The 72,089-nt window shown below is 26.9% G+C and overlaps 3 protein-coding genes across 4 annotated transcripts in view; 2 read left to right on the top strand and 1 right to left on the bottom strand.

The window, feature by feature from the left end:
• Positions 1-26,478: 26,478 nt before the first annotated feature.
• On the bottom strand, positions 26,479-30,510 carry LOC145832755 (prolyl 4-hydroxylase subunit alpha-1-like). The gene is made up of 2 exons (XM_082940093.1): positions 29,193-30,510; positions 26,479-27,699 (listed from the first exon to the last, which is right to left on the bottom strand). Exons 1-2 carry the CDS (start codon positions 30,478-30,480, stop codon positions 27,422-27,424), a joined length of 1,566 nt encoding a protein of 521 aa, XP_082796219.1. The 5' UTR covers positions 30,481-30,510; the 3' UTR covers positions 26,479-27,421.
• A 6,973-nt stretch (positions 30,511-37,483) lies between these two features.
• On the top strand, positions 37,484-40,246 carry LOC145832276 (glycoprotein 3-alpha-L-fucosyltransferase A-like). The gene is made up of 5 exons (XM_082939594.1): positions 37,484-37,512; positions 38,530-38,616; positions 39,045-39,243; positions 39,588-39,704; positions 39,917-40,246. The coding sequence occupies exons 1-5, from the start codon at positions 37,484-37,486 to the stop codon at positions 40,244-40,246; spliced, it is 762 nt and encodes a 253-aa protein (XP_082795720.1).
• Positions 40,247-64,632: 24,386 nt separating this feature from the next.
• LOC145832011 (cytoskeleton-associated protein 5-like) overlaps positions 64,633-72,089 on the top strand; it is a 22,313-nt gene continuing 14,856 nt past the window's right edge. For both annotated transcript variants that reach the window (XM_082939378.1, XM_082939377.1), the window contains exons 1-15: positions 64,633-64,700; positions 64,870-65,060; positions 65,715-65,918; positions 66,049-66,226; positions 66,608-66,749; positions 66,885-66,976; positions 67,594-67,704; positions 67,860-68,054; positions 68,441-68,605; positions 69,011-69,139; positions 69,307-69,417; positions 69,621-69,712; positions 70,121-70,262; positions 70,899-71,053; positions 71,893-72,019. In XM_082939378.1, coding sequence (XP_082795504.1) covers positions 64,644-64,700; positions 64,870-65,060; positions 65,715-65,918; positions 66,049-66,226; positions 66,608-66,749; positions 66,885-66,976; positions 67,594-67,704; positions 67,860-68,054; positions 68,441-68,605; positions 69,011-69,139; positions 69,307-69,417; positions 69,621-69,712; positions 70,121-70,262; positions 70,899-71,053; positions 71,893-72,019 — 2,091 coding nt within the window. In that variant the 5' untranslated portion in view covers positions 64,633-64,643. The remainder of the gene's footprint in view (positions 64,701-64,869; positions 65,061-65,714; positions 65,919-66,048; positions 66,227-66,607; positions 66,750-66,884; positions 66,977-67,593; positions 67,705-67,859; positions 68,055-68,440; positions 68,606-69,010; positions 69,140-69,306; positions 69,418-69,620; positions 69,713-70,120; positions 70,263-70,898; positions 71,054-71,892; positions 72,020-72,089) is intronic.

The raw sequence follows: 72,089 nt of genomic DNA, 5'->3' as shown, positions 1-72,089 counted from the left end.
AAAGTATAAAGCTTCAGTATTAGAAATTGAAAGTATTAATAGCAATTTTAATAAGAGGAAACCGACTTATTTAAACTTTCTTAAAATAAAATTAAACAACAAAAACAAAACTTAGTAGCGAATTTACAATAATTTAAACAAATTAGAGTTATAAACAAATTTTTGTTTGCATAAACTTGGCTTATTAGTTTTAATAAATATAGACTCTAAAACACTTAAATGATACATGTTACGTCCTTTACAAATAATTGAAAACATATTATCGTTATAGTTTTTTGCGCATTCTAAATTATTTAGCAGATGTTCACCTATTGCCGATTGACTTTTTATTGGCTTATTAGTCCCATAGATCATCCAGTTTCGCAATGCGTTGGTCACGTGTTGGTCCCTTCTTATGTGAAATCGTTGCGAAGTTCTCCCAATATACTCACTATCACAGTGGCATTTGTATTTATAGATTATATTGCATTTTTCTTGATCAGGAGTGAGATCTTTAACGATTCCGTTAAGTGGTTTTCTAGTGGAATGGGTAATTCTTAATTTAACTGCCCCAAAAGTGTTATCTACGGTTTCTAAAACTTGGTTTTCAAAAAGCTTAGCTTCCTTTCCTAAATATGGAAGTCTTAAGTATACTACACATTTATTTGGGCCGTGTTTTGTAGGGCTGACAAGCTTCGCGGTAGTCCTATTGATAGTTTTTTCAATAACTTCCAAAGGGTAACCTAAGGAGCCAAAAATACTTTTAATATTACTGATTTCGTCACTTAGTTTAACCTCAGAACAAATTTTATGTGCTCGAAAAACTAAGCACGATATCAAGTTGGTTTTTTGTGAGGTGGGACAAAAAGACTGCCAAGGAATATATTGGCCTACGAAAGTTGGTTTTCTATAAATGGATGTGTTTAAAGAGGTTGGTGTTCTTTGAACTAAGACATCAAGGAAAGGTAAAGAGCCATCAGCTTCATGCTCACGAGTGAACTTAAGTGAAGGATGTAAGTTGGAGATTTGGTCAAATAAATCATCAACATTGTAGTCTGTCTTGTAAGAAATAAAAATATCGTCAACATATCTAAAGTAATTAAGAGGTTTTTCTATATTCGTAAATAAAATGGACTCAAAATAGCCAACAAATATATTTGCTAACACAGGACCCAGGGGGCTGCCCATCGCGACACCGTCGACTTGTCTATAGATGTAATTGTTGAACCTAAATTCTACGTTCTTAGCTGCCATGTAAAGCAAACTCTGGCATATCTCTTTTGGAAACATTGGTGGATTTAGATTTGAATTATAAAGCTCGTTTACACATATGTTTATGGTTTCATCTAAAGGTACATTTGTAAAAAGACTTTTTATATCGAAAGAACACATTTGGTCGGATAAACAGGGGTTATTACGTAGATTGTCAACAAAATTAAAGGAATCTTTTACGCAAAATTTGGAAAATTTGTTAGAAACTTGACTTAAGATAGGAATTAAAAATTTTGCTATTTTATATTGGGAAGAATTTATCATATCTAAGATGGGTCTGCATGGAAGGCCTTTTTTATGCGTCTTCGGAAGTCCATAAAGTTTAGGGCATTGGGATCCAGTTGGTCTAATAGACTCATAAACATCTTGGGAAATAAAACCTTTAACATACCAGCTTCTGAGTTTCTTTTGAAAAGCTTTCTCAATTTTAACAGTTGAGTCAGCTTTTTCAACCGGGCCTAGCTTAATAAATTTAGATTTGTCATCTAAAATAGCATTCATTTTGTTTATATAATCCTCCTTATTTAAAATAACAAAAGAAGTACCTTTATCTGCTTTTAAAATTACAATTTGATTATTTGATTTCAACGATTTGTAGGCTAAATTGCAACTTTTAAACATTTTAAAATCTGCATTGTTTATTCTACTATTTTGTAAGGAATGAGATAAATCATATAACTTAGCATAACATCTATCTAATTTATTCTGCGAAAAAGGTTTGTGGTGTTTTAACTGTCCAGTAAGAATTTCAAATTCTGAGAAAATACATTCTCGTTGTTGTTGAAAAGGTACGGAAAAACGTAGACCATTTTCTAAAACAAACTTTTCATTTTCATTTGGGACGTAGTCAGAAAAATTTAATACTTTAGTTTTACTTGTTGCAAATTTACCAAATCTTTTAACTTTTAAATGAGACAGACTTTTATCATCTTTAATAATATTGTTTTTATTTGTTTTAGTGTTAAGAGCACTCAAGTATTTTAAAAACCTTAGTTTATCGAGAGTTGTAAACCAATTTTCAGTTTCTTCCAAATCTACATAATAATTTGCTTTTATATATTTATTTAAACTTTTAAGTCTATTTATTTCATCTTGCATAAACAACTTTTCTACAGACGGACTACATTTCAGTTTAGATTTTCGTACTTTGTGCTCAATAAAACTTGGAACGACTCGATTACTAATACATAAATTAAAAAAACGTACCTTTAAAACCTACATAATAATTTGAACACCAACCTCTTTAAACACATCCATTTATAGAAAACCAACTTTCGTAGGCCAATATATTCCTTGGCAGTCTTTTTGTCCCACCTCACAAAAAACCAACTTGATATCGTGCTTAGTTTTTCGAGCACATAAAATTTGTTCTGAGGTTAAACTAAGTGAAGAAATCAGTAATATTAAAAGTATTTTTGGCTCCTTAGGTTACCCTTTGGAAGTTATTGAAAAAACTATCAATAGGACTACCGCGAAGCTTGTCAGCCCTACAAAACACGGCCCAAATAAATGTGTAGTATACTTAAGACTTCCATATTTAGAAAAGGAAGCTAAGCTTTTTGAAAACCAAGTTTTAGAAACCGTAGATAACACTTTTGGGGCAGTTAAATTAAGAATTACCCATTCCACTAGAAAACCACTTAACGGAATCGTTAAAGATCTCACTCCTGATCAAGAAAAATGCAATATAATCTATAAATACAAATGCCACTGTGATAGTGAGTATATTGGGAGAACTTCGCAACGATTTCACATAAGAAGGGACCAACACGTGACCAACGCATTGCGAAACTGGATGATCTATGGGACTAATAAGCCAATAAAAAGTCAATCGGCAATAGGTGAACATCTGCTAAATAATTTAGAATGCGCAAAAAACTATAACGATAATATGTTTTCAATTATTTGTAAAGGACGTAACATGTATCATTTAAGTGTTTTAGAGTCTATATTTATTAAAACTAATAAGCCAAGTTTATGCAAACAAAAATTTGTTTATAACTCTAATTTGTTTAAATTATTGTAAATTCGCTACTAAGTTTTGTTTTTGTTGTTTAATTTTATTTTAAGAAAGTTTAAATAAGTCGGTTTCCTCTTATTAAAATTGCTATTAATACTTTCAATTTCTAATACTGAAGCTTTATACTTTAAATTTTGTTAAACAACTTTATATTAGCATCGCCTAGTACATGTAATTTTATTTACCTATTATGACGCATAATCTTACAATTTTATTAATTTTACTATTTTAGAAAAATCTATTTAGTTATCTACAAAAACTATTGAAAAGGGTAGATTGAAAAATTTTTAGTTAACAAAAATAAAATATACTGCAAAATGAATTGTTGTCTCAAATTTTTATATACAGTCATATTTCTTTTAGAATTTTAACTTAATCTCTTATTATTAACAGAATTGCAGATACATTAACAACTAAATGTTTTTCAATTACTTAAGGAACATAAGTTTACAAAGTCTAAACATATAGAGAGGTGAGCTAGCATTTAAAAACATACTTTTAATTAAAAATATACAATAAACCTAATTAGTGCAATATTAAAATTTTTTAATTTAAGTTTGAAGAATTCTAAAATGCGTAACTAAACGAGAGTGCGTAACGTCACGAGTGCGTAAAGATATGAGAGGTTACTGTATATGTCTTTGTAGAGCAAAAAAAAATTGTTCAACTGTTTTATAGATTTGTAAACAATTCAGTTTTAATCAATAAAATCTAGCGCTAATATTTGATTGAATTTGTTTAAACTACTAAAAATAAAATAACTCCTAACACTAAACAGCTAAACTTAGAAAATAAAATAATAAAACTTAACAAATATTCTGAAAAAAAAGTAATAATAAAAGGTTTTTATTTTCAGTTTAATAAACTGTTTGTAAACATAAAACTAAGTTTTAACAAATAAAATTAAATAAACAGAATATCTAAAAAATATCAAGTTTATACACCTAACATTAGAATCTCTATCTTCTGAAACAGAAAACACTTAATATATAATAAACAATAAATACAAAATAGAATTAAAAAAGAAAAATTAATACATTTACTTGTTTAATCACACTGTCAATGAGGACGAAACAACATTATTAAATTTTTTATACAAGAAAAAAATTTAAGAATATATATAATAAACAAAATAATAAAAGTAATAAAACCTATCTATACCTATCCAGCTCTACTTACACTAAGTTTATGAGACCAACAGCAATCAGCCCAAAAAAATAGAAAAGATATAAGTTTAACTAATGATATGTAACGCCCTTTGTAGCCAAAGTTTTCCTAAATAATTGTCCGGATTGTCAAATGGAGCTTAACCCTAGTTTATTTTTGCATTTTTTCCAAAATCAAAAAGTTGAACAAAACTTTTACTGAAAAGCTTTTTTTTTTCAAGATCTCTGAAACCTAGATTTTTCCATCAAAAATGTGAAACAAACCCATTTTCGACCTCTACGAACTACTCAAAAATGGCCTTTTTCGACTTTAAACTTTTACTTTATTAGAAAAATACTAATGATAAATAAAGGTACTTGAGCGGTTTTCAATTTAACCTTCACCTTTATCGATTTTGGTCTTTTTTCGGGCCCAAAATCGACCTGAAAAGTCGATTGTTAAAAAAGTAGAAGTTGAATTTCGGCTGTTTCCGTCGTTGATTGTCTCCGGCTAAAAGTAAAAGTTTATTTGAAATAAAATAGTTTATCCTTTCTTCGACGTATGCATTTTCGATGGAAAAAGTAAAAGTTAAAACCGTTACGTGGGAAAAAATTTGTTTGCTTTGGCGGGAAACGACGAGACCAGCCGCGAGGTGTTCAACCTTTGGTCCAATTTATAACTAAATTTTCTAAATGTAGCTTTTATGCTTTATACTCATCAAATTGTGTTGATAACTCACGTAAATACATTTAGTTATAAAGTATTATTTAAGTTCGCTGTTATTGATAATTAGTTTATATTGATAAATTTTATTATTACTAACATTAGAGCAGAGCAATTTTAAATGTTTGTAATGATACCGTGTTTCATAACAAAATATTCAGTTATGAAACATATTATTATAATATAAACAAAAATTAAGTATATCCTATCTGAAAAAATAAGTTTTTTAGGCTTTAGAAATATTGTGGATATATCTTAACGTATTGCTAAAGCTTTGGTTTTTATAAATTATCATTTTAAAAAAGCTTTTACGATTTTTTTGTAAAGTAAATAGTGTTAATAACATGTTGGCAAGCTTTTTTGGGACAGCCAATTTTCTGGCTACAATAGATTTTCAAGGCAGTTATTTCAAATTATTGTAGTAATCACAATAAAATTAATAATTTGAACCAAAGTTATGATAAACAAGCAACAGTGGAGAACTACTAATGAGTATTTGTTAATTTGATTGTCAAATTTTAAGCTTTTACCACAAAAATTATTTTTACTGTCTTTGAAAAGGTATTTTTTGAGTAGTGATGTTCCGGACCCGCAATTTCGGGTCCGCATTTTTTCTGTGGACACAATGTGCGTAAATAAGCGAGATGTTACAGTAAATGCATTTTGACCAAAAAAATAGTTTCACTTATGTGAGTATACCTCAAAATAAAACTTTAAGTTGTTTTATTCTTTAAAATAAAAATAGTTGATACTTTTACATAATAGCCAATTTTATTTTTTATTTAAAATTTTTTCAACTCATTTTAACCATAACACTTATCATGGAAAATTATTCAATGTCCTGATTTACAAAACAATATGTATCCTAATCAATTGGAACAGATTAAAATTTTGTTTTGAGTATTTGTTATTCTAATGTGTGTATGAGTGAATGATTATCAACTTAAGTTTGAAAATTTTGTTGTATTATCTTAAAATGTTATTAAATTTTATTTATAGAGTTTACATAAATAAATTATTCGCTAAATCTAGGAGCCAAAAAAATCTTATTTGTTTAGTAAAGTGGAATATATATCTGGCATTGTTGTTCACTAAAAGCTAATGTTTTGCAACCCATATATTCTTAAGAGACTTTATTTCAGGCAACTGTAATTGAGAGAAATAATATCCCATTTAACTCCACACCAAGATAAGTCTATGCTAAATAAACATTATTTTTATTTTTTCGAGCTTTTTAATTAAATTCTACTTCTTATATATTTTTCATTTTTAGCAACATCAATTTTACTAAATATAAAAGCAAAAATGATTTATTGCTCAGGGTGACCACTTTTTTTTGAGAAGTTTTGTCCAGGTTTTTTGTAAACACAAGTTTTTTTGCCTCTAATTAGTAGTTAACCTTTTTTAAAGTTAAAAAGTGTATCTGATAGTATAAAACTAACGAAAAATACTGTAATACTACTGTAAATGTGTTTTATAATATAAAAAGATTCTGAAAAATTTATTGTAGATATCTTACCAAAAAGTATTTATCACATTACTTGCCACCAAATTGAAATATTTTAATTTGTCTACTTTCAATAAATTAATAAGAAGAATTGTAAAAAAAAGTGTATAAAGAAGTACACATACCGTAATTATTTTAACCTTAATTATTCATTTAAAAATCCAATGTTATTTTTATAAAAACATTTTCGTGTTAATACTTAGTTATGCCCAGTTATAAACACTTTATATATGAAATTTATAAGTAGATGAAATATTAAAATTTTGTCGTAAAAATCTATACGAAGACAATAATGGCTAAAAAAAGAGATTTTACTTAAAACTAAAAACTGTTTTAGTGACAAACCTTTTACGTATACTGCATACACAAATAATAGAAAAACTACTTAGTCTATTGTTCTTTTAAAAGATTTTTTTTTTCTAAACAAGATCACTGAAGACATTCCTCGTCTTCTTCATTGTAAAACCATTCATCCAGCGACTTGACAATTTTACTCGTCGGCAATTCCCTTTTTCCGTTTGCAAATTTGTACCCCTTTTTACTCGACGACTTGCTCAACTTCAAGCAAAGTTCGCAGTCCCCCGTTGCCATATTGTACCCGTAAAATTTCTCCGGATCGTCCAGTCTCCACGTCAAGTATTCCATGTAGGCGGTGTCGTTTTTGTCCAGGTACTTGATGTAGTCGATCAATTGTCCCAGGTCGGCGTAATCGTCGACAAAAATGGCGCTTTTCTTTGGAATCACCGCTTCGTAGTCTTGCTGATTTTTTTAATTATTTTAGGACTTGGCGAAACTTCAGGATAAGCTTAGTTAAAAATTTTCATTAATACTTCAAATTTTTTATGATAAGATACTATGTATTATATACGTATTTTGAGTTGTAATGTATTCCTTTAGAATATATGAAAAAATTAGTATTATTGTACCTAAATAAAGTTTTATTGGTAAAAAGTTCATAAAACAAAAATACCTTACTCGCACCATAAATAATTGGTACAGTTCCTGGCAAGAAGGAGTTTATGTATAACTTTTCAGTGATGTAATCCTTGCACTGGTGAGCATTCTCAAATGCAAGGTAGAATTTGTGCTTTGATATGAAATCTAGCATTGTTTTTCCCTTGAACTGTAGACGATTGCTCACAACAGGTGCCTCAGGAAAACAGTTTCCCCTTAAAATTTTCAATTTTTAAGCGACTACTTCTAAATATTGTCAAAAAAATTACAAATGAGACTTTTTTTGTATCTTTTTGTAAAACTTATTAGTAACAGTTTTATTTTCATTTTACTTCACTTTGCATCAAGCCGTAACTACTAAATAGTCTACTACAAGTTTGATAGTTTATGCTAGTTGTTTTAACAAATTTAATTTGTCAACTCAACTATAAAAACAAACTAATTTTCTGAAACAAACCTACGGTCCACATCCAGTCCCATATCAACCAACTCTTGCACAAGATTAAATCTCTTCTTAGCGCCTACAGTGTATCCACAGTTAGTTGCGAACCAAGTGACTAAGTGTTTCTTATTTTTCATCAATTTTTCCAGACTTGTGCTTTTCTCCCTTACTTCCGTGGCGATTTCGTACATACTGCTGTACGGATAAAATATATCTCCGTCCCTCCTATGAAAACAAGTACGAGGGTTCTGATTAGTTTGAGTAGTTTTTTTCTTATAGTAGTCAGGGGTCGGCAGTTTTTTATAAGTCGCTGGCTAATTTTCATTGAAAAACTATCTCGGGCCAAAAGTGTCTTCTGCGGGCCGCAGTTTTTTCAAACTGTTTGTAGTAATCGAGATTAAAATAGTATTTTGAAGCAAACAAATGTGTTAAAATAATCAATAGTGGAGCACTAATGATCAGTAATTCTTAAATTAAGAGCTTAAATGTAAACTCTAACCATGAAACGTTTTTATTACTGCTTTTAAAAAGTCATGTTTTAAGCTGAAAAATATCTTGCGTGCCACGGGGTTTTGCTTTGACGGCCGCAGTTTGTCGACCCCGGGTGTATTGAGTAAAACGTTTATGATCTGCTAGTTGGTAAAAGAAAATCACAAACCTTACTGAAATGGTCAAATTGAAATATTCGTCATAACCCTTCAAACTTCCTTTTCTTGATTTCACAAAAGCTGGGCTCTCTTTCGAATAAAAGGCGTAATACTGGTTCGTAAACCTGTTTTATTTAAATTAAAAAATGTGGATAGATATCGGGTAGCATTTTTCCCTCTGCCACTTAAATAAAACGACTATTAAACCCTTTTATGCGTTTTTGTAGTTTTGTCAAAATTTTTGTTAATGTTATCACTATTAATATATAACTGATACATATCAAGCATATATGTTTGTTTCATTATAGTAGCAAAACTTTGATCCACTTTATAACATATGAATACTTATCACTAAGAGTATATCATAACTAATTTTGCGAAGTTTTTAGCTTAATATGCACCTAAAAACAATTAACATTTCAAACATGTTTTGTAGTAAATGGGCTTCATATAGTTAAATAAACAAATAATGAGCAAAACGATTTTCATGAAACGTCAAATAAAAATATTCTTTTCTAAATTCTAAAGTAATTTTTTAATATTTCTAATTATAGTTTCAAATAGTTTAAGCTTAGTTTACCTTTTTGTTTTGGGTAAATTATTTTTGTTTAGTTCTTGGTAATGAAATATTACAGCTTTAGTGCCTTTTTCTTCAATCTAAAAACATTTAAACCATTTTTGTTACTCTTTTCGGCTATGTAGACATTATTTATGAAACTATTTCATGAAAAGCTTAAATTATATAATTTTAGAAATACAAATTAATTTTGTTCTATAACAGCTTTTAACTTTTTAAATTAAGAACAAATAATCATACAAAATAAAATAACAAACCCTTCTTCTCTCGTCTGTTACCATGCAACCACCGCATTCTGACCCAAATTTCTTTTGAACAGGTTTCCCCCAAGGTCGATACCAGTAAAGTATTATCTGTAATTTTTTTTTTTGAAGTTTTTTATGGTTTATTATCAGTTTACTGCCACTAAAAATTATAATTTATTTTTCTAAAATGCTAAATACTTAAAACATATATAAATTATCAAATCAAAACCATTTTTGTTTTAAGTTTTTATTAACAAAGTACTGACAAAGATAGTTTTTACTTGTTTATACTTGTTGTTTTTACTATTTAAGTTTAAGGTTAACTTAGTTTTTTTTTTGGTTTTAAATTTTTCCTAAAGTGGAAAATCTTATAGAACTTTTAGGCATTAAATATAAAATCAACTAACAGTCTCATCTCCTTCCATAGTAAAGCCATCCTGTAAAAAGTGTTAAGTTTTACAAGTACAAAAAAGAACTAGCTTGCAATATACTATCCAACTATTAAATAGCGTTTCTCTACGTGTTGTGTACAACACCAACCGCCCGTTCAACGGAATTGTGAAAGATGTCACACCTAACCATGATTTAAGTAATGCAGTATACATATTTAAATGTCATTGCGGGAATGACTACGTAAGTCGTACATCTCAATGTTTCCACGTCTGGCAAGAGCAGCATGTCACGAAAAAGCTAAAACGGTTTATTTTTAATGACGACGTTAAGCCGAAAGTTGAACAGTCTTCTATCCATGAGCACCTCCTCAACAACCCTGTTTGTGCTGAGAACTACCTGGATAGTAGGTTCAAAATTCTATCTATAGCGAGAAACTTTTATCATCTCTCAGTTCTTGAATCTTTGTTTATTAGAACTCGTGAGCCGAAAATTTGCATACAAAAAGATTTTTACAATTTAAAACTTTATATATAGCGTGTTTTTAGTATTATTGTTGTCGTTTATTGTCGTATTTTTGTAATGTACTTTTTATTTAATTTTATTTCAGATAAAATTTCTACTATATTAAATGTTTTTGTTTTAAAAGTTTTGTTTTACAAACAACTTCAAGTAAGCTAAGTATAATTCAACTCTATTTAAAACATACTTTTATGCTTTATGACGTAACAATTTTTAGCTAGGTGTTTTAAATTTACTGTTTATAACTAAATTTACACTATATTAGTATTAGTTTTTAGCAAGTTTATTCTGATGAAGAGCTTAACGAAATTAATTAATAAACCTTTTTTTAAATCAGTGACCTATGTTTAAATTTTTTAGTTAAAACCAGTATCAAAACCAAACTATTCAACAACTATTAAAATATGCATTTTAAAGTTTCTTACAAAAATTATTTGTTGATAAACGTGAAGTTTTTCTTATATTTAGGCGTTGTTTGAATGGCAATAGTTTTTAGTTAGTAGTTGTCAAACAATTACTAGTTAAATATTGGCTTCAATTTACATCAAAGTAGAGATTATTAGTAAAATAAAAAGTTTAACTTGAATGGATTTTGTACAATAAACACAATCCAAAAGCTGCTATAATTGAAATTAACAAAAATAATCTATTTTTATAAATTCTTTTAATGGTTTTTAGGTTTGATTTCTAGTTTATTTAGTATAATTATACTAAAAGAAAGAAAACCTTAAAAAATCACACAATGGAATTAAAATTTTATAAGATTTTCAATAAACTATTTATAGTAGTACTGCTACGATAATTAGACTGAACAATATTTTTATTTACTCATAATTTAAGTTTTAAAATCTTATTTTGTTTAAAACTATTATCAACAACAATTCAATCTGTATTTTTTGTAATAAAGCTATAACTACTAATTAATCAAAATAAAAGTATTTTAAAACTAATGATAATAACTATAATCAGTTTAAACAATAAAAAAGATATTTTAAGCGTTTAGTCCAATAAAATATATATATATATTTCTTTTGTTATATAAATGATTGTAAAGAGAGGCTCTCTACATATATATGTATATATATATATATATATACTTGTTTTTTTAAGTCTGTTGATGGTGAGAGAGGCTCTCCAATTTTCGTAGGTGCCAATTATAGAACTAAAATACACAAAATAAACTTTTGCTTGGGACAGCTGTTTCTGCGTTTAAACTTGGCTGAAGACGCGTATTAAACGCAGAAACAGCTGTCCCAAGCAAAAGTTTATTTTGTGTATTTTAGTTCTATATATATATATGTATATATATATATATATATATATAAAGGTTTATTTAAAGATGCAAAACTCAAAGGACTCGAGTTTTGTGACTATTCACTCATCAGCTTCAAAACAAGTTTAAAATATTGCACAAAACAAAATCACTAATGAAAGTTAAAAGTTTTTTGCATAAATAGATTATGACGTAATTTTGAAACTATCAAAAATCATGCAAAACGGCTTGTGCAAAAATTAATATACCAATCGACAATAAACTAGCAAAAATTCATATAACTTCAGTGAGTAACTTTATATTAGGACAGATAATTGAAAGAGATAAAGATAAAATTAAGATGCAAATTGAAATTTAGGTTATTTTAAGATGAAATTAAAACTTTTTAAACTTTAAAAGCGACTTTTTTATATGTCTACAAGACGATACAAACTCGCTTCTTTTGTTTAGGTATCTCTTGTCTTTCAGTGCATATACAACGGCTGATGCTTCTTTGAGACACAGCCTACATATTGGGCTATTGCTGTCGGCTATAGGCTGTGCTCTTTTTATAACTTCCCAGGATATTTCAATGCCGCTGCGCTTTAAGCCACAAACATACTTCGAAAGTTCAGTGTCATTTTCATATATGCCGCCTTTAAAAGATTTTTTATGATTGGCATACCTGAATCTAAACTGAGTAGAGTACAAGCCGACATAGAACCTCGTCTCAACACCAGAGTTAACTGGGCCTTGTAGACGATGTTATCTGAACGGCAATTACCCCCTTTCAAATTATATTTACAGCTACCAGCGCAGCCACATTGACTTTGAATTCCTGAGTTTTGACCTAAAATTTTTTGGTTGTGTGCCTTAATGATATTCTCTAAATTTGCCGTACACGAATAATTTATTCGCATATTATGTTTGTTGAAAATTTTTTTTGTAAGCGGATTTTGTTTATTGAAGTGTTTTTTGACTAGATTTATAAATTTTCTTCCAATATTAGTTTTTACAGAATTGCTAAAAGGAGGGTTGTACCAGATTACATTTCGTTTTCTTTTGTGTTTTTGATTATTAGGTTGTTGCTCAGGTTTTTCAAATTTAAGTTTGTTGTCGTATCCGCATTTTTTCATTATTTTTTCATATTCATCTTTAGTCTTTAGAAAATTTTCTTCTTTGTTTGATCGTTTATTTAGGCGTTGATTTATTATGTTAGGAATTTGTTTTATTATGTTTATAGGGTGGCTTGATTGTTTGTTGACATACATAATTTTAGCGTTTTGTTTCCTGTAAGGCATAAAAGAGATATCATTCAAGTTGAGCTTCACATCTAGGAAGTCAGTTATCACTAGTGGAGATTCCACAGTGACTCTCAACCCCATAGATTTGAAGAGGGCATGAGTTTGTTTTTTTAGCTTCTCAACTTTAAAGCCAGAAGAGTTGGGCAATACAGCTAGACCATCGTCTCTGTATAACCCAACTCTATTTAAACCAAAGATATCTTTTAACCCGTCTAACAAGAAAAGTCCAACATGTTCGCATAGTTCTGCGCCCATGTAAGATCCCTGTGCTACGTCAAAAAGTGAGTTGGTGGTATTTACTCCCTTTTTACGCCACAGAGCTCCTTGTTCGCAGAGTACCAATTTGCAGGCATTTCTTATCAGACTTAAGTCCTCAGCAGGTACGCTAATGTAATTATTAGCAAAGTTCAGTGATTTAATCACCAACTCTTCACTAATAGAAGGATAATAATCGACCACATTGAACTTGAAAAAACTGTACTTCTGTTCCTCCAATCCAATAAACCAACTTAAGACTTGGTCTGTGTTGGTCCACTGCATAAGTTTGGATTTCAGACGCACAGCTTTGTTGATGCGGTCGATTTTGACCTTACATATACATCCTACATCAGACTTAGTGGGGTCAATCAATCTACATTTAGGGTGTGTTAAAAATTTCTCTTTGTGGTCTTTAACCGTTATATATGCACTTTTTAATGGTAGTTTTTTTATTCTGTCGTGTATTTTAAGTGTTTTTGTTAAATTTTTAGCTTCTAAGTTTATTTTATTAAAAGTTGTTATATTACATTTTACATAGTCTTTAGTAATGTTATTAATTAATAATTTTCTATATTCACTCACTGAAATTTCATAAAAGTTTGCAGTTTTGTCTGAAGGTACAATCAAATTTTTGCACTTACCTATATCCCGCACAATTTTTAATAGTTCCGTCTGGAATTGGCTTCTTGTTTTTCTAAATTCCTTGTTTTGCACCATTCTGATTAGATCTTCTTCAAAAGCCTGCAGATGTTCTATCGGCTTTGGTGTACGTGTGGTTTTGAAGCCGTAGTTGTCATGATCTTCTGTTGACACATCTTCAGAATAGGAACAGTTTTAAAGGCGGCATATATGAAAATGACACTGAACTTTCGAAGTATGTTTGTGGCTTAAAGCGCAGCGGCATTGAAATATCCTGGGAAGTTATAAAAAGAGCACAGCCTATAGCCGACGGCAATAGCCCCATATGTAGGCTGTGTCTCAAAGAAGCATCAGCCGTTGTATATGCACTGAAAGACAAGAGATGCCTAAACAAAAGAAGCGAGTTTGTATCGTCTTGTAGACATATAAAAAAGTCGCTTTTAAAGTTTAACAAGTTTTAATTTCATCTTAAAATAACCTAAATTTCAATTTGCATCTTAATTTTATCTTTATCTCTTTCAATTATCTGTCCTAATATAAAGTTACTCACTGAAGTTATATGAATTTTTGCTAGTTTATTGTCGATTGGTATATTAATTTTTGCACAAGCCGTTTTGCATGATTTTTGATAGTTTCAAAATTACGTCATAATCTATTTATGCAAAAAAATTTTAACTTTCATTAGTGATTTTGTTTTGTGCAATATTTTAAACTTGTTTTGAAGCTGATGAGTGAATAGTCACGAAACTCGAGTCCTTTGAGTTTTGCATCTTTAAATAAACCTTTGTAATAATAAAGCCCTCAAGGTGGGTTCAGTGTGAAAAATTTAGTTTATTAAGTTAAACAACTTAATTCTATATATATATATACATATATATATATTAAAAAGGTTTATTTAAAGATGCAAAACTCAAAGGACTCGAGTTTCGTGACTATCCACTCATCAGCTTTAAAACAAGTTTAAAATAAAGCACAAAACAAAATCACCAATGAAAGTTAAAAAAATTTTTGCATAAATAGATTATGACGTAATTTTGAAACTATCAAAAATCATGCAAAACGGCTTGTGCAAAAATTAATCTACCAATCGACAATAAACTAGCAAAAATTCATATAACTTCAGTGAGTAGCTATATATTATATATAGCTATATATATATTGTATATAAATATATATGTTTGTTTTTTGAAGTCCGTTGATGGTGAGAGATCTTTAGAGATGGTAACTTTTGCACATACCGTGACGATGGTTTAGCAGTGGTGGACATTCTACCGGGACCAGATATGGAGAGAAAAGTCAAACATCTAAGAAAAGTCTTTAAAAACATTGGTTTCGATGTCACCATCGAAGCCAATCTCTTTGTAACAGACTTCTTAGATGTATCTTTAGATCTTCAAAATGTAAACTATAAGCCGTATAGAAAACCAAATGCGCATACGGTTTATGTGAATAGCAAGTCAAACTATCCAGAGCATGTGTTAAAACATATACCGGTCGCAGTGAATAACCGCCTCCAAAAGACTTCTAGCAGTCAAAGCATATTAAAGGAAACAACCCAACAATACCAAGAAGCTATAGAAGAAAGTGGGTACGATCACGAGTTAGCCTATAGCCACAAAAACGAGAAGGGTAAGAACAAGAAAAGAAGGAGAAGAAATATTTTATATTTCAATGCTCCATTTTGCAAAAGTGTGGCAACGCGGGTTGGGAATTGCTTCCTAGAGATTGTTGACAAAAACTTTACTGAAGACCATTCATATTGTAAAATTTTTAACAGGAAGACATTAAAAGTGTCCGATTACCGCATGCCAAACATGAAACAACTTATAATGGCACACAATCTAAAGATGTTAGACACGCAGGACAAAGAGAGGCAAATGTGTGACTGCAAAAAACAAGAATTCCCGGTAAATGCAAGTTTCCTAATGGAAAACATTATATATAAAGCGACAGTCATAACTGAAAACCAGACCAAGTCTTATGTTGGCTCTTCTGGACTATCGTTCAAGAATCGCTAGTATGAATTCCTGCTCCAACTGATGAGAGTTTATATACGGCTGTAATATGGGAATGCAAACTTGCATCAGTAAATTTGTGATTGCTCTTTATTTTCTCCTCATCTATATTTCATCGGTGAAGTACGTCACTTTGCGAGCTTTCTTTTATGTGATTAACAACAACATTAACTAAAAACTTTCCATTAAATTTATACAACTGTCAAATACAGATTGATATCCTGTTACACTAAAATAACATTTTAATCAAAACTTAGATTCAGTTTACTATCATAATGAAAATTAAAAAGACTTGACAACCATAAATCATGTCTTTTTTAGTTGTTTTTTCATGTTCTATGTCAACTGCCATTCAAAAATTTGTTTATTTAACGTTTAGTTTATCACTTTAAAGTTTGTATTTTTAATCATATCGACTGCTTTAAAAATCCTGTAAGTTTTTCTGAACAGGAAAGTATTGAGCTACCAGCTAGCATTGTTGCTGGTGTAGTAAACTGGTTTAAAATAAAACAAAAACACTTTAGACTTTACCAAAGTTATGAACGTCATATTTTCTTAATTTTCTATTGACAACTAATCGTCTTAATTTAAACTAAAGAAAATAAAAGCAATCAGTAAAAACTTTATAAAGAGCAGTTGCTACTCGTTCTTTGTAAAACAAAAAATATTCAATAGTGTAAATTAATTATAAATACAATTATACTTATACAAACGTTAATTATTAAACGCTTGCTTACAAATGACAAAAAGTCTTTACATAAAAAAATACTAAATCTATCAAAAAAAAATATATATTAATAATAATTTTCTTAAACTGAAAACGGTTTTATTCAGCTAACACCAATTATAATCCACAATAAACTTTATGCTGAAGCTAAACTGTATTGAGCATTCTTTTCTAAACACTGTTCAGTCATGAAATAAAAAACTTTATTATGCTGCATTACGTGACTGATGAGAGATTTATCAGAATGAATATGCAATAACAGAGTTTGTTTACTAAGTACATTTAAGTTAGCTTAAATTTGCAACGCTGATTAAGTTAAAAAACAAGTTTTAAAACGGTTGTCCATTAAAACACCTATAGAAACACATAAAGCGTTATATACAAACGTTAAAATGTTTAAATAATCCTTTTAAATGATGTTTGCTTATGAAATAACAAAAAAACTGTTAAAAAAAAGGTGTGATAAAAATTTTACTTTTTTTTTTGTTAGTTTCTCAAAGTGTAAAATAGCTACTTGGTTACTTCAACAAAGTATTTTGTTTAATACAAACCAAGTAGTTATGTTAATCAAACAGAATAATTCATCATAGTAAAAGTCAGGGCTACGAGAATGTCAGATGTAAAATGTTATGAACATTGAAGTTTGTTAGTTTAAGTTCGAAAAATAACGCTCTATAGATTTAATACGAAACGACCATTATCACAGTGACAACTATTGTGAAAAGTATATGTTTTTAATTTAATTACAAAATAAAGTTTTGAAATAACCGGTTTAGGTGCTGAAATATTTTTAGTTTTATTTTCAGGCAGCTTGTTTTGCGACATTTTTGTTGTTGTTGTTTTTGTTGCTGGTGTTGGTGTTGTTGTTGGTGTTCTTGTTGTTGTTCTTGTCATTGTTGTTGTTGTTAATGTTGTCAATATTACAGCTTTGAATGAAGTTGAAGAATCATTCTGTGTAACATCAAAATAATATCTAACATTTATTCTGTGCACAACAAGCAACAAAGAACTTGCTGTCAGTAAAAAAACTTCAACAACAAATTATTTACTCTACAGTCTCTTTAAAATGATGTGAACTAACTCACGTTAAAGTAGCGTATTTTAAGTATATTAAAAGGCATTGAGTGGTCTAGCTCTGTTTGCAACAGTAATACTACAAAAGTTGCAACTATTCCATAAACCAAGAAAAGTTTGAACTTTCGTTTTATTTTCATTAGGAACTTTTAACTCTAGAAACAAAGAAGAAATTAAACATTTACAAGATAAAACAAATTTTACAGCTGTTAATTAGAAACTTTAAATAAAAATCACTCATTTTGAAAGTTTGGACTTATAATTTATTTTCGTTTATAACATCGTCAGAATAAAGCTTCTAAAATCTGATAAAAGGATAGTATAAGTTTTAGTTTAGTATAAGGATATTTTAAACTATGTAGCTAAAAATAGTTCATCATAAAAAGTCAAATGTAAAAGTCTGTGTAACAGTTTGAAATAAGATTAAGAAATACTTTACGGATATAAAGCTGTTTTTAAAATAGAGTTAATAGAATGAAAACATTTAAGACTATTTGATATTATGAAATTGTAGAATTTTATGATTAATCAACAAAGTATATCCTAACAAATTGATAAACAAAAAATAATTTAAAATTTCACTGATTTGTCTAGCTTTTGCTAACAATACTGTATTAAAAGCGTTACAATTGATTACATTCTAAAGTAATAAACGTTTTAAGCTAGTAATAACGGAAATGGTTTTGAATTAGCGTAGGTGTCATCGACTCTATTTAATGACAAAAGTATATTGATTAAGTTAAAGTCTAAAAGTGATAAAACTTGTCGAAACACTTGGTTGTCATTTAGTTATTGTATAGATTCAAGTAAGCAATGTGCTTAAACTTTGTATTGCAGAAAGTGCATTATAAATATTCTTCCGTGTTTACAAAAAAAAATTAATAATAATTTGGTACTTAAATAAATTTTGCTTTACAGTGTTATAAACTTTATGGAATATTAAACGAATTCCTTCATAGAAAAAAATAAAGAAAATAATTTATCATTTTAAGTTAATTTTATACTAAACCAAATAAAAACCTCTAAATAATAAGTAGAACAAATACGTTTTAAGTACTTTAGCTAGGACCAGTGTCTAACAATTCAAGTAGGATACAAAAAAAAATTAAGACTTTGTTTAATAATTTTAGATTCAGTTTAAAAAAAACGTAATAAAATGACAATAAACAAAAAAAAACATTAGACCAAGGTTTCCGAAACAGGGGTGCGAGGCAGCATTCCAGGAGGTGCGAGATTGCTTTTTAATTCTGTTTGATAAATAAGGATATTTTTCTTTAGTTTTGGCGACTGTAAGGCGAAAGTTCATTTACTAAACAAAACATAACTATCGATTTTTAAAGCTAACAAGCAATTCAAATCGTATAAAAAAGTTTAAAATTTGATAATTACTTAATTAATTAATTGTATGATTTTAACTAAGCTTAATTTTTTTAAATTAAAGTCTTTTTAACAAGTTTTAGACTAATGTGAGTATATCTTTTTTTAACTAAAATACTACTTTAGCTAAGCTAACACAACTGATGTTTTTAGTACCTAATTTATATCAAAATGTATAAAAAGTTTTTGTTTCAAGAAGAAACCTAAAATTGATTTACTATTTTTTACACAATAGTTATTTAAAAAATTTAAATTGTATTTAAGTTTAAAGTTTTTATCTAATACCCTACATTTTATTGATAAAAAATGAATGTTTAACTTTTTGATTAAAAAATATACAAAAGTATTATTATCAAGCAAAGTAGTTGTAGTTTACGAACTTTTAAAATTTTATTTTTTGGTACTTTTTCATCTAACTATGGTTAAAAGTTGTTATAAAAGTTTTATCAGTATACAAAAAACAAATGTATCGATTTTACAATTAAATTAGCAACTAAGTACAACATATTAAATGGTTATTAAATTATTGCGAATGTACAAAAACTTTAAAAAAGCTAGAAATTATAAGATAATAACTTATTTATATTACTATTTGTGGTATAAAATATAAATTTAACGTGATTTTTCATAAGTTTTACAAACTATAATTTTTAACTTTTGCTTCTACATAATAGATACGTTTAGTTTATATGATTAACGGCCTAAAGTTGTAAATTAATAAAAAAATCAAATTGAACTAATGATAAAAATAAATATTTTTTGACAAGGTATATTATAAAGTGTAAAATTTCACTGATTTGTCTAGATTAAGCAAACACTACTGTATTAAAAGCGTTATAATTCATTACATTTAGAAGTGATAACGTTTTAAGCTAGTAGTAACGGAAGTTTAAACAAAGCAACTAATAGCCTGTAGTGATGACAAATTCAAAAGCTTTACTCTATACTAGTGTTACTTGTTGACAACCAACACTTTTTGTAAAAAGTAAAATAGACTATTTATTTTTAAATTAAGGTAAGTTTTAATTGAGAGAAAATTAGAACTTACTTGTACTTTTCCTTTAGCAAAATATTCTCATATATTTTTTTATTTATGTGTAAATACTTTATTTGATTACTTATAAAGATTTTAAAAAAGTTTTATAAGTTTATAAACATTCAATCTTACTACTGTTAGAAAAATATATATTAAAACATTTTTTAGTAAGTAAGTCATAAAGTTTTTCGAGTCTGAATTACCAGACATAGAAGTTCGCGGGCAGCCGTGTTTTTGTTCATCTACACTAAGAACGAACAGTTGCTTGTGAACCACCTATTTTTAACGGGTTGGCCACGAAATAAGGATAACAGCTTTATTGTTTTTATTTTATACTTGTATTTTGATCCAAAAAATTTTAAAGCTTAGGTTTAAATAACTGCTCTTTAGTAGAATAATTATAACGAAACAAGGTATACAATTTTTTAAACTTTGCATAATTTCCTTTAAATTTTAAATAGTTTAAGAAAATATTGTGGTTTAAAAACTTTAGTAAGTCTTATATATGTTTGGCTTTTAGATTGTTAACAAAAAACGATAATGATAAGACAAATAAAGCAAAACAAACTGAATTTTAATTAAATTAGATACTTTATAAGCCGTATCTAGACAAGACGTTTAATAGTATTCAAGTGTTGTACGACTGGATAACCGAAGACTTTTTCAACACTATGTCCGGGGATCAATTGTTTTAAGTGTTTTTATGTCGTTCAAAAAATATTAATAACATATGGGCTTAGTAAACACCCAAAACGAACTCTTAGAAATTTAAAGATAAATAAGCTAATCAAAAAAAAATTAACATTTTTTATTTTATTTTTGTTTATACTTTTTATAATATTTTTTCTTATGACTTTTTTCTCACATGTCAGTTAAAATAACCAATAAACATTTTCTTTCATTAAACTTTAATTGGTTCTCTTAAAAACAACCGTAGTTTCTGTTTTGATATTTTTGGCTTTCATATTTAAAGGAGTTTAATTTTGTTCACATATTTTTTTATGAATCGCTTTCAGCTTTTTATTAACTGCTGAAAAACTTAATTTGAAATAGTGAGTTTGTTGAAATGCGAGATACTTTTAAATACTCTTGGTACAATATAAAAGTGAGTTTACTTATTTTCAACATTGTAGTACACACTTGATGTTATACTTGTTTTGTTGTTATATTTTAAAATTGTATATATTGTTCTATAGTTTTAGGCAGACCATTTTACAATTGCTTCGGACTTTATGCTTTTTGCACGAAGCTTTATTTTACTTTGAGGAAGACTTTGTTAACAAAGCATCAAGTCGAAATACATGTAAAGTAGTGTTTTTTTTTATAATTATGTATACACTTATGATTGTAAATAGCTAATTTTAAAAAAGGTTTTTGAATAAGAAAACTTGAGTTTAAGCACTGACAAGCTCTTTAGGCAAAACTAACTTTGCCAAATGAGCTTTTGATAAAATAGAAAACTTATAGCTTGTTTGTAGTAATTTAGAATGTAAAAGAAAGTTTTAACATGCGTTATTTATAACAAACTTTATAAACTTTTTTCATAAGATTCAAGTGCTAATGTTTGTTATTGCAAGCTACAGCTGTTTCAAAAGAAAATAGTTGTCAACCTCTTCAGGTCTTAACAAAAAATAACAAGTTTTTTTTTTTTAACGAATTTTAATCAGTGTGATACAATTGTAACTAAATAAAGAAAATTTTAAACCTATAAAGCCTTATAGTTGCATCAGAAATTAGTTAATCAAGCAAATAACAAAACAAAAAGGTTACTGAAGTTTTAAATAAACTTAAACTTCTTAAAATATGTATGCCAAAAATATAAAAACATAAACTACGGTTGTTTTTTGAAGAACAAAGTTGAATTTTATTAAAAAACTAGTTAATTTCTGAAAACAAAAATTAACTAAAATTCTAAATAAACATAAGATAAGAGCACTAATTAACTAAATAAGGATAATGAATAATAAAAATTATTTGTTCTAACACCTTTGTTTAATTAAATGAATGTGTATGGCTTCAATTTTGACCAGGTCAAAAATATTGTTACAATTCTAGATAGTTTAAATTACGAGCTTTAACTTATCTCGATTAGCATTTTTTGCAATTTTTAAAAAACGGTGAGCTTTAGATCCAACTACTTTTGTTATCTTTAAAGCTTACTAATTTTTATTTTTATTTTTAGAGAACGCTCCTTTGCTTTTAGTTAGAAAAAATAATCCATTGGATTAGGGTTTGAATTTTTGAGTGGGGCGCTTTAGAATAAAAAAAAAATTTTTGGATTTTTTTTTCTAATGGATGTTTTAGCCAAAATATATGTATATTTTTATAACATCTTAGTATACTGTGTATTCAAGGGTTGTTGATTTTTTTATCCAAATTTCTAATATTTCAATAATATATACAAACATTCCTGATTGTATATTTTAAAAACCTTCAATTTTCTAACGGTCACTGTAGCAAAAAAAATGTTTATTTATTGAAATACACTTAATTATGACTATTTTAAAGGGTTAACGCATTTTTTTATCTAAACTGTTTTTATGTAAGACATGACCCGTGTACGTTTTACTAAAATTATCATTATTTGAACGTGAAATCTCTCATATATCTTTTATTTGTTTGACCTTAATTGTTTATAAAGCTTTTGACAATACCCTGTCAACAGTGAATTTCAAATTACATTTTATGATTTACTCATCAAAAAGTCTTACATACTTAATAATAGTTAGAATGGCATCAACAATAGTTCTACTGTATTAAACAAAATAAAATAGCACTAAACAATGCTTCAAAATTAGTGGTGTGTAGCTCCACACAATCTAATTTACCATAAATGTATAGGTTTACTTTTATTTTTATAAGAAACAATGTCCACAGAAGAATTGAACTGTATTCACTTTTAAGACACTAACCAAATTGTTCCGTTATTAGTACTACTATAGCCTTTATTTAAGTTATTACATTGTTAATATACTAAAATATTAGATCATATTCAATCTTTGAAGTCTAATTTAATTTTACTCTGGTAAATAATTTATTGATAGTATAATAAAAAAAAAGTTCATTTTTGTTAGTGGTACCACGATGATGATGATTGTTCAATATAAATGTACATGTTTACTTTAAATACTGCTGATAACTACAAAACTAAGAAAATTTTAAGTATAAGCAAAATATTTGGTTTTTAACATATTAATAGTCGTGTGTCTAGTGTATTTATTATAAATTCGTTTTTAAAAATAAAATTTACATTGGGCTAAAAATAGAAACGGTTTGTCATTATTTGTTGATTAAGACATTATAACCTTATGCTTTTAATAAGTAATTTTTTTTATTGAATATTTTTATAACATATATTTATTACACACTTTGTACCATAATACAAAAAAATGAGTATCTTATAAACAGTTTCTATAAACTTTGAGTGTATAAGGATTGTTATTCTATAAAATAACATACTTTAAATAGCACACTCTTTCTTGCAATTAATATTTTTGTAAAACACGATTTATTTAACTCAGGAGCATGGAATGTACATGCAATTTTGTTGCGAGGACCTGGAAAGTTTTAGCTGAGTTGTCCACCGATGGTGTTCAGCTTCTTGGCCATTATTTCGAAGCTGACGAAATTCACTGCTGCATAGCAAAAGTACGCAATGACGTCAGCGTTACGGACGCGAGCTACAAGCAAAATATTCGATGAAAAGCAAGTATTAGATGGCGGCCGTGAACTCGATTGAAATGAGGTAACTTGGTGTTTTTGAGTTTTGCTTGTTTTCTTTTATTTTTATGTTTGATTTCAATACATGTTTTATAACCACAATGATATATAAAAACATGTGCATTTCTTTTAGGATAACTTAACTCCTTTTATTTTTGATATAGATATTAAGGTGATTATTTAAACTAATCACTTTCTACAGAACCCACTTGAAGGTTTTTTAAATAATTTATTAGAAAAATGCAATTTAAAAAATTTTAGAACATGTGTTTCAAAAAGCGAAAAAAAAAAGGTCTTTAATCTTTAGGAGGTAAAATAAAAAGCACTTCGGTAAACAGAGATGCAAAAGTTGTACAAAAAAACAAAATGACATAAGAATTGAATATTGTATAGTACAAATATTCGGTGCAAAAATTGATCTTCCGCCTAACTAAACAAACAACTAAAGTTCACAAAAACTACAATTAATTGACTATAACTGCATAATTATACTTTATGTAAAAATCTTTTAAATAGCATAGTTGTATGTCAAGTTTATTTATTAAGTTTGTTAATTTTTACATGCCAAAGAACTTCAAAACAATTTAAATTAAAACCTGTTTAACAAACAATAAAATATTGAAGCATTTTTTTTATAAACATTAACTATGTGTTGACATATTATTTATTTTTAAATACTTGTTATACTTTTAGATAACAGTTACTAACCTGCATTACATTGTTTTATTAAATATGAATTGGTCTCAATAATTTTATTTTCCAATTATCAAATTACTAAGATGTGGGTATACCCTTCAATATCTACTTTTAGTTTTTTTTTTATGTTCAAGTGAACAAGAATATTAATAACGGTAGTATTTACTCTTATCGACTCAAGAGAAAGACTTAGAAATGTTTAGTTTTGCTTTTTAAATTAGTACTTGATTTATAACATATAAAGTTAAGTTTATTTAGACTTTTTTAAATCAACCTTTGACAGATTTAAACTTGTTTAAATAAGTGCTATTTTAACAGTTTCGTATGACAAATAAGACACTTTCATCTCTAGTTAACTTAGGTATTTTTTATCTTATTCGTATATTACTTAGCTAAAAAGAATTTTTAAATTTATGATACTTCTCTAGAAATAAAGACCTGGGCTTAGTATTTGATATAAGTTTTGTTTTTGTGATTATCAAAAAACAATTTTACGTAATTTAAGAAGTAACTTTGAATTTGCTTTGTATACACACCGTAATACCAACAACTAAATGTCTTTTGACATAGTTGTGTAAAAATAACGTACCTCTAATATGATTTTTTTTATCTATAACCGTTACAAATCTAACGTTATACCTGTACGTACATCCCATAATAGAAGGTACAATTAAAATGCCTCAGTTTAATGTTTTTTTATAAATTTGAGTTTTTTAAAAGTTTAAACCTCTTTCAGTCCTTCACAAAACAGCTTGAGATAAAACAAAGAAAACATGTTTTGATCACATTTCAAAACCAAGATTGAAATTATTATTTTTTAAAGCGGTCTCGTTTCAAAACCAAATATTCATGTAAGGCAAAACTGTTTTTTAAGACAAAGATACGATTTTCCAACAAAATATTTTTCATATTTGCACCTTTTGTAACATACAAAAATAAGTCAGTTTATTATTTTTGGAGAAATTTGATAAGCATCTAAAATTGTTTATTAAAACAGTTCGTTTTTGTGAAAAGGTGTCCTTATGATTTTTTGTCTTGAAGCTTGTGGTCTGATGATCGAACTAGTATGTTCAACTCTTTTCTTAAACTTGACCTTGTCTCTCGGCATACGAAAGTCCAGGCTTCTGCTCTGCAGACTTTCGCCGACGTTTTTGTTGATTCTAATGAATTTTTATTTTATAATATGTCTAAAAAATCTTCTAGTTTAGCATATCTGAATACAGTCTTGTCAGATTCTGTATAAAAATAAGCTGAAAAATAACTTAAGGCTCGAGGAACGCTATAAAGTTCTCGAAGGCTTTTAAAGGTCCACGTAAATACTTTAAAAAACTTTTAAAATAAAAAAGCCGAACAATGTTGGAGATCACCAAAAAACAACAAACGAAGTTTTAGCAAAGTACTTAAGTTTCATGTTCTAGAACCCAACGAAAGCTTCACCAACACATTTGGTCACCCCATGAAAAATACTTTACTGGGAGGAGGCAAAGCAAAAAGTTAAATTATAAAAAACCGCGTTAGTTACTGATCCCTTACTTCAGGTGCACAACATGAGCAAAAAATTATTCATCCTGGAGTTGCTGAGAATTTTCATAAAAGTTATATTGATTTTAATCTCACTGTTGTTAATTTCGGCCAAAATTTTTACTGTAAAGGTTGTGGTGTTTATTGTATTCTGTAAAATTAAGTTAGCTAAATAAATCTTATAAGCAAATTTTTGATGTATATCTTTAAAAAAATTGAAGATTAAAGTTTTGGCGTACAATAACAGTAGTTTTGATTTTCCAATGATTTTTACTTGTTTGTTGTTTTAATAAATAATTCATCTAAGGAGCACAATACCTTTGAACAACAACTTAACAAAACAAGTTCTCTGTTATTGTAAGTAAACCAACTTTAATACTTTAATAAGTTATTAAATCATTGTAACAAAACTACTCTGTTAGTTTATTTGCAGGTAAATTAGGTTGAAAAATAACTAAACTACAAGTTTAAAAAAAAATTGAGAAAAGAAAACTAGTTTAATTAGGTATACAGCATACTCAAATACGTAGATTGTGTCTAAACATTTATAGAATACTTTAATCAAAACCGTATAAAAATTTTCAAAAACAGATTCAGTAATATTGAGTTAACACGCAAACTTTTAAAACACAGCTTGATAGTTAGGTAAGATTAAGTGCAAAAGATTGAAGAACAAATGAGTATCGGTTATGATTAGTACAAATGCAATTAGTAAAAGTTTTAAACACACTGCATGATTAAGTTTCATAAAAACGTTTTGAAAGTGCTATTGCTAGATTCACAAAATAATGATGCAACATAGTTTGAAAAATGTGAGTTGTACAATTTAAAAATAGTAAGGGCATGGTAATGTGAACTACATGTAAAAAAACTACTTTTGACTTATTAACAACTAAAAAATAAATGTACTTTTGCACGCTCCAGAGTTAGTTTTGTAATTTTTTTTTTTATTTACATGTAGTTCTACTACTGATATTAAGCAGTGCTGTTCATTGTAAATATTTTCAGAAGTGAAAGTTATCATTTGATACAACAAATTTATACAGCTCATCTTAATACTTAAAAAAAGTAGTTTTCATTATGTCAGGGTTGCAAAATGTTTTTGGCAAATTTTCTCCAGGTTTTCTGTCAAACCGAAATTTTACTGCTTATCATGCAAAAATTGTTTAAAATTCCAGGTTTATCCAATACTCCAGGTTTTTTGGCAATCCTGATATGTTCATGGGGGTAAAAGAATTAGTACTTTTTCATTAGATAAAACTCTTTTTTGTTGTATAATTAAAGCTGAATAACTCAAACTTACAAAATTACTACAATTGTTTAAAATCTTATGTATAGTTTTTTTTTTGAAAAACTTTCCTGGTCACTATTCTTAAAACTAAATCGAGCCCCTGGACCACCTGTCCAGCTCGCACTTCCTGATGAACTCGTTGCCCCTCTCCCTTATCCACTGGTTCGAAACCCACTTGATGCCGTTGACCACGGGGCATGCGGCGTGCCTCGTCGTTTCGTCCACTTCCCCGCTCGGCAGCATGTTGTACCAGAAGACGGCGCTGTTTTTGATCGGTTCAACGTTCGTGTGGCTGTGCAGGAACGCGGTGCTCCCCCCGAACTGCAACTTCGACATGTAGATGAGCATGGTCGCTATTCGGTTGCCTGTACAATGACGAAGTTGTAGTTATAGTCTGTTAATTTCATTAGGAGAATTATATTAATTCGTTATTTATAGTTTTCTATTAGTTTAAGTTGTCAGATTTTATACTCACGTTTTAAAATGTATCCACTTTAATGGAAACAATTATTTGTTTCATAAGACAAAAGCAGCATCATAACTTATTGTTCATTATTTTGTAGATAAATTTGATTTAACACAAATAGAATAAAGAAACTGTTAATTTTTTTTATAGTTTTTTATGAATAGCATTTAGCATTAAACACAAGTTACAGTTATGCTTATTTAATAATTAAAAATTGGTAGCTAAGTTTTAATAAAAATTAAACAATCGTTTTAAACTGAATAAAAAAAAAAGTTTAATATCAAGAATGTAATATTCTGCTAATGTTTAAAATAATTTATTAAGAATAAAAAAATAAGTATTTAAGGTGGTCAAAAAAAGCTTGCTAGATTTAAAAAATATTGTTTATAAAATTACTTTAATTTTAGTTCTTTAATTTTAAATATTTATATTTAAACATAGTTTAATTTTTTTTTTCTGTAAATGTTTTAGTCATTTTAAATTTATTCTAAAACCAATTCATCTTTATAAGTATAAAATGATTTTGTTAAAAATAATGATAACATTTTAAAAAATGATCTATTTGTTTGTAGTTAAAATATAAACTTCATTGACATCTAAAATATTGTATTAAGTTTCTTCTTTAAAATGTTCCACAATTAGTATGTTTATTATTTTTTTATTTGAAAGGTTTAAGAACCACTGAACAAAATAATTATTTGTTTATTCACAATAATTTTTTAGTAATATTACTAAAAACATATACACAATATAAGGTGATACTAGTTTTTCTGGCATTTGATACACTAACAATTTTTGTTACTCATTTACGTTAATAATATATCCATAGCATTTTTACTTAGTTCTTTAGTTTATTTTTAAAATTAAAAATATATGTATAATAATAAAAAACACTTAGCATATTAAACATGATTTTAAAACACACTTTTTTTTTCTGTAAAAAATAATGTACTTTGTTTTATTTTTATATCATCACTGTGCGTTGCTTTTCAGCCCTTTTATGTCTGAAAAGCTGTTAACAGCAAAACGTTGTCACATATTTGTGTAAACTAATATATATATATAAAGAAACAAACTATTGCACTTCAAGACGGGTAATTTAATAAATTTTACCTGTTGCAATTATTTATTATGATAAAAACATAAATAATTAAACTTTAGAACAACACTATTTTTTTTTAGAAGAAAATGTTTAAAAACCTTTTTTGTTAAAAGTATTTGATACATTTTTTACACAACATAATGTATTTTTATGTTTTTAAGATAAAAAGCATAACTTATTTCGAAAACGTTAGTGTTCAAATAAAAAATTATCAGTAAAATGATTAACAATAAACAAAAAATACAAGCTTAAAGTTAATAATAAACTACTGTACATATAAAAACACTAACCCCTTTTCTTATTGACATTGTTTGGTCTGTTGTAGTCATGATGTGGTTCATACTGCCCACCCATGCCATAGTTTGCAATCTGCAATACTTCTGAGTCGCTCAATGTGAGATTAGTGGCATGAGTGATCCTGTCAGTAACAGTTTTGACCACTTCATGCTCTTTTCTATCAAGCCACGCGCTTTTGCTGATTCTGTAGTCTGCATTGACCATCTTGCCAGTCTTGTAATGATGCACAGTGGCTCTGTTCAGTTGAGGAAGTGCCAGCTTTTTTATCTGTTCAACCTCCCGGTCTGATACAAAATCAAAGAACCTAACAAGGTTAGTTGATGTGCTGCTAGCTTTTGTGACTTCTTCCATTTTCAGTGGTCTAACAATGAGGTTGGGGTTGCCATAATTGGTCCACATAAAACATTTAAGATTTTTTTGTCTTATGGGCTCAAGAGCCTTTCTACAAACTCCTTCATATGTTAAAAACTCCTTAGAGTTAAAATAATCATCCTTCACTTTTTTTTTGTAATTCAAAAAAAATTCTGGGCTTTCTTTATACAGCTTTAAATTTATCTGCAATCTTTCGTTGTTAAAATCTTCCTCGAGAAGCATTTCTGTCAATTCAATGGATTCACTTAGTCTTCCAGAGTACGCAGCAGACACTGCTAAATAGTCAACTAGAACTTTTTTAGAAAAATTTCCATAAACTGTTTTGTTTCTTTCAAGCAAAGCACTGAACCACTCATAACTGGTCTTATAATCTTCATCTTCAAACGCTTGAGTACCAATGAAAACAATATCTTCATCTGGCATTTCTTGCATTGCTTTACCTCCAGGGACTTTATTATGTACAAAATCACTTGCTTGCAACTTGTAAGTGCTCTGCAGTCTTTTTATAGCTGTAAATGCACCTATTACATCTTCAGTTTGTGATTTGTACTTACTGTATAAAGTAAACAAACTTAATTTTTCAGGGTCTTTCAATAAGTTTTCAACCTTTTTCCAAGTCTTGACATATCTACTAATTAAATTAAACTGATTTACTGGATGTGATAAATGAATGTCAAAGTCCATTTTATTTGAAATGGTAAATTTTTTAACCTTTATCAAAAAACTCCTAACATTTTCTAAATGTTCTTCTTTCGTATAAATATAATTTTGCACTTCACTCAAAGTTAACTTTTCAACAGTTAGTAAAGATTTCATATGGCTCAGTGATGAAAACATATCAGAACTTCTACATCTAACAAAAAGTAATGAAAGGATAGCTGTAAAAACTCCTATGGCCCCAAACCTCATTTTTAACTTATCAAAAAATGTTTTCTAAAAAAAAAACTATGACAGAGTTAGTTATTAATTTTATATGACAAAGTTTTATTACTTTACTTTAACTTGAAAACATATTTAAACTAGTTTTAAGATTTCCAGTTGATTTTCTACAAATTAGAACTAAGAAGATGTAAATTTGATTAATAATTATTGTGCAGTTTTAGAAATATACATTTTAAACGTATTACTTAATCTCAATTATCAAATAAATAATAAAAGAATTGACCTTTTTTTACAAATTTTAGTACTATATTAAATATTTTAAATAGTATATTTAAAAAAATATTTGTTATTTACGGGTACCAACCACAAACTACCTAGTTCAGTACTTATTCATTTATCTGGACAGTTTTGGTCAGAAAAAAATTCAAAAAAATTTCAATATTTAACACTATTTGTACGATACAAAAACTTTAGCTTTCCTGCTGTAAGAAAATTTTATAAAGTCTACAATTTTGTTCATTATAATGAAGTAATAATACTACTAGGATTACATTCTATCTTTGTTCAAAACTAGTTTAGTAATCAAAAACCTTTGCATGTAAAGTAAGTCAATTTAGAAATTTTAAAACATTATCTTTTAAAACATAACCTTTAGTTTTTTATCTAAACTTTCAAAGATTTTTTTTATAGGTTATTAAATTTGAGTTTTTAGAAAATGAATGTATAACTAAATATTGATAAAAAATAATAATGAAAAACAAAAAAAACTATAAAACAAACGTCTAAGTCTTTCTTATTTTAGTAAAACTTCTAATAAAAACTAATTTGTTAGGAGTGATATGTTTCCGTTAAATTGACTTTAAAATAGGTCACAGTTTTTTGTTTATCTGTATGTCTGTTTTCTTTGTTTAAAAAGTTTTTATTTATATATATAGAGGTAGGTTTATATTATTTCTTTGTTTTTAAAGATAAATTTAATTTATATTTTCACTTACAAAAAAAAAATATCTTTTTTAAATTAATAGTTAGGGCAGGTGGAATAACTAATGATAAATTTTACTTACTTGACCCTCAAAAAACTTGTATTGTTGCAGAGGGTTAGTAAGTCTGAAGTTTTTCTACCTTGAAAAAAAATAAATTAAAAAATAAATTAGGCTAAAATTTAGCTTTTATTATCTATCATTTTATTATATATTACTCACAATTATTATGTATTTGTTTTTACTATAATCCTTTATTATGCATTGCATTATATGCAGCAGTTATATTATTATATGAAAAAAAAAGATTTTTTGTACCTATCCAAAATTTTGGTTATGCGGACATGTTTAAAGAAAAATTTTGCCAAACGTGATAAGTGAATAAGCACTGTATTTCAAATACTTATTTTATTTTATGTTTCTTGGTTAGGTATTTGGAAGAATTTTATTCATATTCACACTATTAATGATAAATTTTAAGTTATTAATGCAGGAATTTAACTCATTTACATATAAATTCAATGAAATTTGCTTAATTTTCTTATTTAGTTAGATTTCTTTTTAAAAAGCTTAACAATTTTAATTTCTTTAATCAAATAGTATCTACATTTAAAAATAAATTTTAAGTTTATAAAGATGGCTTTTTTATATGTAGAAAAAAATATCAAGTAGTATATGTTTGTTATTTGTAAAAAAGTGTCCAGAACATTATAAAAAAACACCCTTTTTTTTTGTAATGAGCTATAGAATCACCTGTGAACCAACAAGATAAAAATTATAATGGTTACATTAAAAAGACTCAAACACATTTTTTTGACTCCTATTAAAATTTGATTGTTTACTTTTAACTTGTAAGTTATCACTCTTACACTGTCACTAGAAACCGATGATGTCATTAAGAATATTAATTCTTAATGGGCTACCAGATTACTATAATGATGTTTTAACTTTTTAGTTATCATTTTTGGTGCAAATCAACTTTATTGTTTGAAGAATTTTTTTGAATATATGATAATCACTAGGTTTTGATTTTGAAACTTTCAACTCAGAAAATTTTAAATGTCTAAAAATTTTTATGAAAGTAGTAATGTTTAACTAGTTTAAAAGGGATGAGATGAATTTGTTGGTTTTTTATAATATAACCACTCATATTATATACAGGATTGCAAAACTTTTTTAGCAAATTTTCTCAATGTTTTCAGAATTTTCTCCAGGTTTTTAAAAGTACACATTTTAGGTCTATTTTTAGTTTAAAGTTAAGTTTAAGGTAAAATCTGTGCTAAATAGTATAAAAACATTGAAAAGATACTTTAAAGCTACTTTAAATGTGTTGAAAAAAAAAAATGATGATGACAAAGTTTTTTTATCTATATGAAAAATTTTTTGTGTCAAATCAAAATTTTACTACTTAAAATGTGAAATTGTTTAAAATTTTAGTTTTTTCCAAGTTTTTCCAGGTTTTTCCAGATATTTTGATGTTTTTTGGCAACCCTGTATATAAAAAAAAAAATATTTGTACAATCATAATATACATAAATATGACATCTTTAGCAATTATGAGTTATCTCTTTTATTAATTATGTTATACAATTATAGTCTTTATTGATAGGATCTTTTGGAATGTTTAAACTATTTCTATTTCAAAAATATTTGTTGAGGTATAACTTTTTATCAACTTTTTGAGTCTGAAGAATTTGAATGTGATGCAACCTATTGGTTATGCTTCATTGCAGGTGATCACACAGTTTCGTTTTTCAAATCGTTTTCAATTTTATATTCATTTTACTCACTATATCAAGTCTTAAAAACTTAGGTCAGATCTTTTTAAACAGTCATTATTGACTATGATTTTAACTTACAGCGAAGTCATTAAAAAGTGTTATTTTATGTTACATACTGAAGAAATCATTAGTAATAAGTGTGACAATTTTTTTCACTGTATTTTTTTAAATATCTTGTACATGCAGTTAAACGGTATCCAAGTGGTGTGCAATTCGATGACCGAAAGGTTCTTTGTACACCAGGTCCTAAGACAAACGATTTTAAGCACTTTTTTATCGTTCAAAAAACAGTGTATACGCTAAAGCAGGGGTCGGCAGGCAGTGGGTGCTCGCGGGCCAAATTTAGAGTTTAAAAATTCTTCGAGGGCCACAGTTTTAGTGTTAGTAAATAATCTATCAGTTTTAGTTTTAGTCACACTAATAAAAACTTTATTAATTTTATTATACTAAATGACTTTTAGCTCTGCATAAAATGATTATTTAGATTATACATATTCAATGGAATAGAGTTTACATTGACTAAAATACTTGAGTCTTACTGAACTATTTACTATCTTGAACAATTAATTAGTTTAACTTATTATTTTTGTTATTTTACTTACAGCCTAACTCAAACCGAGCTTGAAAAACATCTATAAGCCACGTTTATAAATTTGTTTCATTATTAACAACTTTTTCATATTAAAAAAAATACAAATTGTTGATAAAAATTTATGCGTTTTAAATAGTTTTCTCTTCTAAAAAAAATTAGTGACTAGTTAACAAAATAAATTTTTGACCTATTTGTATTTAAAAAACACTAAAAACAAACTTCTAAACATAGTTAGTGCTTAAATGGTTTAATAAAATACATTTTTAGTAAATAATAAGTTTTTTACATAGTTAACACTTTAAAATCAAAATTATCTGAATTACATCATACCAGCTTAAGTTTATTAAAAGTTTGAAAGCCAAGACTCGCTTTAAAAAAAAGCTCAAACACCTAACTGAAATAAAATAATTATAAAAAATAAGCAATATTTAAAAAGACTAGTAATAATTAGAATTAGTAAACTACATTACAGTCATAAAAACTATTCTAAGATTCTAAGGTATATTTAAAGCATTTAAAATAAAATATTACACACACCTGAGTTTTCAAACAGGTTTAACCTAGTGTGAATTATTCAAATTTTTAAACTAGGCTGTTTATTTGGCAGCCCTGTTTTAAATGAAGTTCACGAAATAAAGAAATAACGAAGTTTATAAACCGTGAAATAAATATATACAGCAAAAATTTATTACTATAAGTAAACTAGAACAGACAGTTAAGTTTGATAAATATGCTCAACAAAAATTAAAAAAAAACATTTAGCTATTATGGAAATAAAAACTTGTTGTTTATTAAGCATTGTAGCAATTATCTATTACTTTATCTGCATAGAAAATATTGTAATTAATATAGAGGATATGTGAAATAAAAGACGAAAAATATAAGAATTACGAAACATTGGTTAGGAGTTATTGCTAGAAACGAAAAAAACAAATCACTTAAGTTAGTTTACAACAAAGCAAATGATTATCTTCATTAATTACAGACTCATCAGAAAAAATTGTTAAGGCAAATTATAAAAAAAATTTATTTATCAATTCAGATGACAATAAAAAGTCGTGTTTAGGAAATATCTGAAGATTATAAAGCCGCATAAATCAAATTAAGACTTTAATCTATCTGTTAAGATGAGAGTACTGATACAACAAATGCTGCTTATCTGAAAATATTTATTGGTAGTGTTTTTACTAACTTAAGTATTATTTTTTTAAAAGATTTGAAAATGAGCATCTTTGTACATTGGTGTGCATAGGGATTGATTTAAAGTACACAAAAAACTTCTATATAAATGAAGTTTGTCAAAACCAAAATAAATAAACCTTAAAATTATTATTATTATGTTTTTTAAGTGTTTTTGTGTACATTTAAATATAACATATTTTAGTAAACATCTATAAGAGAAACTTAGATAAAAACCACATGATAAAAAATACCTAAACTATAATTAAATGACATATTAGTTAATTACTATGCATTAAGATTTTGACTATAACAGTTTCTGTACAAGGTTTTAAATATAAAAAAAAGAACATTATACTGCAAAACTTTACAAATTTGATTACTTACAAGGGAATTTAAAGATAAGAAAATTTAAGTAGTTAGTCATTTTATTCAAAACTACCACTATTACTTCTCTTCTAAAAACTTATTTTTTCCTGTGTTGTATAAAACAATATTTGTACTAATTTTAACCCCTAAAAAGAATGTAAACAGTTCTAATGTTGCCTAAGGTTTTTAATAAGTTTCTTCCAGGTTTTTAAATATACAAGTTTTTGGTTTAATTTTAGTATAAGATTAAGTTTAAGAAAACACTGTCTAGAATAGTATAGCAACATTAAAAATATACTGTTAAGCTACTTTAAATGTATTTTTTAATAAAAAAATTGATTAAAGCATAAAAAATAATTATATGATAGATATTTTGTGCGAAATCAAAATTCATTATTCCACATGTAAAAATCTTTAAAAATTTAGGGATTTTTGAAAATTAGTTTTGCCTAAAGAGCTTTTCAGTGCTTAAAATAAAGTTTTCTTATTCAAAAAGCTGTTCAAAAATTTACTATTTCCAATTTTAGTGTATATATAGTTATATAAAAAAAACACTACTTTACACGTGTTTCGACTTGATGCTTTGTTAACAAAGTCTTCCTAAAAATAAAGCTTCGTGCAAAAAGCATTAAGTCCGAAGCAATTGTAAAATGATCTGCCTAAAACTATAGAACAATATATACCATTTTAAAATATAACAACAAAACAAGTATAATATCAAGTGTGTTTTATAATGTTGAAAATAAGTTAACTCAGTTTCATATTGTACCATAAGTATTTAAAAGTAAATTAAGTTTTTCAGCAGTTAATAAAAAACTGAAAGCAATTCATGAAGAAAATATGTAAACAAACTTATTTTCCTTAAAATATGAATGCCAAAAACATAAAAACATAAACTACGGTTGTTTTTAAATGAACAAAGTTAAAGTTTAAAAAAAAAAATGTTTATTGGTAATTTTAACTTTTGAGAAAAAAGTCGTAAAAAAAATGTTATAAAAAAATATATAAAAGAAAAAAAAAAATGATATACTTTTTGATAATCTTAGTTATTTTTTAAATTCTAAGAGTTCGTTTTGGATGTTTACTAAACCCACATGTTATTAATAACTTTTATTAAACGACAAAAAAAGCGCTCAAAACAATTGATCCCCGAACCTAATGTACGAAAAAGTATTCGCTTATCCTGTCGTACAACACTTGAATACTATTAAACGTCTTGTCTAGGATAGGCTTATAAAGTATCTACTTTAATTTAAATTCATTTTGTTTTGATTTATTAGCCTTTAAGTTTATCGTTATCGTTTTTTGTTAACAATTTGAATTTTATTTTTTAATCAAATATAATTGTTAAACGTTTGTGGTTTAGTCAATGTCTTTAATATAAAAAGGAGTTATCAATCAATGCATTAATACATTTAGCTATAGGTTTGGTAAAATTTACTTATCAAATTATATTAAAGGTATAGAATACACATGCTGTACTTTCTTGAAAGTAATATTAATGCTTTTGCTAATAATTTACGTAGGAGTTTTGAAACGCATTTACATTAGAAGAACTAAAAGCGTATGTAGAAGCGTTTCAAAACTCCAACGTAACTTATAAGCAATAAGTACTAGTTTTACCTTCAAAAATGTATAGATAGCATATGTGTTTTATAACCTTAGTTTTTTTTACAAATTTTAATTGAAAATGAAGTTTAAAAACGTAGTTTTAATTAATAAACGACATTGTAGTATTTTTTTACTACTATTGTAATATTTATACCAAATAAACTAGAAATCAAACTAAAAATCATGAAAAGAATTTTTAAAAATAGATTATTTTTCTTAATCTCAATAATAGCGCTTTTGGATTGTTTATTGTACAAAATCCATTCCAGTTAAACTTTTTATTTTACTAATAATCTCTACTTTGATGTAAGTTGAGGCCAATATTTAACTAGTAATTGTTTGATAACTACTAACTAAAAACTATTGCCATTCAAACAACGCCTAAATATAAGAAAAACTTCTACGTTTATCAACAAAGAATTTTTGTAAGAAACTTTAAAATATATATTTTAGTAGTAGTATAGTATATTGTAAGCTAACTCTTTTTTGTACTTGTATAACTTGATACTTTTTAAAGAATGGCTTTACTTTGGAAGAAGATAAGACTGTTAGTTGATGTTATATTTAATGCCTAAAAGTTTTATATGATCTTCCACTTTAGGAAAAATTTAAATTAAAAAAAAACTAAGTTAACTTACCTGAAACCTAAATAGTAAGAACAACAAGTATAAACAAGTAAAAACTATCTTTGTCAGTACATTGTTAATAAAAACTCAAAACAAATTGGTTTTGATTTCATAATTTAAATATTTTTTAAGTATTTAGTATTTTAGAAAAAAAAAACTATAATTTTTAGTGGCAGTAAACTAAAAATAAACTAAAAAAAACTTACAGATAATACTTACTGGTATCGACCTTGGGGGAGCCCCATTCAAAATAAATTGGGGTCAGAGTGCGGTGGTTGCATGGTAACAGACAAGAGAAGAAGGGTTTGTTATTTTGTGTAGTATTGTTTTTTTTCTTTATTTAAAAAGTTAAAACTGTTATAAAACAAAATTTATTAATATTTCTAAAATAAAATAATTTAAGCTTTTTATAAAATAGTTTCCTAAATAATGGCAAACTAATGTCTAAAAAGACGAAAAGAGTAACAAAAATGATTTTAATGTTTTTAGATTGAAGAAAAAGGCGCTAAAGCTGTAATATTTCATTACCAAGAACTAAACAAAAATGATTTACCCAAAACAAAAAGGTAAACTAAGCTTAAACTATTTAAAACTATAATCATGGTTATAAAAAAATTACTTTAGAACTTAAAAATGCTTACTATTTGTTTATTTAACTCAAAGCCCATTTACTACAAAATATGTTTGAAATGTTAATTGTTTTTAGGTGCATATTAAGCTACAAACTTCGCAAAAATAGTTATGACATGCTCTTAGTAATAAGTATTCATATGTTATAAAGTGAATCAAAGTTTTGCGTTTTGTTAATATTTTTGTTATAATGAAACAAACATATATGCTTGATATGTATCAGTTATATATTAATAGTGATAACATTAACAAAAATTGTAAAAAACCACAAAAACGCTTAAAAGGGTTTAATAGTCGTATTATTAAAGTGGCAGATGGAAAAATGCTTTTGTGAAATCAAGAAAAGGAAGTTTGAAGGATTATGACGAATATTTCAATTTGACCATTTCAGTAAGGTTTGTGATTTTCTTTTACCAACTAGCAGATCATAAACGTTTTACTCAATACACCCGGGGTCGGCAAACTGCAGCCGTCAAAGCAAAAATCCGTGGCACGCAAGGTACTTTTCAGCTTAAATCATGACTTTTTAAAAGCAGTAATAAATACGTTTCGTCGTTAAAGTTTACATTTAAGCTCTTAATTTAATAGTTACCGATCAATAGTGCTCTACTATTAATTATGTTAACACATTTGTTTGCTTTAAAATACTATTTTCATCTCGATTACTACAAACAGTTTGAAAAAAATGCGGCCCGCAGAAGACATTTTTGGCCCGAGATGGGTTTTATAATGAAAATTTGCCAGCGACTTATAAAAAACTGCCGACCCCTGACTACTATAAGAAAAAACTACTAAAACTAATCAGAACCCTCGTACTTCATAGGAGGGACGGAAACGTATTTTATCCGTACAGCAGTATGTACGAAATCGCCACGGAAGTAAGGGAGAAAAGCACAAGTCTGGAAAAATTGATGAAAAATAAGAAACACTTAGTCACTTGGTTCGCAACTAACTGTGGATACACTGTAGGCGCTAAGAAGAGATTTAATCTTGTGCAAGAGTTGGTTGATATGGGACTGGATGTAGACCGTAGGTTTGTTTCAGAAAGTTAGTTTGTTTTTATAGTTGAGTTTGAGTTTTAATAAATTTGTTAAAACAACTAGCATAAACTATCAAACTTGTAGTAGACTGTTTAGTAGTTACGACTTGATGCAAAGTGAAGTAAAATGAAAATAAAAACATTACTAATAAGTTTTACAAAAAGATACAAAAAAAGTCTCATTTGTTATTTTTTTAACAATATTTAGAAGTAGTCGCTTAAAAATTGAAAATTTTAAGGGAAACTGTTTTCCTGAGGCACCTGTTGTGAGCAATCGTCTACACTCTACAGTTTAAGGGAAAAATAATGCTAGATTTTATATCAAAGCACAAATTCTACCTTGCATTTGAGAATGCTCACCAGTGCAAGGATTACATCACTGAAAAGTTGTACATAAACTCCTTCTTGTCAGGAACTGTACCAATTATTTATGGTGCGAGTAAGGTACTTTTGTTTTATGAACTTTTTACCAATAAAACTTTATATAGGTACAATTTTACTAAGTTTGTATATATTTTAAAGGAATACATTACAACTCAAAATACGTATATAATACATAGTATCTTATCATAAATAAATTTGAAGTATTAATGAAAAATGTTAACTAAGCTTATCCTGTAGTTTCACCAAGTCCTAAAATAAAATAAAAAAATCAGCAAGATTACGAAGCGGTGATTCCAAAGAAAAGCGCCATTTTTGTCGACGATTACGCCGACCTGGGACAATTGATCGACTACATCAAGTACCTGGACAAAAACGACACCGCCTACATGGAATACTTGACGTGGAGACTGGACGATCCGGAGAAATTTTACGGGTACAATATGGCAACGGGGAGCTGCGAACTTTGCTTGAAGTTGACCAATGTGTCGAGTAAAAAGGGGTACAAATTTGCAAACGTAAAAAGGGAATTGCCGACGAGTAAAATTGTCAAGTCGCTGGTAGAACGGATTTACAGTGAAGAAGACGAGGAATGTCTTCAGTGATCTTGTTAAGAAAAAAATCTTTTAAAAGAACAATAAACTAAGACTTTTATTTATGTACGTAGCATACGTAAAATATATTATTTGTCACTAAAACTATTTTAGTTTTAAATGAAATTTATAATTTTAAAAACCATTATTGTCTTAGTATTAACGTTTTACTACAGAATTTAAATAAACATCTGATTTTTTTTTTGCAATGTCTATAAGTATAACTTGTGTTTCCCAAAAAGCTTCAAAAGTTTAATTTACTTATAAATTTCATATAAAAAATATTTATAACTAGGTACAACTAAGTATTAACACGAAAAAAATTTTATAAACGTATCATTGAGTTTCAAATAAATAATTAAAGTTAAAATAACTACGGTGTGTGTACTTCTTTTTACACTTTTTTTTATACTTCTTCATATTAATTGATTGAAAGTAGATAAATTAAAATCTTTCAATTTGGTGGCAAGTAATGTGATAAATGCATTTTGGTAAGATATCTACATTAACTTTTTCAGAGTTTTAATATTATAAAACATATTTACAGTAGTATACAGTATTTGTCGTTACTTTTATGCTATAAGTTACACTTTTTAACTTTAAAAAAGGTTAATTACTAATTAGAGGAAAGAAAACTTGTATTCACAAAAACCTGGACAAAACTTCTCAAAAACAAGTGGCCACCCTGAGCAATAAATCATGCATGTACTTATATTTAATAAAATTGATGCTTTTAAAATGAAAAATATATGAGCAGTAGTAATTTAATTAAAAGCTCGAAAAAATAAAAACAATGTTTACTTAGTATAGATTTCATCTTGATGTTGAATTAAACGGGATATTGTTTCTCTCAATTACAGTTGCCATTAATAAAGTATCTTATGAATATGGGGGTTGCAAAACATTTGCTTTTGGTGAAAAACAATGCCAGATATGTATTCCACTTTATTAAATAAATAAGTTTTTTTTGCCTTCTAGATTTAGCGAATAATTCATTTTGTAAACTCTGTAACTAAAAATTAATAACATTTCAATATAATACAACAAAATGTACAAAATAAAGTTTATAATCATTCACTCATACACACATTAGAATAACAAAAACTAAAAACTAAATTTAAATCTGTTTCAATTGATTACGATACATACTGATTTGTCAATCAACAACATTGAATAACTTTCAATGATAATAGTTATGGTCAAAGTGAGTTGAAGAAATGTTAAATAAAAAATAAAATTGGCTTTTATGTAAAAGTATTAATTATTTATATTTTAAAGAATATAACAACTTTAACTTTTATTTTGAGGTACTCAACACTGTAAATGTTTAATAATTTTTTTTTTTAACTTGTTAAAACATTTATGTATTGAGTTGATAAATAATATATAGTTTATAATTCCAAAATAAAACTCTTTAAAAAAGGGTATTTTTAAAGTTATGAAATTAACCTGATTTAAACGAAAAATAAAGTATAAACATGTTACCAGATTATGAGTAAGATTTTTAATAAAAGTAAGGTATATGTTTGTATTTTTTATTTAAATCAAATTCTAAAGCAAGTGGTGTGCTAATGTATCTGCACTCCTGGATACACAGGAACAAGCTGCGAGATTAAAAGTTTTTTTTTTTATTGTTTTACGCCACTCCATGCAATACTGCTGTATTTACTTATCCAAATCTTTTAAGTTGTACTCAAAAAAATATTTCTGTTGTCGAAGTCGTAACCACTTGGATACCTTTTAATGTCTTGTCCAGGACAGTTATTTGCTTTTCACAGCTATCAAAATTTATCAAACGTCACTAATTTAAGTAAAAAATACTTTGAAACTATATTTTAGTTAAAAGCTTTTATAAAGATAAAACATCTAGCAAAGTTTTTTAAACTTTATATCTAGATTTAATATGATGTTTGTAAGATATCAGCTTTAGTTATAAAAACTAATGAGGTGCCTTAATTCAGAACTGTTTTATGAAGAAACCTAAAGTTTACTGTTTAACTTATTTACATATATTTTATTTATATTGACTTAATCTAAATATAATTTTGAAAAATCTAATATATACTACTCATAGCAAGTTAATAAACTTTAAAACATATACAGTTCAACCTGGAAAACTTATAGCTAATCGCAATTGAAGCAAAAAACTTAAATCAATGGATGCATAATCGCCAATAAGGCAGGAAGATTTATTGTATAGAGAATATGATCCTGATTTCTGTGTTAACGGCTACTGTGCAAGCGTTGTTTTTGAAGATGATCAAATCTACAAAGACCATTTTGGAACGAACGGAACATTCTGTAAATGTAATAATGGCTATAAAAACGATGATTACTGCTCATTGAGTAAGAATATTTTTTATGAATTTAGCTTTGTTTAAATAACTTCAGATATTCATATATAAACATCTTTATTATATTGCATCGGCTATATTTATATTAAAACTAAAATTCTTTTTATTGTAAAAACTAAAAAAACTTTATATTAAAAAAAAGTCTTACAATCTTGTTTTTTTACTAAATATTTCAGAATGATAATATTTATTACTAAGACTGCTTTGATGTAGATTTGAAAAACATCTCTAGATAAGAAGCAAAAACCTTAAACACATTAAGTTTTTAATACTTTGTATTGAAGTTTTCATTAACTGTTAATAAAATATACGAGACGTGTGTACAAAAAATACGCTACAATTTTTTGATTATTATTAATAACTATAAATATTACTAATAATATTTAACTTTATTAATAAAATACAAAAAGAATCTAGTTGAAAAAATAAAGCAGTTCCATTTGTACTAATCATTTCAGTTCCTTGCAACGACCACTCCTCCCACTGGTACAGCGTCAACAAAACTTGGACTGGCATCGCTCCTGTCTGCAAGAACGGCCGTGGATGCATCTTCAAAAACGTTTATCCTTATTACAAGTGCAAATGCCAGTCTGGATTTTATAGTTATGACTGCGAACAAAAAGTAACATATTATGCTACTATTTGAGAAACCCCTTTCAATACTTTAAAAGTAGTAAGATAGAAAATTAAATTAAAAGTAGTGTAAGAAATAAAAAACGATCACTAATATTAGAATAAAATATTTCAACAAAGCTTCGTAAAGTAAAATAACTTCGATAATTTTTTTTTTCTAATAAGTTATTTTTGATTAAATACTATAAATATTATAGTAGTTAAAACTTAAAAGTGGTTAGTTTTATAGAATAAAGTTTTACCTCTTAACTACTCAAAAATATGTATTTATAAAAATATTATTTATAGTATATATGAACAATGAACTATTCTATGATTTTAAACAAGTCATAGATAATTAATTTTACTAAACTTAACAAATATACATATTTTCCGTTCATATTTATTTAAAGTTTCATTTACACTTGATGTAATTTAAAAATAACACAGGTGTAATAAAAAGGTATAAAAACCGTTAAAATTCCGGTAAACCTATTCCAGTTTTTCTGAAACATGCAGAATTTAAAAACCATATTTAATTTACTTTGTTTTTGCACGACTTATCGAAATTACTAACCATCTAATACTTTAATTGGTTTTAGTGAATAACAAGATAGTTAAAACTTTATTTTTTTATGTTGTATTTTCATTAAATAGCTTTAACTATTAGTTATGTAGAAACTTTTAACAAAATTAGCAATTAAATTAATTACTTTTATTTTAAATTTAGTAAGGCAACATAGCCACTTTATAAAATTTCAAAGTTTTAAATTTATATAAATATTTTAAAGTCATAATAAATATTGGTTAATGTTTTTTAATCAGTAGTATTAGTTTTCTTTAAATGTTTATCATAAAGTAGTTATTATCACAAAACTGAACTTTTACCGTTAACCTGAAATTTTTGCTTCTCAGTCAAAGAAGAAAACTTGACTTACTTAGACTATAGTTTTTATTCAAAATTTACATAATCTTAGAAAAATCTATGAAAATTGTGTTTTTGAAATATTTAAGATTTTATTGAAAAAACTTATCATGAGTCTTGGTAAACTGTTAAAATTTCTTAAGTACTGTTTTTGATAATAAAATGAACATAAAACAATAAGTTAAAAAAAATTATTTAAAAAGCGTATAGATAACTGTTTATTTATTAAAACAACTTACAACAATTTATTATGTTAAAAACAGGTTACAAATATTTTTTCAAACTATTATCTTAAAATTTATAGCTATTAGAGACAACAACTGTAAGAAAATTTTATAAGCTAATACTTTTCAAAACATGGTGAACTAAAGTATGATAAAAAGGTAGCATAAATAAAATTTGATAACGGAACAAATTAAGTTTAAAATTAAAACAAATCGTAAGGCGTAAAACTATCGATTTTTAATAAAAAACAAATTTATTAAAAAAAAAATTCAAATAATGTCTACGTTTTCACTTATTTCAATGCTCACTCGTTTTTAAAATACCAGCACTAAACTAAAATACAATAATTTGTATCATCGCTCACTCCACATTCTGCGACCTTGTCTTCATTCGAAATTTTTAGGCAGATATTGTTTCGGTAACCCGTTATATCAGTCTATTTAAACATGCTTTTACTTTTTAGAAAAAAAAAGCTTCCAATTAAACTTGGCGTTTCCTCTTCAGTATTAAAAAAAAAACCGTCATAGATAATTTTTTTAAAATATAGCCTTTTAAAATTTAGTTTTTGACAAAAGACTAAGCTCTTGGCGATTTAGATTCAAGAAACTAAAGCAATTACGACCGCTAGATTTGTAGAAAATCAAATTGTAAAAATTTAAAAACACTGCTAGAACGTTAAATTACAATTACTAATAAAACGAGCGTAAACTGTAATCTCACAATTTTTGACGATTTATCAGACGTTGTAAACACTTTACATGCGTCAATTTTTTTAACGTATTACAACAAAGAATGTTTCATTGCTAACCTAATTAATAAACTTTAATTTGACTTACATAACAGTTGGTCGTTAGCATCTGTGCCTGATTTTTACTTATTGGAACTAAACCAGATCGCCGTGTGTTGCGTCAGCTGCTGGTCTTTTTGCGGGTTCTAGTGCTTAAAACATTGCAGTTTATTCCAAAAAGCATAAAAAACTTTCTATTAACAAGTTGAATTATTACATGTTTTTTTTTCTCACTTTAGATTAAAATAGTTGAACAAGGTTTTTCATATACTACAAATACATTGAATTACTAAAGTATGCTTAAAAAGAAAATCTAAATCAGGGTTTCCAAAAGGGGTGGGTGTCAGAATGATACAGCGACAAAATGACACGGTGCGTCACTTTGGCACAGCGACACCTTGGCACAGTGCGTCACTTTGGCACGGAGGGTTACTTTGGCACGGCGACAAAATGACACGGTGCGTCACTTTGGCACAGCGACAAAACGACACGGTGCGTCACTTTGGCACGGAGGGTCACTTTGGCACAGCGACAAAACGACACGGTGCGTCACTTTGGCACAGAGGGTCACTTTGGCACAGCGACAAAACGACACGGTGCGTCACTTTGGCATAGCGACGGTGCGTCACTTAGGTACGGTGCGTCACTTTGGCACAGCGACAAAATGACACGGTGCGTCACTATAGCATGGATTAACAAACTTATAAGCAAAACTAAACTTCTTCAGTAAAATAGCTTTTAATTGTAAAATTTTTAAAGTAATTAGTTAAACAAAAGATTTATTATATTTTTTCCAAACTATAGTAGCTTGATACATTTGAAACTGTATATTATACAATGCTTTAAAATTTAAATCATAGTATAAAAACAAAAATATTCTTAAGTTTTATTTTTTACGTTTCACGGCTTTTCATATTTATGTAATGAATAAAATTTAGTACTTTTTGTTAAACGTTTAATTAATTATTATCAGGAATTGTTATAAAAAATAACTAAGATTTAATTTAACACAGAGTTATTTCTTTGTAAGAATAAATCATGCGTGTTTTAACTCTAGTTTTTAAAAATACAGAGTTAAGCTGATTTTGTAGTAACTAGCCAGTTATATTAAATATGTTTAACTATTTAACCTAGTAGTTTGTTTAAACATAAAAGTTTTTTATTACTGTTTTTTAAACGACAAAAGGTTATCGCTCGAAAAGTTATACCAAGGAACATTTCAGTTATTGAGTCGTAAATCACATGCTTTAACAATCTATTACAAGCAGTAAAAACATTTTTTTTAATGTTAAGTCCTAAATTTCCAAAAACATACAAAAAAATATTCAACAAAAGTTAATAAGTTAGGATGTTTACTTCAAACTCTGTATTGAAAATGTATAATAAACTTGTCTAAAAGCAAACAATTAAAATAAACGGTCCTGGAGCCTAAATTTAAAAAAAATTAAAAATAGTACTATTAACAGTTGAGAGAAAATTAAGAGTCTGATGCAACCAATCATGCGCAATTATATATTTATCACTTTTAAGAAAATTAAGCACTAGAGGTTATAAAACTTGAGTCCTAATAAATCAAAATTAGTTGTTCTTAAAAATAGTGTATTAAATGTCAAGTTTATCGTCAATTTGATTAGTTCTATTAAAGTTAATACTCTAAGTCTTTTTTATTTTTACAAAACTTTGTAGCCTAAAATATAAAGAATTAAACTTAGAGTTTGACAAATATTATAGTATTTTATTGCATATAAGGAAATAAATAGCATTTATACTATTAGTTTTAGTATTATAATAGTAAGAAAAATTGTATTTGTTTAAAGCAAGTCTTCAATTGTATTACAAGTGTGTAGTTGTGGTTTATTGAGTTTTATTTAAAGAGATGCTTTATGTAGGGAATGTTTTGCTAAAAAAACTAATTTATTTGTGGTTATTTGTACTTGTACTTATATCTATGCATTTTTAGTGCTCAGGTGCTCAATTTTATTTGCAAAAGAGCATTATATTTCTACTTCTAAGTGCACGATACATGTTGCAACTAACATAAGTCGCATAGAGGCGCAAAATTTCGATATTTTAAGTCAAGTGCACAATAATTTTTTGAAGATGTTGCTACTAACGTAAATCGTCAGGGAACGCAGTATTTTAGTTCAAGATTGCAACCTATTAAGTCGCCAAAAGAGCGCAAGTATTACTTTTTTTAAGCATAAAAACGTAAAATAATAACCGCATTAGAATTTAGAATTACAACAGCAGAAAAGTTGTTTTCGATAACGTCTGAGTTTTAGTTTATAAAACAAATTTTCCTCTGTTTATTACATCTACTAGTATATTGTTTTGATGTGCTGAATGATTGATCTACAATGTAGATTGTATTTTTTAAATCAGAATGTTTCTGAAATTTAAAAAATATGTTTATATGAGTTTTTCTATTTTATATGAGTATTTCTAATGTGGCAAGTCATTTTCTAACTTTTATTACTCGTTTCAAGTTCTAGTATAAAACTGTGTTTAAGTTTTTCCATTCGAAAGAAATCAAAAATAAATTCCCTTTAATTTTTGCAGTCGTATTTTCTTAAAAAAGTTGCTATTTTTGCATTTTTGTGAACGTTGTTTGATACAAATAATTATTTGTCGTTTATTAAGCACACCTTACACCTTGCTACTGCTTAAAAATGAGTATGTTGTTTATAAGTACGACGATGGACAGTAGAAGGTATAAACATTACGTGTTTCACTTTATTTTATGAAGTCACAATCAAAAATTCCTGCAGTCTTTGTTTTTAAAGCTAATCAATGTGATTGTTGCTGATTCTACAAAACTTCTACAGAACACAGGAAACCGAAAAGTTTCCTAGAAAAATAAGATCGTTGTCCATACCAATGAAGATTGAAGTTTCACAACAAATCGTTCCCTCCCTTATTAACCACCGTGTCATTTTGTCGCTGTGCTAAAGTGACCCTCCGTGCCAAAGTGACGCACCGTGTCGTTTTTTCGCTGTGCCAAAGTGACCCTCCGCGCCAAAGTGACGCACCGTGTCGTTTTGTCGCTGTGCCAAAGTGACCCTCCGTGCCGAAGTGACGCACCGTGTCGTTTTGTCGTTGTGCCAAAGTGACCCTCCGTGCCAAGGTGACGCTGCGTGCCATTTTGTCGCTGTGCCAAAGTGACGCACCGTGCCAGAGTGACCCTCCATGTCATTTTGTCGCTGTGCCAAAGTGACGCACCATGCCAAAGTGACGCACCGTGTCATTTTGTCGCTGTGCCAAAGTGACGCACCGTTTCTACTTTACGACCGTGTCATTTTGTCGCTGTGTCATTCTGACCCGCTCCCTTCCAAAAGGTGGTTATACGGCCACTTCAGAAATTTAATGTCCAAAATCTGCATAAGTGGCAAAAAGGGGCTAACACATTCGACTAGTAAAAGGGCCTTAAGGTAATAAGATATTCTGGAATTATTGATGACGAGCAAAAAAAGGTCTTCAGCGAATATGTTGGTAGTTTTGAAACTTAATCTAGATATTTCAGAGTCGATGATGGAAAGCAAATAGAAATAATAAAATTTTTAGGCAAATTTAGAGGCAGTTTTCAAAATTTTTATTGGAAGAGTGCCATTGATTTTATTCTAAGGGGGCCTTATGAAAACAATTTGGGAAACGCTGATCAAAATGTGTTCAAAAAAATTAAACGATATCTTTTACAACTAAAGACTAAATATATTAGTTCCATATTTTTTTTCCTTCACATTCAATTAGACTAGGGGTGGGCAACGTTTTTCAATCAACGGGCCGGATCCGGAAAAATTTAGTCTTTTGCGGGCCGCAACATTTCTAACTAGTGATTTACCGGATCCTGTATGCGGATCCAACCGAATAATGACTTTTTAGATCCGAATCCGACTGCATACTAATTTTAAGTCGAGATCCGGATCCGGTCGGATTCTAATGTAAATAAAAGTTTCGGATCTGGCCGGAATCTTATTTTGTGCATACAGTTGATGACTTTTTTAAATCCTTCAAGTTCAAAAACTTTCTTAAGTCTGACAACTTAAGATGTAGATTGAAACATGTGAGATGTTTAAATGATGTCTATAAATAGATTTGAAATTGTAATTGACAAAGGTACGTATGTAAAATATCGTACTTAACAAAAAAAAAACACTTTGCTTGGGGTAATCTTACAAAAATATATTACAACTAAGTTAGTAAAAATCAAAATATTAGGAAAAAATAGTGTATTTATTAGTACACATTAAATTTTAAAAGAATTTTTCAACATGTTTTTGTAGTCAAATTCTTCCAGTTTTGTTTTGTAAAAGTATGATACAAAGTTTTATAAAAATTTTATAATATTGACCTTTTGCAGGCCTGTAAATTCGCTCGCAGGTAGGTCATTTTCATTACAGTTTGAAAAACGGTCGGGGGCCGGTAATTTTCACTCTGCGGGCCGGATCTGGCCCGCGGGCCGTACGTTGCCCACCCCTAAATTAGACAATTAAGACATTAAGTCGTAACTAAGATCTAGAGCAGGGTTTCCCAAACTCATTTTCTAATTCGCCCCCTTTTCAGAAAATTAAAAAATAATCGCCCCCTACGATTTTACAAAGTAGTTTTTCTCTTGTTTACAAACTTTTGAGCCGAAAAAGTTGTGTTCGAAATGTAATTTAGTCTGGTACTTCTTATGCACGCACTTTTGGGCTGTGTTCAAAGTAGTTTACAGGGCTTGAGAAAATAAGTTACATTTGTTTTCTTATAAGCCAATTAAAGTGTATTAAAATACTTAATTATTAAAAAGCCTTGTGTAATCTGTAATCAATCCTGTTTAGATATGAATTGTTTCGAAACTAATGAAACTTTTAGGGTAGTGGTGGAAAAATTTTGTAGTCAGCAATTTATATTTACTAAAAAATCTTTTCTAGTTTCAACTTTTTTTAAAAATGTAATTGCGGGCTGCATAATTTAAAAAAATAACATATATGAAAATTAAAAAACTCGAGCAAAATTGTAATAAAGTTATTTAGTATTATTGTGATCTAGGAAATACTATTGTGAACTGAAAACCAAATTGAAAGTGTATTTTAAAATATTAAGTATCAAAAGGATAAATTTTGTTTATTTTGCACAAGTACTTTTCAAGTTACTTAACGGGTCGAAATTTGACTGGATCTTATCCGTACGTTACCCATCTGAAATCTTAACTTAAACCTGACATTATAATAATATCTCATATAACAAATTTCGGACATGTAGAAGTTAATACTAAGTAACTTATCTAAGCCGCACAAAATACTTAAATTATTTTATAGATAGGCATAAACTAAAATTACTATACCAGAGATTAAAAAACTATAAAAGAATGAATAGTTTATTTTACATATAACAAAATAAATATTAAAACATAATTTCTGATCTAGTTTGAGGAAGTTTGATCGACTGGTTGATTATCTCACATGAAAAGTGGTTTCATCAACAGCTTCAGTTAATGCAGTAAAATTATAAATTTCAATACTAAGATATATTATAAGCAAGTTAGTTGTAAAGTTAAAAACCTAATTTTAAACTTTTTTAACTATATGTTTTGTAGTAGAATACCATTAAATAGTATTTGACTGGAATAACCTTTAGGAAGCTAAACCTTAATTTTAACAATTTCTTTTTTCTTAATTTAAATTCAAAAAAATAAAATCAAAACTTTTACAGTTAATTCTGTGAACGGAAAGTAATCGATTAAAATTTTTTTTAATTAGGTTAAAATTTTCTTTTAACCGTAACTGTAGCAGTCTTTTTGATGGCTTATTTAATACAGTTTAAATTTATTTTTTCTCCAGTTATTAGCCTATAATAATTTACAAGAAGAAAATAGTGAAAAACTAAAATCTAGTGTTGAACTATTAAAATAAACAACACAATCTGATTGCTAATCTATTAAAAGTTAAGATAAAACAAAAAACAGTTGTATTAATAGTTTAAAATTCCTTAATATATAGATTTTTTAAGAATAATAAATCAAGTTAGAAAATAAAATTGAGTTTAAGAATCTTTTAAATGAAAAATTTAAAGTAATTTCTAACAGAGACCTCAAATCTATACTCTTTTAAAACCATAAAAAAAATTGAAATAAAAACTTTAATAGTTATCAAGATTTTTTATTTATACAGGTTTAACAAGTAATAACAAATTGATGTCAAATAAATTTCTTTTAAACAAATACTTTAATAACTATGCTATAAAAACTTTTAGTGTAATGTAAAAAGACAAATATATACTACAAAATTAACCAGGTCAAAACAAAACTATTATCAGATTTAAAACATAAACCATTTAATAAATACAGTAAACTTCCGCTTGAGTTCGGTTTTTGAACAAAATCAAAAAGTGGAAACTCAAAAATTATTGCCATTTTTTTTTACAAAATGATAAATTAAATATGTTATATGCAATAACGTTATGCATAAACATGAAATCAACTAAAAAATAAAACAAACATTCACTAAAAAAAGATCTATATAAGCTATTAAATATTATTTATTTTTTGTTTTATTAATACTTAGTTAGTAATAGACTTTATTTATTATATAAATTTTAGAAAGTATAAATTTGCACTTTTCTTGGGTAAAATGTGCGAACTCAAGAGGAAGTCTACCGTAATTAATGTTTATTAGGCATTGTGCAAACCTGTTGTAGAATAAATAACTTAATAAAATTTTTATTATAAAAAGACTACTTAAATACAATACAAACCAGGTTAAATAAGAAGTATTTTAAAAGATCTAATAAAATAAAAAAAACTCTCATAAATTAATTTCTGCATTTAAGTCTAATATAATATGAAGGATGAGGTTCATGACTGCTTGCAAGTTTTTTCTAATTTGATTCTCAATCAGTAAAATAAAGTCTCCTTTACAAATATCTAGATTAGATCTTTTGCTCAAGATGTTGATAACTGAACTGAAAGCTTTCTCAACAACATAGCTAGAAGGAAAAACTATAAACAACAATCTAAATTTCTCTCATATGATTGGATACTTTTGCCTTAGTTTTTGTTGAGTCCAAAAGCTTTTATATCGTTCTTTGGAAAAATTTACTTTAAGTTCAAGGTCAGTTTGTAAGTCTGAGAAGGTTTCCTGTAAGTCGTTTACTTCAAAAAGATCTGCCTCGAAGGGATCCATAATTTTATCTATATGATAGTTTTTTGTGTCAAATCAAAATTTTACTACTTAATATGTTGAAATCGTTAAAAATTCTAGATTTTTTAGGTTTTTTTTTTGCCTAAATTGTCAAATTCCAAGTTTTTTCAGGTTTCTAGGTAAATTGGCAACCCTGTATAATTTTATTTATTAGTCTAACTTAGTGACTTTTCAAAAAACAATTGGAAATATCATGAGGTGATATAACTATCACCCCATGATATTTCCAATAAAAATAAAAGTATACAGGGTTGCTAGTTTACCTAGAAATTTAACAACATATAACATAGATTTTTACAAACCATTTATGATCCCAAATAACATATATGTCAGGTTATAAAATGGTTAGAGGGATTCCGATCGTCTATGATCTATGTAATTGTGAAATAAGAAAATATATGAATGAAAGTATGTATGTAATTTACTTGAAAGTAGGAGTCATAAGTACTTGATTTTTTCTATATATTCTTCTAACAAAATAATTTTTTTTGTTTAAGTTTTACCTCAGGGTCAAATATTCGATAGCAAGCTAAAATTAGTAAAATAGCAATATAAAAAGTAAAAATTTTATGACAGCCCAAAATTTTAAAATCGCCCCCTTTTCGCCCCCTTACTAGTTATCGCCCACCCTTTCGCCCCCTTACTAGTTATCGCCCCCCAACTTACTAAAATCGCCCCCAGGGGGGCGATATCGCCCACTTTGGGAAAGCCTGATCTAGAGTGAGTTGTTGCTTAAACTAGGCTTATCACAAAAACTTATATACTTTTAAAAGTTTAGTTGTAACTGTTGTCAAGTAATTCTGTCAATAGGTGCCACAAAAGCCATATTTGTTAAATGAGATTCAATCTATAGTTAGGCGCAGAAAACAACAAAAATTCAAAATGCAATGTAAAAAAAATTGAGTATTTAAATAATAGATACACAAGTGATTGTGTTAAAATTGTATTACTTTTAAAACAAAGTTAAATTTTGCGTTGCAATGAAAACTGTTACAGTTAAGGTTGTAAAATTGAAATAGACTAATTAAGGCATATACAAAGAAAAAACTTAAATTATTGTGTGAATATACACCACTAGTTGTTTTTAAGAGTTTTTCAAACTGTAGTTAAAATTTGAGAACCCAAAGATTTAAAAGTGTTCAGGCCAGTGTCTACCTTTTATTTTCAATCAACAAGTATTTTTATGTTTTTTTTACAATAATAATTCAAGTTTGAAAATAATACTAGTTTCACTGTCCTGGAAAAGACGTGAAACTGTATCCAAGTAGTATACAACTCAATAACTAAAAGGTTTTTTTGTACACTAGGTCATTGGACCAAATATTTTTGAAGTTTTTTTGTAGTTTCATAAAATATTAACTTTATTACAATTTACTGCAGTAAACTGACTTATATATTTTAAATAACTTCAACACTGAGTCTTTTGTTTTATAACTGGTGTAAGTATATTATGCAAGGTTTTCATACTTTCAACCTAACTCAAATTAGTTTAAAGTTTTACCAAGTTGAACTTTCAGTTTAAAACCTATAGTCGTTTTTTCACTGGTCAATTTCACTGGTCAAAAAAAGTTTAAGCTTCTTTTCAGGGTAAAATTTTAAAGGTAAAATTTTTTAAAATGATATTTGAGTAGCTTAGCTACAGTAGCAATATAAATTATGTACACGCTTTTAAAGGTGACGCAACCGCGTAAGGTACGCACCCGCAGAGACAGAAATTAAATAGCAGTAAACACACGCGTAAGGTACGCAGTAAACCTTAAAAACAAATAGGTTTATATAAAAATTCATCTAACAAGAATTTGTATAATGAATGTTAGTTTTATATTTAAAAAAACACATACAATAACAAACCAAGAAATAAACGCTAATTATAAACAAACATTATATTACTTATTATCAGTCAGTACTACTGAATCAGTAAAACAAGACTTAAATCACAACTAGCATAAACTTAATCCTTGGGTTTGCTTTATTAAAAAACACAACTCTTAATTAAAAAACATCGACCTAATTAAATACAAATTTAAAAGTAAACCGTGTAACTTGATTATATAATACCTTAAATTACTTTAGAATAAATTTAAAATGTAAAAATAATACCAATACATTGTAAATTTGTCTCAAGTTAATAGCTTGTTGTACCTTTTTTATTTTTGTTGTAAAGAAAGCAAATATAATCAAAAACAATTCAAACTCCGTATTTATATTTTAAAAGATAAAATCTAAAGAAGCTTTTATTTTTATAGCATATTATCAACTATTTTTTAAGTTTCAGCTGTTTAAAATTTGTCACAATTTAACAGTTTGTACTTTTATTTTCGCCGTAAAGTAAACAAGTATTTTCAGAAACAACGAACTCTTTGTACTTTTACTTTTTAAAAGTAGAAGTTAAAGAGATTTTTATTTATAAAGATATTTATATCTTTAAAAAGTTAAGACAGTTTAAAATTTGTCACGTTTTAAAATTTATACCTTTTTGATTTCGCTGTAAAGCAACATAGTATTAGCAAAAACAAAATTAGCCACTCGAACTTTGGACTTATGTCTTTTAGGTAAAAACTAAAGAAATTATTATTTTTTAGCTTATACTTAACTATTTTTGAAGTTTCAGCCGTTCAAAATTTATCTCAAACTAAAAGATTTTATCTCATTTATTTTCGCTGTAAAAAAACCAATATCATTGAAAACAATTCAAACTCTGTATTTATACTTTTCAAGATAAAAACTTAAGAAACATTTATATGCTATATGAGTACTTTTATAATAAATTTACGGCCGTTTGAAATTTATGTCAAATTAAAAGTTTTTACCTCATTTATACTCGCTGTAAATAAACAAAATTCATTGAAAACAATTCAAACTCTGTGTTTTAACTTTTAAATATGAAAACTAAAGAAGCTTTTATTTGTTATATTATTACTTTATTAACAAATTCACGGTCGTAAAAAATTTATCTAGATATTAACAGTTAGTACCTCTTTTATTTTCGCTGTAAAGTTAGCAATGATGGTTGAAAACAACTCAAACTCTGTGTTTTAACTTTTAAATATGAAAACTAAAGAAGCTTTTATTTGTTATATTAATACTTTATTAACAAATTCACGGTCGTTTGAAATTTATCTAGACATTAACAGTTTGTACCTCTTTTATTTTCGCTGTAAAGTTAGCAATTATGATTGAAAACAACTCAAACTCTGTGTTTTAAGTTTTTCATACAAAAACTAAAGAAGCTTTCATTTTTAAAACTCATAATTGACTATTTTTTAACCTACAGTTCTTAAAAACTTGTCTCAAAATATGAGTTTGTACCTTTTTTATTTTCGTTGTAAAGTTAGCAATTATGATTGAAAACAACTCAAACTCTGTGTTTTAACTTTTTAATATATAAACTAAAGAAGCTTTCATTTTTAAAACTCACAATAGACTATTTTTTAAGCTACAGTTCTTAAAAACTTGTCTTAAAATATGAGTTTGTACCTTTTTTATTTTCGTTGTAAAGTAAAAGAACATCTTTAGAAACAACTTAAACTTTTTATTTATACATTTTAAGGTAAAAACTAAAGAAGCTTTTATTTCTAAAACTCACAATCAACTATTTTTTAACCTACAGTTGTTTAAAACTTATCTTAAAATATGAGTTTGTACCTTTTTAATTTTCGTTGTATAGTATGCAAATATCTTTGGAAATAACTTAAATTCTGTATTTATACATTTTAAGCCAAAAACTAAAGAAGCTTTCATTTTTATAGCATATTATGAACCGTTTTGCAAGTTTCAGCTGTTTGAAATTAGTCTCAATTAATTGGTTGTACCTTTTTATTTTCGCTGTAAAGTTTAAAATTTTCATTGGAAATAACTTAAACTCTGTATTTGTACTTTTCAAGATAAAAACTAAAGAAGCTTCTATTTGTAAACCTATTAATATTTTATTAATAAATATACGGCCGTTTGAAATTGATCTCAAATTAACAGTTTGTACCTCTTTTATTTTCGCTGTAAAGTTAAAGTTGTTAATTGAAAACAACTCAAATTCTGTATTTGTTCTTTTTATGATAAAAACTAAAGAAGCTATCATTTCTAATGCATATAATGTATTATTTTTTAAGTTATTGTTGTTTTAATTGTTTGTACCATTTATAAAATTAAGTGTAAATTGTACATGCTATTCTTTAAAAAGTTTTCGCGGTCATTACTTAAATTTTTTCTACAAAAAAAAAACCTATTTCTACGTCATTTTTTATACTTTTATTAAACTACATCCGTTTCCGGCAAGTGTTTTTATCGAAAATCAAAAAATAATGTCTATCTCAGTCTTTCTTGTGAGGTTGTCCGGTAGTGTAGCAAGGAAGCTGTAATATGAAGTCTCTGAAATTGAGGAGATTTGGGAAGCCGATGCACCTAAGAGAAAACACAAAGTGTATTAGACTAAAGCCGCATCAAACTGGTTAGTTAAACAAACTATAATCAATTACTTATTACTATTCAACATTTAAAGCATATTTAAGTTCACTGTTTTATTCAGTTAGTAAATAGTTTTATTACCGTTTTTTAACAAGCTTTATGTTAAAAACATTTTGTTAACAATTTTCTTTCTACAAGCCTACAAGTCTTCATACTACAAAGAAATTATGAAATGGTTTGTATTAACATTTATGTAACTTTAAAACATACTAAACTAATTCTAAAACTTAGGTTAAGAAAATTGTATCCAGCAAAGAAAGTAGTGTTCTGTCAGTGTAGTGGAAGATATTCTGCTGGTAGAAGGTGAAATCGCTACAATCTCTATAAATCATAAGCAGTTTAAGTCCTTAAAACCAGAAATATTGTTGCACGATCAAGTTATAAAAACTTTTTTAAGAATAAAGCTCCCGAAAGGTTAAGAACAACTTTCACTTTGTTAAGTTTTAAAGTATATTATCGTTTTATTTTTTTTTAAATTTTTTTATTTAATGGAAATTTATGATGTACTTTCACTTAATAATTGCTTAAAAAATGTTATATTTTAGACACATTATCAAGCTTACATAATGTATTTTAACATATTTTCCTTTTTGTTAGACGTTGAAATAATAGAAGGCAATATTTTTCGTAATTTCAAAAAAACCGAAAAAGGATTAATGAATGTTATCACAAAGATAAATAGATCAGAAAGAGTTGTTTCGATATTTAAATACGAAAAGTGCAATTTAATTTTTTTTTTAAGTTTAGGTTAGACAATAGTTAATTGTTAGTTTTAAAAATAAAAGCTTCTTCAGTTTTTACCTTAAAAAGTAGAAATACAGAGTTTTAGCTGTTTCCAATGATAACTGTTAACTTTACAGCGAAAATAAAAAGGTACAACCAATTAATTAAGACAAATTTCAAACAGGTGAAACTTGCAAAACGGTTTATTATATGCTATAAAAATAAAAGCTTCTTTAGTTTTTGTCTTAAAAAGTATAAATACAGAGTTTAAGTTGTTTCCAAAGATGTTTGTTTACTTTACAGCGAAAATAAAAAAGGTACAAACTCATATTTTGAGACAAGTTTTAAACAACTGTAGGTTAAAAAATAGTTGTCTGTGAGTTTTAAAAACAAAAGCTTCTTTAGTTTTTAACTTAAAAAGTAAAAATACTAAGTTTTAGTTGTTTCCAATGTAAATTTTAAACTTTACAGCGAAAATAAAATAGTACAACTAATTAATTGAGACAAATTTCCTACAATTGAAACTTGCAAAATGGTTCATTATATGCTATAAAAATGAAAGCTTCTTTAGTTTTTGTCTTAAAATGTATAAATACAGAGTTTAAGTTGTATCTAAAGATGTTTGTTTACTTTACAACAAAAAAAAAAAGGTACTAACTCATATTTAAGACAAGTTTTAAACAACTGTAGGTTAAAAAATAGTTGATTGTGAGTTTAAAAAATAAAAGCTTCTTTAGTTTTTACCTTAAACAGAACAAATACAGAATTTGAGTTGTTTCCAATGAACAACTTTAACATTACAGCGAAAATAAAAGAGGTACAAACTGTTAATTTAAGATCAATCTCAAACGGCCGTAAATTTATTAATAAAATATTAGTAGGTTTACAAATAGAAGCTTCTTTAGTTTTTATCTTGAAAAGTACAAATACAGAGTTTAAGTTATTTCCAATGAAAATTTTAAACTTTACAGCGAAAATAAAAAGGTACAACCAATTAATTGAGACTAATTTGAAACAGCTGAAACTTGCAAAATGGTTCATTATATGCTATAAAAATGATATTTTCTTTAGTTTTTGTCTTAAAATGTATAAATACAGAGTTTGAGTTGTTTCCAAAGATGTTTGTATACTATACAACGAAAATAAAAAAGGTACAAAATCATATTTTAAGACAAGTTTTAAACAACTGTAGGTTAAAAAATAGTTGATTGTGAGTTTTAAAAATAAAAGCTTCTTTAGTTTTTACCTTTAAAAGTAGAAATACAGAGTTTGAGGTTTTTCCAATGATAATTGTTAACTTTACAGCGAAAATAAAAGAGGTAAAAACTGTTAATTTGAGATAAATTTAAACGGCAGTAAATTTAATAATAAAGTATTAATAGGTTTACAAATAGAAGCTTCTTTAGTTTTTATCTTCAAAAGTAAAAATACTAAGTTTTAGTTGTTTCCAATGATAATTGTTAACTTTACAGCGAAAATAAAAGAGGTAGAAGCTAACAATTTAAGATAAATTTTCAACAGCTGAAACTTGAAAAATAGTTGATTATAAGCTATAAAATTAAAAGCTTCTTTAGTTTTTACCTTAAGATGTATAAATCTAAGTCATTTCTGTCATTATTTGTTTGCTTTTGAGCAAAAATAAAAAAAGTACAAACTATAAAAATGCAAGTTTTAGCATATGTTTGAATTATTTTATCATTTTTATCTTATTGTCATTTTTTTGTTTTTTTGTTTTTGTTTTTTTATTTGCTATTATTTGTTTATTTGTTATTATCTATTTGTTTGTTATTATTTTGTTATTGTTTATTTTATACAATAAATTTAAAAACAGCAACAGTTGTTTCCTTAATTAAGCCCTTATTCTGAATACTAAGCTTACGCATAGTTAAACTATTAAAAAGTATTTTATATATTTGCTAGGTTTTGTTTTACTGAGTCAGTAGTACTGTACTGACTAATTCTATGCATTATAACATTTATTCGTAACTGTATGTTTTTTCAAAAGACATTATTTAAATTCATTATATAACTTCTTATTAAGATCTTTTTTTCTTTGAGTTGTTTATTTTGTAATTTTTTTTAAAATTACACGGTATTTTATGTTCAGTGCGTACCTTAAGTTGATGCTTTAAGATATTAAATGTGTACTATGTGCGGGTGCGTACCTTACGCGGAGCTTAACCTCTTAAAAGTTAGTACTTAATTTATATTTGTACCGTAGCTAAGTTTATTCGAATATCAATCTGAAAAATTGACCAGTTTAAATTTTACCCTGAAAAGAAGCTTAAATTTTTTTTTGACCAGTGAAATTGACCAGTGAAAAAACGACTATAGTTGATAATGAAGAGCAAAAAAAAAAAGATATTCACCCTGCTCTAGATAATTGTATATTTGAATTGGTGTAATTTCAAGGCCATAGGGGGAGTAAAAACATTTTTTTACAAAAAATAACTTTGACTTTTATTTTAAAGCTTAACGTACAAACTACAAGCCAGTTTTTATAGAACTCTTAAATATCGATTAACACTTGAGAGATTTTATTTTTTGTAAAAAGTTTCCAATACAATGGTATAGATGCAAATTTTGTGGGGTCAGTTTTCTCGGTAATTTAAAAAATCACTTAGAATATATCTCCTTCTTCTTTTTTCAATCAATGTTCTTCAAATTTTCAGGAAATGTTCCTAACATCATATAAAAAAAATGTTACTTATAAATTTTAATAAAAAAAAAAAAAATTATCACAAAAATAAAGGTATTTGTACTAGAAGTTTTTTAAAGTTTAAAGTGACATTTTTTTGATATTTTATAAAGGTTAGACTGAAAGTTTGAAAAAGATTGCTTGAAAAATGTAGGAGGAGATAGATTTTAAACAAAACAGTCTTTTTGCTGTTTTAGTTTTCCCTCCCCATAAAGTACGTATTATGCTCCCGACTCTGACCAGTCATATCTCAAAAATTAATTTGAAATTTTTGAAATGGTTAAAAGCAACTTGAAGCTAGGTAAAAACTCTATTAAATAAGATCAACTTGTAAAAAATATGGCTCACATCCATGGCCTTAATTTTAGTAATTAATTTTAGTTTATTTTAAGTTCACATTAATATTTGTTTATGCAAGGTTAAATTTTTTGAAATTAAAATAAAACTAAGTTAAAAAAACTGCTTAAATATAATAAAAAGTTAAGCAAATGTAAGCATTAATTGAAATAAAATTAAAATATAATTATTTTACATAATTAATTTTAATAAAAATGTGGCAACTTGTACAAAAGCAATACCTGTGCAAAAGTGACAACTTCTGCAAATAGAAACACAGAATGATTTATCTTTAATAGTTTTCTCCCCTTATAAGGAACCTATTGTACTCTTTTATTTAAACCGGCTTTATCTCAAAGTTTATTTTGAATTTTTTAAATCTGTAAAGATCAACAAAAGTAGATCAAGTTGTGTAAAAAAAATATTTACCCCCTACTATTATAATGAAATACATAAATTTACTTGATGTTTGGAATGAATTTTTTTTAGTTTTATACTTTCTCCATTGGTTTGCTGTTTTATTTTTAATTATTTGATTTATATAAGATCATAATAAAATAAAGTGTTTTATATTTAGCGTATTGTGATAGAAAAGCTTCCTCACTTATAAATCGGTTTTAGTCAATAAGTAGACTTATTATATTCAATTAACATCAATGCTATATTATAAATGCATGTCTAATTTGGTTTCAATAATTAAGCAAACAGTCAAAAGTAAAGTGCTATATTAAAAAAAAATTAAACTTATTGTTATATTTTATATTTTTCGCCCTATACTAATAAATATAAGTATATAAGAAAACCAAACCAAGGGCTACTCCAAACTTAAACCAGAAATCACACCACAAATTATATGATTTAGTGAGTTTTGAGCTAAAAAATAAGAATGTTATGTCAAACAAACCTCAATTTTTTTTTCTATTGCAGAAAGAGTTCCAATATTAGTTAAACTGTTCACAATGTAATTTGTTTTTGTTAAATCAATTTTATACTTAACAAGCTTTTGTTTATTTTTTGACAGTTTCAATTCTTTGGTTTGTTGAAGTAAGTCAAAATGAATTGAAATAGCAGATAATTAAGTGTACTTTTTATTATATGCATTGCATAACATAAAAGAAGTTTATTGTTGAAAAAAAAACTATATTTTGTTCTTATCCTGCCAAAAGCTATCAGGCCTTGTTTTCAAAAAAAGTTTGCCCAACACTGCCGGATAAGTGCAAAAGCACTGTACAAAAGATTAAATTTAGTTTTTGTTCTAATAAATTTATTTGGAAAAAAGGTTTATTTAAATTTAAAACATAATCAATTGTGTAAAAAAGTTAGAAAATACATTTTGAAGACATTTTTTACTATACTTAATATTATAAAATTAGTAATAATTAACAAACTAGAAAACTAAACTATCTAATATATTTTTATCTATTAACATATATAACAGTTACTGATACAATTTAAAACTGATTAGATTAAATGCAATTTTAGTCTTACAAAATTTATGTTTAATTAAATTATTAAATTTATATAAGCTCTGTTTACAACTAAAACTTATTAGCAAAATATGGATATGTAAGATTAAAAAGAAAGTTAAGATAAATTAATTTTACAAATATAAATCATATTGAAAATTTTAAACAGTAAGTTCTTGAATTTTAGTATAAGGTAACTTATGAATTATTTCAGTTTTATTTATTACAAAAATTGTGTTTATTCTTTGAAGAAGTAGATTTAAGAGCATTAAGAATTTTTTGTCTTTATATAAGACAAAGTTTATATAAGACTTTATATAAGATATATTAATGTTAGATAAAATATTTTTATTATAGTTAAAAAGTGAAATATAATTGATTTTTTAGATATTTAAATCACAAATTAAACTTGAAGTAGAAATAATATAGTTTATTTTACAAAAATTTATATTATGACTTTATGAAAATAAAAGTAGGAAGTATAGGTATTTATGATAGTAAATTTAAATTTTTTCATTGTCAATGTAAAAAAAATAAAAAAGTTTTATCGACATTTAAAGCAGGCTTTCCCAAAGTGGGTAATATGGCCATGGAGGTCATAAGCAGCAAAGGTAACAAGGCAGAGACCATATTTTGAAACTTACTCTAGTTGTTCTAAATTTGTGGTGAAGAGCAAAAAAACTTCAAGTTTATTTAAGGGTAGTTTTTTGAGAAGTCTTGTGAGAGGCACCATTGTTTTTTTATTTCTTTAAAGAGAGCCTTATAAAAAATGTTTGGGAAACCCTGTCTTAGAGAGATACTTGAGCTGTAGCCCAACATATTTTAAGAGTTGCTACTTGCAAGTTTTAAAATAAATATATCTAAAACCAAAAACAGAATTTAAATTTTTAAAATTAAATTAATATTTTTTTCTATTCAAAATATATGTTAAAACAGTGCCTTTCCCTGTGCTGTAAAAACTAGGTATTGGAGTGTTTATATCTAAATACTTGCACATATTAAGAGAATTTTTATAATGGTTGTTTATGATCAACAAAAAAAATATATTTAGGACATAAGGGATAAGACAGTTTTTTACATGTTTGTTGATCTCATTTTGAAGATGTGTACTAACTAATACTAACAATTGCTTTTATTGTTTTTTAAAAATTCAACTAGTTCTTGATATATACTGGTATAGGTTTGGAAATTTCAACATGATCTTTATAGAATAAAAAGAAAAAACTATTCAGTAAAAACAGGGTTGCTACACTTTCAAGATAACTCATGTTTTGAAATTTTTTGAAATCTCAAGGTGACTCAGGCTGATTTAAATAGTTTTTTATTTGTTTAAAACTCAGCGTAATTTTTAGATATTTTTATAAATTGCAGGACAAATTTTTTTTCTAGATCTTCAATAAGATTTAATTGATCTGTTTTTAATATTTATTATTTTGTAGAACTATATTTATCTAAGCATCAAGTGCAAATGCATATTTATACAACTTTTCTTCTTCTTCTTATTATTATTATTTAGAAGAAAAGTGAACATGAGGTTTAAAGAATTTAAAAAAATTCAGGATGACTCAGGATAGTTTTTATGACTCAAAGAGCGGCAATCCTTTAAAGTATTTTCTACAGTTTTTAACCAATCATTCTCATAACTTTTAAGTTTAAACTTTATACTAAACATTCGAAGTGTAAGAACTTAATATTATTTATTAGAATTATGTTAAAGAAATTTTTTTTTTCTATTTATCATAAAATACTTATTAATATTCTTTTTTAATTTTTATAGCAATTAAAAAAAAAAAAAACTTTTTCTAAAATTAAGAGGCCAATCGCTTAAAAAATAAGTATAAAAATAGTTTTTAGTGAATATTTAAGTTTCATAGAAAATTCTAAAAGAAAAAAAGTGTAGTTTACATGTTTGTTTCATAATCTTTTTATAAAAATGACTTTAGCCCATAAGTAAATTAAAGTTCATATATACAGTGCTTATTCACTTATTCGGACGCTAACTTATCTGGACAGTTTTGGTCAGAAGAAGATTCAAAAATTTTAAATATTAAACATTAAATCTTTGTATGATACAAATACTTAAGCATTCATACTATAAGAAAATTTTAAGTGATTTTATAAATTCTAAAAAACATGAGAAAAATTTAAAACAAACATTTATTCTTTCTTATTTTAATAAAACTTCTAACATAAACTAGTTTGTTAGGAGTGATATGTTTCTGTTAAATTGACTTTAAATTTAGTCAAAGTTTTTTGTTTTTCTTTATGTCTGTTTTTTCTCTTTGTATAAAAAGTTTTCACAATTACTATGTATTTGTTTTTACCATAACACTTTTATTATGCATTGATTTATATGCAGCAGTTAAATTATTGAATGAAAAAAATGATTTTTTGTACTTATCCGGAATTTTGGTTATCTGGACATGTTTACAGAAAAATCTTGCCCAACGTGTCCGGATAAGTGAATAAGCACTGTACTATAAAAAACTGACTTTAATTAAACTTTAAGTTACATATAAGAGTCAATGTTTGTTTTTGTTAAAAATCGCCGTTACTTTTAATATGTATAAAATATTAAAAGCTAAGTTTAGGAAATAATTTAAGTTTACAAGCTTGTTAACTTTTTCAGTTAAATAAATTAAAAATGACTGAAGAAGACGAATGGAAAAAGCTACCCACCGATCAAAAAGTTGCCCACAAGGTTTGTTTATCCTAATAATACTTGTTTTATAATTTAAAAATCTTTGTAAAAGTTTGTTTTAATTAATTGTTAAGTTTTATTTGTGTATTATAAATAATTTTTAGTTTATAACTTAAATTTAGTAGTTTTAAGTTTACAAATAATAATTTGTTTGTTTTTCAATACACAGTCGTGGAAAGCAAGAGCTGAAGGTTATAAAGAATGCATAAAACTTTTTCCAACTTTAGATGAAAAAAGTGCTCAATTTAGCAAATACTTGGGGTTGATGAAAAAATTTGTTACTGATACAAATGAACTGAACAGGATTCAGGCAGTGGAAGCAGCAAATTTGTTCGTACAAAACGCACATGTTGCTGGAAAGTAAGTATTTCTCTATACATTTACAATAAACAATATGTTTTGTTATTAAAAAAAGAAACTATAGTTTTCAAACTTTAATATTTGTAATTAAAAATAGTTGTGGTTAAAGCATTCTATGGAATTTCAATAGCTGTACTTTAAAAGTATAAAAAAAAATATAAATAAACTTTCAAAGCAATCTTTACAAAAATTTTAATTTGTTTTTAAAGTTTTATTAAGTTAAAACAAATATTAAAGCTATTTATAAATAGAATATACAGTTTGTGACTAATCTTGTTTTATTGGTTCCTTCTATTCATAATATATAAATGTTTTATTTAATTTTGTGTTTTCAATGTACAGTAATTTATTGTTTTTGTATTATTATGTTACGTATAAATTATTGTAATGAATAAGAAACTAATTAAGTTTTCAAAAACCTATAATACACATATTTTTTTTAAAGAAGTGTAAGTAGTCATATAAAATGTTTTAAACTATATTGAGTATTTCAAAATATTCTCAATGTATTCTAAAATAATATTTTGTGCTATAATATTGTTTTAGTTGAGTTAATTTAAAAGTGTATAAAATTTCAAAATTTATTAGTTTGCATTCTAAACAAAGGAAGTTATTTTATATATCAGGTACAAAATGTTTGTTTGTATTTAACAGAACTGCTAGCGAAGTTGTATCAGGTGTGGTGCTGAAATGTTTCAACAGCAAGCCGAAATTGAAGGAACAAGCGCAGGAGCTGTGCATGAACTATGTCGAACTGGACAAACAAGAACTAGTGGCTGAGGAGCTTATCAAGGGCTTTGCCAACAAGCAACCTAAAATCGTTCAAGCATGCGTTGAAACTCTGACTAAAGCTTTAATGTGAGTGATTTGCGTTAAATCATGTTTGTTCTAAAAGTATAAACATGCCTGTTAATGTTTATTGTGTTTATTAAAGAAAATATTACAATTTATTTTTTTCAATAAATTCTATACTATTGTTTTTTTTAAGGTTGTTTGGGAACAAAGTGATCGCAGTGAAACCTCTGATACAATCTTCAATGAAAAGCAAACTGATGGACCACAGGGACAAAAATGTAAGACAAGCCACTAAACTCTTGTACGTCGAAGTTTTCAGATGGATCAAAGATGCTATCAAAGCACCTCTACAAAACATAAACGCCACAATGGTTTTTAATATTTGAATTATTAACTTATAATACTAAAAAATTAAATTAGTAATGATATTTAATGATCGTAATGTTTTTTATTGTTTAGATTTAACAACTAACTCAAAACCAATAAGTAAGCAAACATTCTATTCTCTTAAGCTAAAAAAAGACTGCCTATGCCCAATCTAATCTGCATTTTATAAAATAAATTAAAGTTTTTTTTTTTACTTTTGTAACAGATCTTCCAAAAAAGGTAACTAATTAAATAGCTAAATATACAGTATTTCCTTCTTGTAAATCTCATTAGAAAGTATTTAAATTCGTTTTTAAACAATCTTTTTCAAGTGCTACAAAATTTAAGTTGGCCCAACCTACAACTAACAAAAACTAATTAAAAAGCTGAAAGATTTGGAAGCAGAGTGGGAGAAGACGGCGAGCGAGGGCAAGCGCGAACAAACCAGGTTCATGAAAAGCCAGCAAGCTTTGAAGGTAAAGTTTGAAAGCAAGCAGGAAGGTGGTGGTGGAGGTGATGACGCTGAAGGTATCGATTTATTTACTATTGTGTATACTATTGATTTCAACTAAGGTGTATACTTTAGAATTTTAAAGTTTTGTGAGTTATTAATGTCAGAAAATAACCGGTTTTGTTTTCTAAATATTTACATTTTTATTTAAGCTGAAGAAGAGGAGGAAGCTGTAGATCCTTATGACATGCTTGAACCTGTGGAAATTTTGTCCAAACTTCCAAAAAAATTTTACGACCAAATTGTTAGTTTGATAAAACAATTTTAAAATGCTTTTTGATAATTACAATTTGATCTAAAATTAAATTAGGTTTAAGGTAGGTATTACTGTGTTGTTAGGTATATAAAGGAGTATTAGAAAATATATTCATTACAAAATCAGGCAGTTAACTCAGTTTCACTGCTGAACGTATTTTCAAGCTGTGATATTTTGTAGTAAGTATATTTTTCAATATAATAATCTTCAATTTAACTTGATTCCTCTAACCATAATATATATACAACAGTATACACAAAATGTTGGTCTACTTTAATAGTTAAAATTTACGTTAATAGTTTATAAAAAAAAGTGTTCTTTTTATTGCTTCATCAGGGTTTGTTTGCACACTTTAGCTTTAAATGTCACCAAAATTTTCAATCAGAACTTATACTTGTTAATATACAATTGATAGTCTTCTACAAAGTTAGATTTTATTAAGAACTTCTTATGAACAAGCTAGTCTTACTAATAAGCTTTGTTGCAATATTAGGTTGTGGAGTGTTTAACTAAAAGAAAAATATGAAAAAATATTATATTATTCAATCAAAAAAATCCATAAAAAAGTTTAATACTTCTACTAATAAGTTGTTTTGTTGCTGCAGGCAGCAAAGAAGTGGCAAGAACGCAAAGAGATGTTGGAGGCCGTAGACGGGTTGTGTCAACCCAGGCTGGTTGCCGGCGACTATGCCGACCTCATGAAAGCTCTTAAAAAGGTTTTTTTTTTCATTAAATTATAACTTTACCTATTTAAAATTTATACTAAAGCTTGTACTAGCTGAACTTTCAAAGTTTTATTTTGTCCTAACTAAGTTACTCGTTCTACAATCGTACGTTGAGTTGTATTTTGAGAAGTTTTGAAACATTGCAGGTTGTAGACAAGGACACGAATATTCTGCTCGTGGTGATAGCAGTTAAAATAGTTGGCAAACTGGCGGCGGGTCTGCGTAAAAAATTTCAACCGTACGCCGTTCTGATGTTGGAAAGCTTGTTTGCCAGGTTCAAAGAAAAGAAGGCGAACGTGATTCAAGCTTTGAAAGTATCTACTGACATTGTCGCTGAAACTGTAAGTTATTCAGTTAATTCTCCAAGTTTATTATTAAAAAAAAAAATACTTCAAAATTTAGTTTTGCTTGGTTTTATAGATTTTAACTTGTTATTTTATGTGTATAAACTTTTTTTGTTTGTTGTTTCTAATGTTTAAGTATTTTGCAATATATTAATGTTTTTTTCTCTAGTATGTAGCTATATTTTTATTTAGGACGCATCATTAATTTTTTTTAAAACTTTTCTCTAATTTTTTTTATAGTGTTATTTTTATTTTGAAAATATAAATTATTGAACATAACAAATTAAAGTTGCTAACTAAGAAAAAAAAAATGTTATAAATTTTAAACTACACCGTAAAAATATCTTTCATAAGTTTTTAAAAGTCTTATAAATATTACTCAGATTCCAATGGCAAATATACAAGAGTCAATTTTAGAGCACCTGGCACACAAAAATCCAGGTGTAAAGGCTCAAGTAGGATTCTTTCTGTCAAGAACTTTACTCAAGATGAAGAGCTCACAGTTCAATAAACCGCTGATAAAAAATATGTTCGACCCATTAAAAAAAGTAATTGTTTTTGTTAAAGATATATTTTTCTTAATTTTTTACTTAAATTTAGAATCATACTTGTTAAATTTGTTAGATTGATTAAAAAAAAAAGTTTTATAAAAAAAGTTAAATTAATTTTAAATTACTTTATGAAATCTAATAGTTAACAGATAACTTATTTTTTGCCATAAGTTATTAATTAGTTTCTAGTGCATTTTTACATTAAAAATACGAACTACATAATATTTTGTAGTATTACTCAAAAATGGTTTAACACTTGGTTATAATATAATATAACTTTTATTAGTTTTCTTAAAGGCTTGTTAAATTAAATTTTAAATTTTTGTTTTTAGTTTGTTTTAGTGTTTAGTTTTTGAATTTATTTTAAGGCAAGTGTAAGCACTACTTTAAAATTGTCAACAGAACTTGGGCGATGGAACGCCGGACGTTAGGGAAGGCTCGTACCAGTCCATCGCCGCTTTCGTGTACAAAATGACTGAAAACAAAGTGGCACCCTTCCTCGGTGACATTGACAAAATTAAAATGGACAAAGTATGCGAATTTGATACTTTATAATTTAAATTTTGACATGAATTTTAAAGTTGTTGTTTAACAGCTAATTTTAATAACATTTATGCAAGTTTTAAGAATGAAAAGTTTTGTTTCAATTTCATCGAATTTTACGTTTGTGTGATAGTTCTATTTTAAAAATATTCAAGATTCGTGATTGTGCGACAAAACTTGCGCCGGCTAAACCTGAAGGCTCCTCTGGCCCGCCCAAACCAGCTGAAGTAAAACCGAGCGGTCCAGTAATAAAGAAACCAGAAACTGTAAGTTTCTTGTACTTTGCTTGTTTAAATTCAAAAGTAATTCCCAAATAATAGTTTTAATTACTTTATATCTTAAAATTGGTTGAGTTAGTATTTCATGCTGTACGTTTTTTAAATGTATATTTTTCTTTCTGCTTGTTATTAAAAAATACTTTTTTAAGTAAAACAACAATAGAAACAATTATAATTTTCGCTTGTTGCAGGCGAAACCTGCAGCTAACAAGACGAAACCAAAGAAAGTTATCAAAGGAGGCGCTAAAAAAACTGCCCAACCCGCTAAACCAGAACCTAAAAAGTTAATAGTTGTTTTGTTTGAGAATTTAATTTCCAATTTTCACTTAGCATTTAGCCGTACATTTAGTTTTATATGTTTACAAGATTTAAAAAATAGATCATTCTAAGAAATCCCAGTTAGTTAAAGTGCATGTAAAATGATTAGTTATCAAAAGTATGTATAATGTATTTTTAGCTTATCTTAGCTTCAAGTCATTACGCTTTAGTTTGATAAGTTCACTAATTTGATCATCAAATGTATATTTTACCTAAGAATTAAAAAAATAATCGAGTTTGGAATAGCTGTATTAAATTTTAGAAAATCATTCGCTTAAAAAAAAAACATTTTTAAGCTTAAAATCAAGTTTTATTCGTTGAAAACTATGTACTTTGATTTAATGTTATTAGTTTTCAAACATTTTTTTATCAGAGATCAGCTTTTCGATGAGAAGGAGCTTGGCGAGGAAGAAATTGATGAGAAAATAAGTTCGTTGGTGGGAGATGAGGTAAAAGCTCAGCTGATGAACACTGTTTGGAAGGAAAGAAATGAGGGATTGCAGGCTTTGTTCAATGTTTGTCACTTTCATTGATTTGTTTGAAAAATATACTTTTTGTAGAGGATTTTAAGTTTAGTTTGGAAATTTTCAAAATCATACTATTGGTAAATCAAATTTGTTAAACATCGAAAAAAAAGTTCTAGAAGTTGTTTTATTTTCAAAACAAATGTTAATAAATCTTGAATATATAATTTTTTAAACAACATTATAATTTTTTTTTTTTTTTGATTTTAAGTTAAAGCTTCAATTTTTAACTTTTTCCGTGTTTTATCACGTAATACTTAGTGAAAATGAAAATAAATAAGTAGTTTAAAGTTTTTGTTAAAACGAAGTCATCGCTTTATTTCAAATTTATTAAATTGTTAAAATAACAAAGCTGCGAAATTGAGATAAACAACTTTTTGAAGATTATTTATTTAAGGCATTCTTCGCTTTATTGTTTACTACGCTAAAGAAATAAAATACTTTTTCGTTTTCTACTACATTAAAACTTTTTGAAGTATGTTTATTTAACTTACTTTACAACTTACAAATTACAACCGAACTCATGAAAGTTTGTTTTGAAAATATAAAATTACACTTTCATGAACACTTACTTTTTGTGAATTTGTTTTAATGTCACACTACTAAGTGAAACGTGATAATTGTTAGAAATTGAAAATGACGCCTGACGATGAAATTCCGTCACAAGCCGTCATCAAGTTTATGGCAATGCACAAGCCCGGCTTTAAAGACTCCAATTTCAACTGCATGAAGCAAAAGTTCGCCATCGTCCAGTATTGTGCTGAAAATTCCAAGTTTTCCATGTAAGTTTTATCTTTTAAATTAAGTTGGTCTCGCACTTAGATTGTTTTTTATGCTACTAAAATGTTCTGCTAAACGAAAAGTTGTTTAAAAAAATATCACAATACTTATGCAGTTATATTTTGAATAATTTTAAATTGCTATTTAGGCAGGTAAATACAGTTTGTAAAAAACTTGAACAATCCTAATCAATATTTATAAAAATTGAAATAGTAAAATACAATCAAAGTACTAAAAAGTTTAATTTTATTAAAAATAAATTGTTTTGTGTACTTCAGCTTATTTTCAACTGCAGTTTCGCTTTCGTAGTAAACATAATGTGTTAACTTAAGCCATCTTTTGGTTATAAAATATTTTTTAAGATTTTAATTAACATATTTGTTTTTTGTGTAATTAAAACAAGCTTTGCATTTTAAACTATTGTTTATGTTTTATTTAATGAAACATCATAATTTTAAAGCTAATAAAGCTAGAAAAAATTAATAAGAATCATGTTGATTATATCTTACAACAATTTATTTTTCAATAAACAAAGTAGTTGTAAAATTTTATATTAAAAAAGTGCTTTGAAGAGGTTAAGATTAAAACTTCTTTAATTTGTGAAAATATGTTATTGAAATTTATTTTATTTTAAAAAGTCTTCATCTATTATGTGAGTTTAGTTATAATGTTATATCATGAAAAAAGTATGTATCATTATGATTAAAACATTTTTATTTTTTTTAAACAACTCGCATAGTTACTTAATTTGTTTACTTTTTACTTATTTTTGAAAAATATTTTTGATTACAAAGTTTTTACATGTAATTTTTTTTTCTTAATTTAAAAATTAAAAATGCAGGAAGTCAGTTGATGTGTGTTTGAAGCCGCTCATTGACAAAATTGGCGACATAAAATGCGGCAAAAGCTCTCAAGAAGCGCTGACGGCTATTTGCGAAAACACAAGTTACCCTGTGCTGTCTTCACAAGTTAGTCATACGAGTCATAGTGATTTAAAAATTACTTTTTTACACATCTTTCCATCCAATTAACTGTATT

The sequence above is a fragment of the Thalia democratica genome, chromosome 3 (assembly GCF_965202585.1).
Source record: "Thalia democratica chromosome 3, ktThaDemo2.hap1.1, whole genome shotgun sequence".
Classification (NCBI taxonomy): domain Eukaryota; kingdom Metazoa; phylum Chordata; class Thaliacea; order Salpida; family Salpidae; genus Thalia; species Thalia democratica.
Note: the sequence above shows the minus strand (reverse complement) of the source record. Positions and strands in the feature narration are given on the sequence as shown.

Bases quoted from the DNA above. Each gene is read 5' to 3' on its own strand.
- LOC145832276 (XM_082939594.1), top strand. From the start codon at position 37,484: ATGGCTTTACTTTGGAAGAAGATAAGACT. The intron at 38,617-39,044 runs GTTTGTGATTTT...CGTACTTCATAG, and splicing joins AATTTGACCATTTCAGTAAG to GAGGGACGGAAACGTATTTT. The intron at 39,244-39,587 runs GTAGACCGTAGG...TTTATATCAAAG, and splicing joins TGGTTGATATGGGACTGGAT to CACAAATTCTACCTTGCATT.
- LOC145832755 (XM_082940093.1), bottom strand. From the start codon at position 30,480: ATGAGGTTTGGGGCCATAGGAGTTTTTACAGCTATCCTTTCATTACTT. The intron at 27,700-29,192 runs GTTAGTGTTTTT...GTCATTGTACAG, and splicing joins CAATGTCAATAAGAAAAGGG to GCAACCGAATAGCGACCATG.